The sequence below is a fragment of the Scardinius erythrophthalmus genome, assembly GCF_964197995.2.
Source record: "Scardinius erythrophthalmus genome assembly, chromosome: 1".
Classification (NCBI taxonomy): domain Eukaryota; kingdom Metazoa; phylum Chordata; class Actinopteri; order Cypriniformes; family Leuciscidae; genus Scardinius; species Scardinius erythrophthalmus.
In genome coordinates this window covers 25,319,507-25,391,595 of record NC_138221.1, presented here as the reverse complement: position 1 = coordinate 25,391,595, position 72,089 = coordinate 25,319,507, and the positions used below count along the sequence as shown (strand labels likewise).

Genomic DNA, 72,089 nt, shown 5'->3' with positions numbered 1-72,089 from the left:
GGAAACAAAGGTGACGTCACAGCAAAAATGACGGATCTTCTGATTACTTGTGTGTCGGCGAATCCCGTTTTGTATGACAAATCTAATAAAAACTACAAGGACAATGATTTGAAGGACAATGTGTGGCGTAGCATTGCCAACCAACTCGGTTATCAAGACTGTGAGTATGTTGTGTGATAGTTTAGTCGGTGTATAGTCATGTGTTGTGTAGGCTAGCAGGCTAAACAACAGGGGATAGAAAGCTAACACTATCGTCAAAGATAAGAGACAGAGACCGTGTTTACTTTATATATCTAACAAAAATGTAGTGACTATTTAGAGCTGCTTTTGTACTATACATTCTTTGTGTGATATCCAGTTTCTAGTCGAATGATTTAACTTGTTACTTCGTGTGTTACATGCAATAATGTGTATTGACATTACAAAACGCACCTTGTTTAGTTGAAGGCGCAAAAAAACTGTGGAAAAACCTAAGGGACACCTATGTGAGAAAAAGGAGAGAGGAAAAGGAAACTAAAAGTGGACAGGCTGGGAAACAGAGGAAGAGGTGGAAGTATATGGAGTGCATGAGCTTCCTTGAGGCTTCTACTTCTTTCAGAAGGTAGCTGTAGCCTGTTAGTTATTCAAGTTTTTTTTTTCTCTGAAAGTTCTCTTAAGTACAGCGATGAAGTTGAAAAATAATGCAGTGTTTGTATAATGAGGTGGCACAGGAAAGTTTATAGAATGCTTTTGAACAGGGTCTGCAGCAATCTTGAGGAGGAGCAGCAGGTGGTAGATGATGCAGGTCAGGGCACATCTGAGAGCGAGGGAGAGCCTTTCTGTCCACCTCCTCAGAAAAGGAAGTCCAAGGACTTTTTTGAGGATTATTTAGCAAGGAAAGAGGCCAGGGAGGACCAGAAAGTCAGGCAGCGAGAGGAGAAAGATGAGACGTATCATTTTTTAATGAGCCTGGCCCCAGCCATGAGAAGGCTGCCTTCAGAGCGGCAGTCCTGGCTAAAAATTAAAATTCAGGAGATGGTTTATGGGGCGGAGTTTAGCCTTCCATCTACATCAACGTACACTGTCCTATAAGTTTATTTTTTAATATTGTGTTGTCAATTATTATTATTATTATTTTGTGTCCTTTAAGTTCTATCTGTTCTTGTTTCATTACTGTGTACATCTCATCAAATAAATAATAATCAAATAAGCAAGACAATATTGGTGTTTTTTCACTGGCTTTAAATGTCTTAAATTATCAAGTACAAACTATTAACAAATATACAAATACCAGATTTACTTTTCATGAAATACATTTTAATTCAACAGGCAAACTGAAATTATTTACTTTTTGAACAATACAAATGAATCATGTTATGTTGCTTTTCAGTTCCACCTGCACCACCAGGAAGAAATTCAAACTGATGGATTTTGGAACATCTCAAGTGGACTAATTAATAATGTAACCCCTAAAACATCTCCCTTTTATTGCTTTTTATTATATAATTATAGTTGATTAATATTACCCAAGACCAAGAATTAAAGGGACAGTTCATTTTAAAATGAAAAGTATTTCATCATATACTCACCCTCATGTTGTCTCAAACCTGTATGAATTTCTTTCTTCTGCTGAACAGAAAAGAAGATATTTAGAAGAATGTCAGTAACCAGACAGTTTCTGGTCTCATTGACTTTCATAGTTGGAAAAAATATATACTATGGACGTCAATGGTACCAGAAACTGTCTGGTTACTGACATTCTTCTAAATATCTTCTTTTCTGTTCAGCAGAAGAAAGAAATTCATACAGGTTTGAGACAACATGAGGGTGAGTATATGATGACAGAAATTTCATTTTAAAGTGAACTGTCCCTTTGAAGTAAAATGAGCATTTAAAGAGTAGAAATGAATAGGCCTATATGAACTATGGAAAATATATAACATAAAATAACTTTGTTTGAGACTATAATCTAATGATGAAAAACAAAACAAAAGGAGTAAATCAAGAACTGGGGTTGTCAATAGAAAAAAACATTCTGATTCACATTTCTTTAAACTGTTGCATTAAATGGATTCACAATGATAAGCGCACTGTAGCGTGCTTTGTTAAATGCAGCTTTGGAGGCAAAGGGCCTTTAATCTGCATTTAACAAAGGACGCTACAGTGCGCTTATCATTTTGAATCCATTTAATGCAACAATTTTCCTATGTTCAGAAGGAGGGAGTCTTCATTGAGGGAGACCTCGGTTCACATGAGGAAGCTGCCATGGAACTTGGCCCGCAGGTGAATTAAAATAATGTTTAAATGTGTCCCGCACCCTCAGTGCCTCAGCTGATGCCCTGTTCCCTCGAAGACCTCTAATGTCACCCAGCTCACTGCCCTCTGCACTATCAGAACTGTCTGGCTCTGCACCGTGGTTCCCATTGGCCCTTCGTAGGAAGTTGTGCAGGATGCAAGTTGCCTTCACAATGCTGTCGGCTGTCTCTGGAGCTACATGTAGACGACGCTGGTAGACTCTCCAGCACTGGCTAAGAATGCCGAAAGCATTCTCAACTATACGTCGAGCCCTGGAGAGCCGGTAGTTGAACACGCGCTGGTCATCTGGCAGGCGTCTTCCAGGGTAGGGACGGAGAAGGAAAGGTTTTAAAGGAAATGCCTCATCTGCAACAATCACAAATGGTAACGCCCCTAGCTCTGGTGCAGATGGCAGATGAGAAGGCTCCGGAACGTTTAAACTCCCAGTATTTAGGGCCTGTCCCAATAAAGAATTGGCAAATATTCCACCATCGCTGTTGCTGCCTGATGCCCCTACATCCACCACTAGGAAGCGGTAGTCGGCATCAACCAAGGCAAGCAACACCACAGAAAAGGTGCCCTTATAATTAAAAAACTGGGAGCCAGAATTAGCTGGTGCCTGAATCACAATGTGCTTCCCATCCAAAGCACCGATACAATTGGGGAAGTTCCATTTTTCAGAGAATCTCAGAGCAGTTGTCTTCCAGAGCTCCTCATTGGGGACTGGCATGTAGGTGTCTTTTAAGGTCTCCCAGAGGACATCGCAGGTTTGTTTCACACTAGTGGACACAGTGGAAATTCCAAGGCGGAAACTGGTGGCTATGGTGGTGAAAGAATCCCCAGTGCTAAGGAATCTGAGGAATATAAATGAAGATAATTAATTTATTTGAATAATGTAGCCTACATTTGAGAGTATAAACCATACTTTATCAATAGTAAAAAAAAAAATTGTTAAGACATGATTATTAACAATAAAAAGTAAAACTGTTCCTGGGTCTTCTGCATAGTTCATGTTTCATCTATAATGAATTCATAGTCTAGCTAGCTAAACTTCTGCCTAGCCCCCTTAAAAAAATGGATTAACTTCGCGATCGCTTCAGTCCCCTTTAAAACATGAAACGGGTAGCATGTCAGAAACAGAGGGCAGTGTGTGTGTGTGTGTGTGTGTGTGTGTGTTCATCTGAATCTCATTGGCCTGTCATTGCCCGTCAATGTCAGAATATTTGAGATGACTAATCAAATCAAAGTAGGCGGGCTTTGTGTTTATAGACGCTGCAGAGCGCGAATTTTAGCAGTAGTTTTATTTATAGCTAGGCTGATGTTTTTAAGAGCTCACCTTAAGCAGACTGCCAGACGCTGCTCCGGATCAATTGGTTCCCTGAAGTTTGTGGTTTGTCTCGTCAGATGCGGTGCCACTATCTGAAGGAGCTCCTCAAATTGTCCCACAGACATCCGAAAGTAAGTGCGGAACCGGCCATGATAAAGTTTTAGCTCCTGTACAAGATTGGCATACTCCCCTTCAGACTCTCTGTTCTTTAAGACTGGGTGCACCCAAAACCTTCTTTTCTGTCTTTTAAAGAAAATGAAAAGCTCGTCTTCACTGGATGATGATGTTGAAGTGTCCATTTTCTCAACTGTCGGCGCGAAAGTTTTGGAATGTTGAAGCTCTCTGAACGTCACAGACATCGCAAATTCGCGTCGCGGCTGATGTGAATGGTTTTGACGCGAACTATTCGCACGCGAACTATTCGCTTTTTCGTTTCGTTTTTTCGTTTCGCGTCCAGTGTGAAAGGGCCTATAGTCATAGCATCCAGTGAAGACGAGCTTTTCATTTTATTTAAAAGACAGAAAAGAAGGTTTTGGGTGCACCCAATCTTACAGAACAGAAAGTCTGAAGGGGAGTATGCTTATGTGCAGTTTTTTTTGCGTCTTCAACAGTGCGTTTTGTAATGTAACTACACATTACATGTAACACACGAAGTAAGTTAAAAATCATTCAACTAGAAATATCACACAAAGAATGTATAGTATAGCCTACTAAAAGCAGCCCTAAATAGTCTCACTGCATTTTGTTACGTGTTCAAAGTAAACACGAGCCGTTTCTCAATGTCAAGGAAGGATCCTCGGAAGCCAGAATTTCGAGGATGCTACGTCATCGACATCCGTCGAAGGACTGTTCCAATGTCGAGGATCCTCGGAATTTCAACCAAGGACTGAGTCCTCCGTTCGAAAAATATCCCATATACAGGAAAGGATGCATATGTGTAGCCTTCGCGCTCTTCACGCTCTCAAATCACCCACAATCCTATGCGCACAGCTTTGCTATCTTGTTCAAAAAATTCAAAATTTCGGACGTTAAGGGAGTCGGATCGTTAACGGCGCAATATGCTTTCAAATATAAGTATATTTACGTTACCAAACATTTGTTTAAAAAAATAATTACATCCATTATGTTATGAGTCAAATTGACCCGCACTGTTTATAAACACACTTGACAGTCAAAGAATCAATATGATTAAAAAGGAGTTTATTGATTTAAATACGATTATATTGCCCGAGTGAACAGAACTGCGTCCATAGCAACGCTCTGTTTTTCATTTTCACTGACGTAATGACGCACTGACGTGCACTTGCTAGCCTGTTCCAGAGCCGTTGAAAAACCATAGACAGTAGAATGCTAAAGAGGAGCCTCGTCTTGCCTTTGAAGGAAGTGACTTGGAAGGACCAGTCCTGCCAAGGAAGTATCCTTGACATTGAGAAACACCTACGGTCTCTGTCTCTATCTTTGACGATAATAGTGTTAGCTTTCTATCCCAAATGTAGTTTGGCCTGCTAGCCTACACAGCACAGGACTATCACACAACACACTCACAGTCATGATAACCGGTTGGTTGGCAATGCTACGCCACACATTGTCTTTCAAATCGTTGTCCTTGTAGTATGTGAATTGGCTGAAGCCTATTCTGTCGCCGCAAAAGTAAAAAAAAAATCGACATCGAAGCAAAAAAAATAAAAGTCGTTTTTTCGCCTCAGCACATTCGCGTTCGGTGTGGAAGCGCTCATTACACAAACAGCTGATCAAAAAATAAACCCATCGCGCGAATTATTCGTGCGTCAAAATCGCGTCCAGTGTGAAAGGGCCTTTACTGTGAACTTCTTTCATTTGAGACCACTAAAAAACTATTGTATTGTACTTAAGATTTCCATTGGACCAGCAACTACACAGTCACCGCCTGTTAAATAAAGCAACATGCAGCGTATCATCAATGTCTCTAGATCTTCTCCTGGACTGAAGCACAGGCTCTACTCTTCTGCACAATGGTGACCCAAAAAAATAATTTTACAGTAAACTACTGGCAACAGTGTTGCCAGTATAAACCTGTTTCATAACTTACAGTTTATTACTGTTAAAATACATTTTGTGGGTGTGTCTTTTTATCTTACACTGTTAACCCTTTCAACCCCACAGGGAAATCCACACTACAAAGAGTAAAAGTAACATTGAGACAGTGTTGCAGTGAGATAATTAAGTGAATATAAGTGATTGTTGAGCATTAGTGATGAACACCTGCTGTTAATAAGCAGAATCACTGAAGGAAAGAGAAACACAAGAACAGAAAATAAAGAAACACAAGAACTACGACTGACTTCCAGCCATTACACATTATTGCACTTATTATTAACCAGTATGACTTTATTTCTGTCATACCGAAGTTGTTATTGAGATGTTTAATTGAAAATGTTTGTTTTACAACACAAATGTTTTTGTGTTACCATTATAGAGATCAGTGCTTGCTTTAGTTGGGATGCTGATGCTAAAACTTTCGTTATTCTTTTGCTGCTTGAGCTGTGTTTTTGTAAGTCACACTTGTGCACACACAGCTTATGAATGATTGCGGTTGTAATGCTTATGATGACAAAATCATCATATTGCCTGTTCATTCACTAAGGACTTAATTCTTACTCATTCAAAGTTTTCATTATCTGAAAATGTGTTACATTAGCACTCCTATGAAACTTCAGCAATAAATTACTATGACTCATTTTTTTTAACACATCATGCATAAACCAAAAAAAAAACAGAGCTACTGTGTGTTTTAGAAACACAGAGATATCACAATTTAGCACATTAATCTCAACAATGGTGGCAATATTTCTTTTTTATTATTATTCATGCAGCAGTGCATGCTGGGAGTTTTATATTATCCTGGAACCCAGCATGCATTGCGACATGAAACTTTTCACCATTGTTGAGATTCATATGCTGATTGTTGATATCTGTGTGTCTGAGCCAAGTAGGAGTAAAATAAACTTGAATGCACTAAATGATTATGATATTTTTCAGAAGACCTGATTACAGAAATATTGATTTCATTTTGTAGATTAACAGATATATGCTAAATATGAAATACCCATAATGTATACAAAATATATACAGAAAAAAATCTGTAAATCAGACATGTCCAGGATGATTGTGACATCATCACAAAGGAATAAAAATACCTGATCAACTACCTCTTGACTTTTTTTTGCCATAACAAATGTGTTTTATAAACTCACCGTTACAGCAGCCAGAGAGTGTTGAATGGTAAGAAGTCCAGGGACAAGAGACCAACTAAAGCAAATACTGATCTCCATCATGATGACAACAAATTGTATTATTAACTAAATCTCTGTTATTTCTCAACAAGAACTTTTGTACATGTATGAAAGAAATAATCGTAAACTGGTTTGTAAACTGGTTTCACACTCAGTGTTGCTGGAAGTCAGTTGTAGTTTTTGTGTTTCTCTTTTTTCTGTTCTTGATTCTCTCTCCTTCAGTGATTCTGCTTTTCAGGTGTTCATCAGTATCTCAATTCACTCACTTCTTTTCATTCAAGTGGACTTTATTAGTGAACTAATGTAGGGAATAGTGAATGAGGGTATAGGGTGTGATTGGGAAAACAGCCTCTGAGTGTCGACTTTGAGCATTGTTAATTCACAGTATATTCCTGTAGGCTAGTTTTGTTTTCTACGGTATATTACTGTTTTAATGGAAAATGGTATAATATTGTCAGAATTTGGCCTTTTTTTACAGCAAGGGTTAACAGTGCTGGTCATCATTACCATCTTGCCTTCTTATGTAATGATCAGCAGACAGTCATAGTAGTTTGCTCTTTCTTGTTTTTCTTGTGTGTTTTCTTGTGTGTTTGCTCTTTCTTGTTTTTCTTGTGTGTTTGACATCAAGACATTCCTATTCAAGTCATTAACTTCATCTGACATCCGAGATAGCATCTTTTAAAAAGCATTTTCACTTTGCAAATTTTCCAGTATGAAATTTAATGGAAATCTGTTTTTGTCTCTATTTCGAATTTGTAAAATAAATATTAGCAATAACAACATATTAATGTACCTGTATATCAACCCGATGTCCAAGAGGCTTTAATTCAGAAGAGAAACTGGCTTTGTCACTGTATTAATTATTCCTACCACATTTTTAATGAAATGCAAAGGATGGAAAGGGGAAAGATTATATAAAGTGACGAAACATTAGAAACATGTTGTCCATGGATCATTTCACCTGTTAGATACAAGCACAATGATTTAAAATTGTCCGATGGTTCAACTACCCGTTGATCCATACTAATGCATGACAGATTATACAAAACTCACCATTAATCAGCAGCATCAGCAACGACACACACGAGATCAGAAACCTCATTGTGACAAACTCCTGCACCTGCACACACGTGTTTAAGGTATATTTATGGGGTTAGGATTGTTGCATTATTCCAAATAAATATAATAGATTCACAAACAAATCTAAAGAGATTCACAAAAATGTATCAAATTCAGAATTAAATAGATTAAGCTCCACAAATAGATGTAAAGAGGTTTTTTTTTTTTTTTATAAAACTCACAAATAAATAAAATGAGATTTGCCAATAAAATAAAAATATTTACAAATGTTTTTTATGTCATAAACACAATTCTGTCTGGCATTTATTTGTGAACCGCTTTCTGTGCATTTGTAAATCACTGCACACATTTGTAAATCCCCTCACCATCTGTGGATTTTGAAACACGTATATAGCATCAACATGCAGACAAATCCACAAATAAGTGGACTCCACCCACCATTTACTCAAGCCAATCAGATAATGGCCACATTGAGCTAACCAATCGTAGCACTTTACATTTGTTTGTGAATCTCAATCTATTTATTTGGAATAATGCAACAATCCTACCCACATAGTATGTACCCTCACAAAAAAGTTTAAGTGTGCTATAGTATATGTTTACTTTTGAACTGAAAATAATAAAGCATACTTTCCCCAATAAAAAATAAAAATAGATTTACAGTAGTAGCATTAAATCACATTTTGAATATGATGGTTTCATTATAAATGTGGTGATTATCTCTAAGATGGACACCCAACTTAATATATATTTCCCATCTGAATATAACCATACCATGTCAACAAATGGAAAAGCCAACCAGCTGTTTATTATCATGTTAATTATTGTGCCTTTTACATATTCTTCCATTATTGAAGAACTGTATTTTAATTACCTCGAACAAAACTGAAAATCATTAACAAGACCTTAGTCTCAAAATACATTCAATAATTTTAGCTGTTCTCATTTGCTACTTAAAAAAAACATCAAATATTATATAAATTTAGCACAGTAGTGATTGTGTCAAGGATCAGACAAATTCCTTGAAAAGTGGATGTTTATGAAAGTTCTGTGGCAAGTTTCTGTACCATTTAGTGGTTTAAAGAAAAATCCAATCAAAGGAGCCTTTTTACCTATGCGCCTTTAGTCCAGTTGTACCCTCCAGTTGCAGTACAAATGAAAAAGTAGTACTTTACTACAGCTACACAGTATACTTAAAAGTATACTTTTATACTCTAAAGAGTGGGCCAATTTAGTCCCTAATCAATATTGAGAGTATACCTCTTGTAAATTGGTATTACTTACTAGTATACTTAACATATACTTTAACTTTAAGTAACTTAATAAAAATAACTTTTTTGTATGGGATACACATAGGTAGGCATGAAATACTGTATGTCCCTTAATGATTTTGCTATATTTTATTGTTTGTTTATGGTGCATATTTGTAAAAGCAACTTAAGTTATTTTTTAAGTTTTATTAGTGAAATAACAAAAATATTTATATAAAATTAATGTTTTACAAAATTATTTCAGTCCATCAAAGCATGATAACAAAGACTGATTAAAACCCATTGGGATAAAATAAAGAGAAGTACGTTTACCTGAGGTGAAATTCTGCTGCAGAGCAAACTCAGGGAGATTCAGAGTTCAGTAATGCTGAACTGAAGCACTAAATGCATAAACCTTCCTAAACAAAAGTCTTTGTACTTATATAAAGGATGAAATGGAAAAAACGTAGTCCTCTGACCTACAGCATGATTTCATCTCTTCATGTCAAGTTCAGGGTGTTAACTTATGTTTAGTCAAACTTGATAGTCAGCATTGTTATCCTTTTTTATTCACCATGCTTGGGCCAAAATAACTTTTTTTAAACAATCTAAGTATTTGTAACAAACAATCAAAGTTTTACAAATAACCTATTGTCTCAGCTAATGCATACAGTGTTTTGCGAAAGTATTCATACCCCTTTATTTTGTTTCTACTTTTTGTTACATTGCAGCCTTGATTGATGTGAAAAGTAATTTAAAGCAGTTTAACATAAGTGAAAGGGTAAGAATACTTTCACATCACACCGCAGTATTAATCAACATCTAATAGTAAAAAATAAATTCCCTTAACAGATTATTTATTTTTTGTCTAATTATAAGCAGTCAGAATTAATCCATGACTGTTATACAACAATAACACGTGATTAATTCTACTGAGGGTGATCATGAGTTTAAAAAGCTTCCTAATTTATGCGTATGCAATATGTTTTCTTTTTTCAGTGTTTTTAGATTGTGTGGCTGATTTAGATGTTGAGCTTTATCGATAGTAAATTCTCCAATTCAAATGAGCCACAAGTCTTATAACATCTTATAAATCTTAACACTTTTGGAGCTTGCTGGTGAACAGGTGCATAGTATCACATGTCAGTCATTGCACGTTTTAGGATGAGAAACTTTGAAAGCTCTGAACACGTGATACATAGAGTACTGATCACCCACACCTGCAGCTCATTCCTTCGTCAATCTCCCTTTGTATAAAAGCACACACCTGGGATACATTTGGTCATGTTGGTTCACGATCTCCACTCCACTCCACCTGCATACAAGTATCTGTCAGTATCATTTATCAACGAACTGTCATATCTGTCTGCACACACTCACCTGCATTGTTATTTGCTCATATCTGTGAATAAATCAGTCTCTCCTCACTAATTCTTGTCTTGAGTCTACTATTCTGTAACATGCAGAGGATGAATGTTCTCTAATTATTGTTATGTTTTATCATTATTATTATTATTATTATTGCATATAGCCATTTTAATTTAGACACATCAGCAAATTAACAATGTTCCATATTCTACTAACTATAAGTAACTTTGCAACTACATGTCAACTATTTGTCATTAAAGTATTAGTTGACTGTCTGCTTAATATCTGCAAACACAAGTAAAGTAATTTTAAGTATACATTATGTAGTAAGAATATTAATATCAATGTACTTGTAAGTATACTTGTAAGTGTACTGTTTCAATACTATTTGGGACTTAACTGGCCCACTTTTAGAGTATAAATCTATACTTAAGTTAAAGTATACTTGAGTACACAACTAGTTTACAACTAAGATTTTTTTTTTCATTTGTTCATTTGTTTTTCTAGTGCTTTTAATTGCATACAACCACATGTTCTGGCTGATAAACTGATGCGTTTTAACCTACATAGTACAACTATTATGTGGGTATTGGATTATCTTTAACTTTACTGAAAGTATACTTTCTTATTTCTTAGTTTAAAAGTAGTATACTAACAGTGCACTTAAACGTCTTTATTGTAAGAGAAACAAGTCTTTTACATACCATCTTAACCCTCACAGTCCAATAGCAGGACAATCACTACTGTGTATAAGGTGAAACTACACAACAAAAGCTCACACTTTCCGAACAATTCAACCAGCGTGGCAACATTTTTCAGAATTGAAAGTAAATAGTGAGACACTTCTCATGCATGTTATCATTCATCATCACTGTGGAAAACAAGCAAAACAATCGCAAATGATAGCAGTAAAATTGATGACACTTGCTAGTCTTTCTCTTTCTTTTACCTTTTCTCACCAAAAAGAAATTATAGGCTAACAAAAGGAAAAACACAGTGTTTTTAAAACACTAAAAACACAGATAATGACACCTTGCTAATTAATCTGTATTTATTAAATGTTTCCCCCATAATCTTTTAGGTCATTATGCATTTTTCATAAAAATGACAATGCCTCTTAATTAAAATTAACAATTTCTCTTAGTTTTATTTTCTACTATCACAATATGATATTTTATTTTATTTCTGTTTTGCTATTTCTTTGCTGAGTCTGAACAAAATACTTCCTTGAACTGCTACACAAGCAAGTTAATGTTTTTAAAAAAGTTATATTTGAAATATGGATGATATAAATAAACATGAATCTGATTGGCATTGTTATTGTGTAGCACAACATTTCAAGTATAATTAAACTAATGGCGTGAATAGTAAATGATTTAAATTATTAAACAACAATATAACCGATATAGTAGCATATAGAAATGTAAAACCATTGTTCCATCGTTGCCAACTGTATTGGCATTAGACAAATTATAGAAGCACTGTCATGAGGCCCGAAACTTGCACTCTCTCCAGTGCAGTTACAGTACAACAGGAGACAACCCCACCTGTGTAAATCTGTTAAACCTCACTGAACAAGCATGAAATATGAGGCAGTGCACAAAGTCTCCAGAAGAGGGCAGCCAGTGGTGCTATTTACTGTAGATCAACAGGGGTTATAAAGTGCAGATTTGAAAACGTTTCCATTTGTCACAGTACAATATTGAATGCTGCTTACTTCCTTGAATTTAACCTTTACCTTTATTAAAGATATTCTATTGTTAGTCCATGTATTCACACAAACAAACAGGCAGTCAGAAGCACTGGCTATTATTAATGATAAAATAAGTTTTAATTTCAGGGAAATAAACTATTTCAGTATATTTTACTACTGAAGTACTGCAGTTACTTACCTGCAAATACCTGCAGTTAAAGGGTAAGTTCGGTTACACTTAAAGCCCTGTTTACAGATCGTTTCTGATGAAATAGAACGGTTAAGATTAAAATTTGGACACATGCTCCTGTCCCGAGAATTTTAGGTTTATTTCGCAGCCCCCCCACCACCCCCACAATGGTTGTCTAGGTGCACTGGAACATTCCTTCCTAAAACTCATTAAACTTTTGTTTACAAAGACGTGAAACTCACCGAGTGGTCAGGGGTGTTCACTGATATGCTCCTACAAAAATCGCTGCAAAAGATGCTTTTCAACAGGTTTTATCGTAGTTTTTGTCCAACTCCATTGACTTGTATTGAAAGACTGTGTGAGGTACGGTATTACTCCGCCGCTTCTTCTTCTGCTTCTTCTGTGTATTTAATGAAATGCCAGCGGTTTGCTTGCAATTGGCAAAGGTGCATTATCGCCACCAACTGGTCTGGAGTGTCTATTATTCAAGCTCTCAACGGAAGAATCTACGGGTGTGATGCGACACCTAACACCAGCTGCTCCCGACGAGCTGGATGGCGACTAGCATGGCTGACACTGCTGTCGGTGTATGAATGAGTGAGTGAGTGAATGGGTGAATGTGAGGCTATATGTAAAGCGCTTTGGTGGCCAAAGGTCTGTGAAAGCGCTATATAAATGCAGTCCATTTACCATGCAGTATTTAGTAAACTCACCGTTGAGCAGCGATTGTTCGACAGAAGGCAAAGGTGAACCGCACAGTGCAGGTAAAGCTTAGTGGAGTTTGCAGTGAAGATAAACATCCTGAAGGAGAAACGGCTGGATGTTGAGATGCTGTTCTGTATCAGCTCCACTGTATCGTCATTTGGATTGGGACACCTGAAAATATCAGTAATTATAAACATCAAATCAAATTCTATCATTCTATATCATTCTAGAAAGACATTCTATATCAAAGTCATCTCCTGTAAATCCTCACACATTTGCATTCCATTTACAAATAAAATTAATGAAAAAAAGCAGCTTTTTTGTCTGCCAACGCAGCCTAGTGGCTTTGGAAACACAGTGCACGTTGGCCGATACACATTTGAGCAGGTAAATATAGGAGGACTACAGTATGTCAAAGTCATTTATATTTGGTCACGCCCAAAGCGATTCCCATAGTGAAACACCTCACTCTGTTATCAAAGAACCCGGGATTACTTTAAGTAACCCATCGTTTTACCTGATCCTCTGATCAGTTTTATACATTTGTAGAAGTTTTAATTAGACACTAGTATAATTAAAATGAATAATGGTAGTTAATAGTCTCTTATTGGCCTGTTTAGCTGAGCCATTCATAGAAAAAACAAAACAAACCCTGATAATTGATAAAAGAGCAAATAGACACTTGATAATCTTATTGGATGATTAGATAATTGCATTTGAAAGATTTTGCTTTCAATAAACAATTTGCAATAGATTTGTAAAAGGTGTTCCCTATCGTCCGGTCACTACGACGTACGTCGTGGTGAACGACGAATAGGAATCTCGCTAGAGAGGCCAATCTACTTCGAGTGGAACTAAAACAAGCCAATACACATTGGCGTGCAATCATTTGCATCAGCTGCGCAGCCTCGCAGCGCGGGTATTTAACGAGCAGCTGATGCGATTGCACTTCAGCTTTTTACTTCGGAGCCAAGCATTTCGATGCGTCTTCTGAGAGTGGAAGGAAACGAGCGTTTTGGATCTCTCTTCGGTGCGGGTGTCACAACGCGGCAGCGGGGACAGTCTTCTTCTTTGTGTGTTTGTTTTTCTGTGGTTTTCTCTGGTACAAACTGAGCGAACAAAAAGCTGTTCTTACAGCTGGTAGGTGCGCCGTGAGCGCTCAAAGGCGGCGACGCGGTCGAGAACTTCGCCCAGTAGTTCTCGGCTGTACAAAAGCAGACTGAGGCCATTCGTCACATCCTGCCGCGGCGGCCAGCTGCTGCTCCCACCCCTCCGTCTGCGGCTCCTCAGTCTGCTCGTTGCCGGGGGCGGCCTCCTGCGTCTGCCCCTGCTCCCGCGCCGCAGCAGCAGCCTCCATCCAAACGGCGCCGTGGAGCCAGTCGCAGGCGGTCCGCCCCGCCCGTCCAGGACCCCACCAGGAAGGGTGGCAAGGCCAAGGGCAAGCGGCCCTAGGACGGGCGACCCAGAGATGGCAGGGACTGCTCTCCAGGAGACGATGACTGCATCGCTCCATCCCCCGGAAGAGGGCGGGTGGAAAATCTTTGTTTTCCTTTTCTTTTTGTTCCGCCGCTGGCCTCAAAACCAGCAGTACCCAAATTGTCAATAAAAGAGCAGTTTCTTCCGTCTCTGGGTCCGAAGAGGGCCCGGAGAGCAGTGGGGGAGAGAATCCTCACCACTCTCATCCACCTCTTCTATCGCCAGCAGGCAGCAGTGTGCAGTTCGAGAACGCAACCAAGCCGTCTCCTGCACCTCCCGCCTCGTGGAACCAGGTAAGTGTTGCGCAGCACACTCAGACTCCGCTACGGGCCGCCTCCCAGAGAGAGCCTCCCAAGCCGAGCCCCTGTGTTCCACCTCGCTGCCCCACTCCGGGTACGCCTACGGTCCCCTTGGTCCCGCTTGTACGGTCTCTGCGAGCCTGGCTAGCGCTCCCCAGTCCGTCTCGCTGGCTCATTCGGACCATCAGGCTCGGCTATGCAATTCAGTTCGCCCGGCGTCCCCCCAAGTTTCGGGCCATCCACTCCACTACAGTGAGAGCAGCCGATGCCCATGTCTTGCGCGTGGAGATCGCAGTCCTACTGGCGAAGGACGCGATAGAGCCGGTCCCTCCAGCCGAGATGAGGTCAGGGCACTACAGTCCCTACTTCATTGTACCCAAGAAAGGTGGTGGGTTACGACCGATCTTGGACCTGCGAGTTTGGACCTGCGACCTTCACAGGCTACCGTTCAAAATGCTCACGCAGAAACGCATTTTCGAATGCATCCGTCCCCAAGATTGGTTTGCAGCGATCGACCTGAAGGACGCGTACTTTCATGTCTCGATTCTTCCTCGACACAGGCCGTTTCTGCGCTTTGCGTTCGAGGGTCGAGCATATCAGTACAAGGTCCTACCCTTCGGGCTGGCCCTGTCTCCCCATGTCTTCACGAAAGTCACGGAGGGGGCCCTTGTTCCCATGAGAGAACAGGGCATTCGCATTCTCAACTATCTCGACGACTGGCTCATACTAGCACACTCTCGAGATCAGTTATGCGAACACAGGGACCTCGTGCTCAGGCACCTCAGCCAGCTGGGCCTTCGGGTCAACTGGGAGAAGAGCAAACTCGCCCCCGTGCAGAGGATCTCTTATCTCGGTATGGAGTTGGATTCGGTCGCACAGACAGCGCGCCTCACAGAGCAACGCGCTCAGTCGGTGCTGAACTGCTTGAACACGTTCAAGGGCAGAACGGCGGTCCCACTGAAATTTTTTCAGAGGCTCCTGGGGCATATGGCAGCGGCAGCAGCGGTAACTCCGCTCGGGCTGCTCCATATGAGACCGCTTCAGCACTGGCTTCACGGCCAAGTCCCGAGATGGGCGTGGCATCACGGCACTCACCGGGTGGCAATCACACCGGAGTGCCGCCAGACCTTCAGTCCGTGGTCAGACCCCTCGTTCCTCCGGGCAGGAGTCCCCTTGGAACAGGTGTCCAGGCATGCTGTGGTTTTCACAGATGCCTCTGCCACCGGCTGGGGTGCCACGTACAACGGCCATGCAGTGTCAGGGGTGTGGACGGGCCCCCAACTGCAGTGGCACATCAATTGCCTCGAGTTGCTAGCAGTACGTCTCGCTCTGAGCCGCCTAAAAAGGCCGCTACAGGGCAGAGACGTGCTGGTCCGTACGGACAACACTGCGACCGTTGCGTACATCAACCGCCAAGGTGGTCTACACTCCCGTCGCATGTCGCAACTCGCCCGCCATCTCCTCCTTTGGAGTCAGAAGCATCTGAGGTCGCTTCGAGCCATGTATGTCCCCGGTGTGCTCAACCGTGTGGCCGACGAGCTATCACGAGCTGTGCTCCCGGGAGAATGGCGACTCCACCCCCAGGCGGTTCAGCTGATCTGGAGAGAGTTCGGAGAGGCTCAGGTAGACCTGTTTGCCTCCTCAGAAACCTCCCACTGCCGGTTGTTTTACTCCCTGACCGAGGGAACACTCGGCACGGATGCACTGGCACACAGCTGGCCCCGGGGCCTTCACAAATATGCATTTCCCCCAGTGAGCCTACTTGCACAGACTCTGTGCAAAGTCAGGGAGGACGAGGAGCAGGTCCTTCTGGTGGCTCCTTATTGGCCCACCCGGACTTGGTTCCCAGAACTCATGCTCCTCGTGACAGTCCCTCCCTGGCCCATTCCTCTGAGGAAGGATCTTCTGACTCAGAGACGGGGCACCCTTTGGCACCCGCGTCCGGACCTCTGGAAACTCCATGTCTGGTCCCTGGACGGGACGCGGAGGTTCTAGGTGACTTACCCCCAGAGGTACTTAACACCATCACTTCTGCGCTAGCGCCGTCTACGAGGCGTGCGTACGCCTTGAAGTGGAACCTATTCGTCGAGTGGTGTTCCTCCCGCAGAGAGGACCCCCGAAGATGTTCGATTGGGTCAGTGCTTTCCTTCTTGCAGCAAGGGTTGGAGCGAAGGCTGTCTCCCTCCACCCTTAAAGTACATGCTGCTGCTATTTCAGCCTATCATGACCACATAGATGGCAAAACAGTTGGGAAGCACGACCTGGTCGTCAGGTTCCTTAGGGGGGCGAGACAATTAAATCCTCCTCGTCCCCCTTCCATAGCCTCTTGGGACCTTTCCCTGGTGCTCCGAGCACTTCAGGATGCTCCCTTTGAGCCTTTGCAGTCAGCAGACTTAAAGCTTCTCTCCTTGAAGACTTTGCTGCTGATTGCACTGGCCTCGATCAAGAGGGTAGGGGACCTGCAAGCATTTTCGGTCGACGAATCGTGCCTTGAGTTTTGGCCGGGTGACAACCATGTTGTACTGAGACCCCGGCCTGGCTATGTGCCCAAGGTTCCTACCACTCCCTTTAGAGATCAGGTAGTGAACCTGCAAGCGCTGCCCCTGGAGGAGGCAGACCCAGCCCTGGCTTTGCTCTGTCCCGTTCGCGCTCTGCGTATGTACGTGGACAGAACCCAAAGCGTCAGGACCTCAGATCAGCTCTTTTTCTGTTACGGAGGCCAGCAGAAGGGGAAGGCTGTCTCCAAGCAGAGGATGGCCCACTGGATAGTGGATGCCATCGCCTTGGCTTACGAAGCTCAAGGCGTGCCCTGCCCGCTCAGGTTGCATGCACACTCCACGAGAGGCGTTGGATCCTCCTGGGCGCTGGCACGTGGCTCCTCGCTAACAGATATCTGTAGAGCTGCGGGCTGGGCGACACCTAACACGTTCGCTAGATACTATAGCTTACGTGTAGAGCCCGTGTCCTCCCGTGTTCTCACCCTAAACAGGTAGAAGCACTGAGAGTACCAGCTCTGTCGGCTTGCTGCACCCTACTGTGCACCCATATTGCTCCAGAGTTAAAACCTTTCGAGTCCTCCAAACACCCTCGGCCCGGACGTGGCGGAGCGTCCGGTGCCAGGCCTTTATCCGCTGAATCCTTGAGAACCGGATCTAGGCTGGGTCCCATATGTGTGACCCTACAGGGATCCCATATGTGTATATCTTCCACGGCTGCTCCTAACGGAAGCCTGTGTCTTTCCCTTGGGCTAAGTCACCCATTATTCATATGCAGTACAACCCTTGGGTTAGTCCATATATCTATTCCCGCATAGAATGTGGCTCCCGCAGCGTTCCCCTCCCTCAGATCGGGCACACTTTCCCAGTGTTATCCAATAATCTCACTGTATGGGTTATAACGGAACAACAGTGACGGATACTCTCGGTGTAAGCCTTCCCCTATCGTTCTTCCGGGCAAGAAGGTGTGGAGGCTTACACAGGGCGCTGGAAGGGGTGCAGCAGCTGTGGCGCTTTGGTAGGGATTCCTATTCGTCGTTCACCACGACGTACGTCGTAGTGACCGGACGATAAGGAACGTCTCGGTTACATATGGTAACCCTCGTTCCCTGAGGGAGGGAACGGGGACGTACGTCCCGTCGCCACATCTGCTGCTACCCGCAGGGGTGTCCAGCTTTTTCAGGCTTGGCTCCTCAGCAAAAAACTGAAGTGCAATCGCATCAGCTGCTCGTTAAATACCCACGCCGCGAGGCTGCGCAGCTGATGCAAATGATTGCACGCCAATGTGTATTGGCTTGTTTTAGTTCCACTCGAAGTAGATTGGCCTCTCTAGCAAGATTCCTATTCGTCGTTCACCACGACGTACGTCTCCGTTCCCTCCCTCAGGGAACGAGGGTTACCATATGTAACCGAGACGTTGTTATGCATGTTTGGCCCGGGGATTTTGTTGCATTTACACTGTTCTGTCCACTAGAGGTCACCGTGGAGACGGGTGTCAGGTTGTTTCGATGTTAAAGTAATTATTACTTCACTTACACCAGTAAACAGCAGGAAACGTTTCATACACATTCATATTTTTATATAAATCCCACATACAAGTTAAATGTAAGTAAAACCAAGCGTCATGTTTCTATTTGTGATTTTGAAGTTGTGAATGATGACAGTGTAAATATAATATTGTTTCTCATGTAAATCTGCACACTGTCCTCTGGTGGTGAGACTGTAGAACTGCAGCTCCAGATATTACAGGAGAAAGACCTCAGACTGCAGTTTATCTGCAGTTGTATTTTATAGTACTGTAGTGTGAATGTTTTGCAGGAAGTGGAAAGACTTTATTCACAGCTTTAATCAGAGCTTGAGGTGTTTCTAATAAGTGTCCCATTATCATCATATTTACCATATTTATATTGTCTAGTCTTCAATTTAGTCTGATAGAGATCCTGTGTTTTGATCACAGTGGTTCATGACAGATGCTTTTGAATGCAGTTACAGTATATACAGTAGATACCAGTGGGTGAATTATAGTCATGAATCATGATGCAGTGAAGGAGAAATACATTGTGATGGAGGAGTTTGAACTGTTCAAAAGAGAGCATCAAATTCACAATTTAGTTTATTTCTCCTTATCCACCTTATTCTTCATACGGCCATTCGTATCTTGATTGTGTCTGGCTTCTGGTGTAATTCTCATCCAGTTATTTTACCTGTATAAGAACAATCCGTTGTGCTGCTTTCTAAATTGCAAACCTTTGATTGTTATAACTTATCATATTATTTTAATTGTATTATCATAATCTTAAACACACTGGATTACAGCACAAATGGTTTGACTGTTTACAGCTCTTTGTTGGTCTTAGTTATTGACAAAAAGTGAATCAGAAGTCTTGCATATTTAAAAAGAATGGATTCTTCACAATGTAACTGTTTGCTTCATAACATTATATATTATTGCTGTGATGATGAGCTTCATAATTTAATATTCATGCAGGGTGTTGCATATGAATTCTTAAGGACTTAAATACTTGTGTACAAGTGATGACTGTCTTAGAAATTAGTAAATATATTGAGTCATAATTCATGTGGTGATCGTCTCTCTCTCTGTTTATATTGTGTCTCCATCATGACTGTGGCTTGATGCTAATCTACAAAATCACTGCTGCCAAATCAAAGAGTCCAATCAGGGAACAGGAAGTGCTGAGGTCAAAGGTCACAGGCTGGAGCTGAAAACAAGCTTTTTAATGTAGGGATGAGATGAGGTTAGTTGACCTGCTGGATTACTATTCTCTATTTGTACTGTTGTAAACTCATTGCACACCGCAGGACCTAAATTCATAAAATGAATTTGTTAAGGAAAAAAACATGTCTCGAGTATTTTATTATAGTACATGTTTTACCAGTGACGTTTATTTTGAGGATAACAAATTTGTGAAAATCAAGAAGTGAAATCATGGACACTTTCTGCAGCATGACATGAGGACGAAAATAATCTCACTACCCAGCGGGCACCTTGACGTCAATTTGACATCAACAAATAGTCAAGACTTTGACCACCATGTATGACATGCATAAATATGCATATTTTCATTATATTTTGTAATTATTTCCTTGTGGTTGTAAAGATGCCTGACAAAGGTATCAATTTGACATGTTTTTTTCTGGTCCCTACATCTCAGGTCAATATCATTGACATTAAATCGATGTTGATTTGATGTCAGGAAACAAGACATCAAATTGATGTGAATTTATGTCAATACAATGTCTGAAAAAAGTATATTTATTACTCATTGTAAATCAGTGTGACAACATCTAAAAGACCTAGCCTGAATGATCTTGAAAGTTGTAGGCCTAGGTCTATGTATTTTGCATGTGTGTTTTTATCTATTTAAATCCTAGCATATTTACATTTAGTTCACGTTTAAAATGACAGCAGACACTATAATTGCATATACTATAAAAGGTAAATTTAATCTGATTTTGAAGCTTGGTATTGAATGATATCAAAATAGCATTAAAATGACATCAACATCATGGCATCCTGATGTCAAATAGATGCCCAGCAGGCACAGGATATAGACTATAACATCGGTCAGACGTTGGATTTTGGTTGAAAATGAAAGTCGGGTTGACGTCTAAATCCAATGTTTGTTTGACATCAAGCTCCAACGTTGGGCAGTCGTTGAATTTTGGTTGGAATAAACCAAACAAAAAGGTGAAATGCATGGCTGTACACTTATTACCAGCTTCACTTAAAGCTAACCAGATTTACTTTATTTAATTTCCGGTTTAAAGAAATAATATTTTGTATTTTAAAGTCACCATGATGGTGGTTAGCGTTTGCTTTAGTTGTGCTCTTGACCGTTGACTCTTTATATTAAACTTTTCTCTGGCTGCTATAATTGTGTGTTAATAAAGCACAATTGTAGTAGCTAAAAAAGCCATGAGAAAACGAGATCAGGTGATGTCGGCTGTTCAGTGTTGTTGATGAACATGATATCATCATGTTAATGGCTGAATCCCTGATCTTATTCAGTGTCTAATGCTTTGATTATATAGGGCTTGTGGTTTTAACATTGTTTTATTCATAATAGAAGTCATTTGATTCTAAAGCATATCTAACTGTGTATCAAAAAATATACTTGATTTAAAAAACCTATTTAGTGCACAAAAACCTTTAATCTATGGCAGTACTTAGACGCACACAGACATCAAGAAACAGCATATGAATCTCAACAATGGTGACAATCAAACAAAATATCCAGATAATCAGATCAACTCCAGCTGCATAATTTATTAAAGCTGCAATGCATGCTGGGAGATATGGGTGAGTTTTGATTGGTGGTTCCCAGCATTCACTGCAGCTGAAGCATTTCATTTATTGTCACCATTGTTGAGAGTCATACACTCATTCTTGATCTCTAAGTAATCATGTAGAGGAAAAAGTTTAATGCCTTAAATGTTTTGAAAATCCTTTATAATATTTGAAAAACAACACTGCTCTCATGCTGTGAAAACAATTGTCTTCTATTATAAAACAACATTAAAAACACAAGTTCTATATAATCAAAACATTATACACTGAACGTGATCAGGGATTCAGGCAATTACATGATGATATCATCATCACCAATAAACACCAACATCACCTGATCTCATTTTCTCATGGCTTTTTTGCCACAACAAATGTGCTTTATAAACATACAATTATAGCATCCAGAGAATGTTTTATACTAAAAAGTCAACGGTCAAGAGCACAACTAAAGCAAACGCTAACCACCATCATGGTGACTTTAAAAAACAAAATATTATTTCTTTAAACCGGAAATTAAATAAAGTAAATCTGGTTAGTTTTAAGTGAAGCTGGTAATAAGTGTACGGCCATGCATTTCACCTTTTTGTTTGGTTTATTCCAACCAAAATTCAACGACTGCCCAACGTAGGAGCTTGACGTCAAACAAACATTGGATTTATCCTGTGCCTGCTGGGATCAACATCATGACATCTTGACGTCAAATAAATGTTGAATTGACATCAAATGCCAACAAAGCATGACAACAAAATAACATCAAAATGACATCAGCAGAGGTCAAAATCTTGACATCAAATTGACATTGACACTTTGACGTCAATATGACTTTCATTTTTGACCTGTTTCGTGACGTAATTTTGACATCAGTGTTTGATGTCACATTGATGTTAAATTGACATCAAATGCCCACTGGGATTACTGCAACCTTTTATGTGATGGGAATAGATCTAAATACTTAAAAAACTTCTCACTATTCGTTAATCTCGATAGCTGTAATAGTAAAAACGTATAATAGCTGTAATAGTAAATGTTTTCGAGAGAGTTTCACATGTAATGCTAAATATTTCATATGCAAGCATGTCAGCCAATCACAGCAGAGGGTGTTTACACTGAAGTCTCACAGCAGCCAATCACAGCAGAGGGCGTTTACACTGAAGTCTCACAGCAGCCAATCACAGCAGAGGGCGTTTACACTGAAGTCTCACACAGACACGCCCCTTCAAACAGAGCGTTCAGAGGCTAAAATCAGGCTATGAAATATGCCTTTTATTTCTAAATTATAACAACTTTTGATCTAAAAAACATAACATTATAAGGGCACCCCAGGAAACATTCTAAAATAATAAAATAATCCATGCAATGGGACCTTTAAAGAGTTTCTGTTGAGTTTTGTGGGTCACCATTGTGCTGAAGAGTAGAGCCTGTGCTTCAGTTCTGGATGAGCAGAAAACACTGATGATATGTTGCATGTTGCTTTATTTAACAGACAGTGATTGTGTACTTGATGCATTGATGATCTATTTGTTAAGGTCTTCAACTCATTCATGTGTGCTGTTAACTAACACTTATCTCCAAGAGGATTGAGTTAAACCAATGTTTTATTAACTCATTTAAATTAATTACATTTTTTAGAAAACTATTTTTTTTAGTGGACTCAAATGAAATAAGATCACGGTATAAATATGAAATGGCAATTGATTTAAGATAGAATCAGTTAAATCAGTTTACAACATCATGACATCTTGATGTCAAATAAATGTTGAATTGACATCAAATACCAACAAACAAAGCATGACATCAAAATAACATCAAAATGACATCAGCAGAGGTCAAAATCTTGACATCAAATTGACATCGACACATTGACGTCAATTTGACTTTCATTTTTGACCTATTTCGTGACGTAATTTTGACATCAATGTTTGATGTCACATTGATGTTAAATTGACATCAAATGCCCACTGGGCAGCGGGCACCTTGATGTCAAAATTACGTCAAGAAATAGGTAAAAAATGAAAGTCATATTGACGTCAAAGTGTCGATGTCAATTTGATGTCAAGATTTTGACCTCTGCTGATGTCATTTTGCCAAACAAAAAGGTGAAATGCATGGCCGTACACTTATTAACAGCTTCACTTTAACTAACCAGATTTACTTAATTTAATTAAAATTTTAATGAAATAATTTAAATTTTGCACTTTGAAGTCACCATGATGGTGGTTAGCGTTTGCTTTAGTTGGACTCTTGAACCTTAACTCTTTAATTTAAATTTTCTCTGGTTGCAATTATTATGTGTTTATAAAGCACATGTGTTGTAGCTAAAAATGCTATGAAAAAATGAGATCAGGTGATGTTGGCAGATTATTGATGATGATGATATCATCATGTAAATGCCAAAATCACTGATCATGATCTGTGTCTGATGCGTTAATTATAATGGACTTGTGGTTTTTATGTTGTATTATAATAGAATCCATTGATTTTTACAGCATGAGAGCAATGTTGTTTATCAAATAATATAAATGATTTTAAAAACATTTAGAGCATTAAAATCTTTCCTCAACATTATTACTTAGACATCAATAATGAGTGTATGACTCTCAACAATGGTGACAATCAATGAAATGCTTCATGCTGCAGTGCATGCTGGGTACCACCAATCAAAACTCACCCAAATCTCCCAGCATGCATTGCGGCTTTAATAAATTGTGCAGCTGGAGTTGATCTGATTATCTGGATATGTTGTTTGATTGTCACCATTGTTGAGATTCATATGCTGTTTCTTGATGTTTGTGTGGGTCTAAGTAATGCCATAGATTAATGGTTTTTGTGCACTAAATAGTTTTTAAAAACCAAGTATAATATTTGATAAACACAGAGCCCAATAACTTCTATTATGAATAAAACAGTTTTAAAACCACAAGTTCTATATAATCAAAACATTAGACACTGAATAAGATCATGATATCATCTTCATCATCAATGAAAAGTCAACATCACCTTATCTCATTTTCTCATGGCTTTTTTAGCTACAACACATGTGCTTTATAATCACAATTATAGCAGCCATATATTTTTTTTATATATATTAAAGAGTCAAGGGTCAAGAACACAACTAAAGCAAACGCTAACCACCATCATGGTGACTTTAAAATACAAAATATGATTTCATTAAACTGGAAATTAAATTAAGTAAATCTGGTTAGTTTAAGTGAAGCTGGTAATAAGTGTACGGCCATGCATTTCACCTTTTTGTTTGGCAAAATGACATCAGCAGAGGTCAAAATCTTGACATCAAATTGACATTGACACTTTGACGTCAATATGACTTTCATTTTTGACCTATTTCTTGACATAATTTTGACATCAATGTGATGTCATATTGATGTTAAATTGACATCAAATGCCCACTGGGAAGTTTAACAAAAAAAATTGCAAGGTGATATGAAGAGCAACAAAAGAAGTAATTGGCAAAAAGCAAGCAAAAAAAGTGGTTCCTTGGTGGAATAAGGAATAAATCTCTTGGAAAAGTAAGAAAAAGTATTAATTTTAACTATTTAATACACTATAAGAGGGTACAATCAATAGTGAGGTGTGTTTCAAGAATAACAAAGAGAAAATATTGGAGGGAAATTAATGATATATGGGGATGATTAGGAAGATGAGGGGGATTCAGAGAGAACTGTTCTAACAGATCAAAATAAGTTAGCAGTTACAGATTGGCAGAAACATTCATGAAGGTGCATAATAATGACAATATTTCTTAAGAAATGAGAAGATACAGGAAACTTTATGTTAGAGAAACCCCTAAAATCTGTGCGTAATAGAGGCAAGAAAATCTTGCAGGGGGCTGTAAATAATGCCAAACACTGAAAATGAGTGTGGTTTTAGGTTCTCAATTGCTAAAAAGGGAAGGAGAAAAAACAAAGAGTGCATACAAATGTCAGTTAATCTGACCTGTTTTTAAATGATAAAAATGATTTGCTTCTATAATAATAATATCTACTTGTGTCAGAACTCGGTAAAACCTTAAACTGTTATAAACCAGTAGCAACAGCTGACAGAACCAATGCATGCCAGAGGCTTTAGGTTTTATATTTAAATCTTAAGTGAATTTCTTTAAAATACATATTTTACCTGAATCCTGCGTGACTCTCCCACTGTCTTATTTGTTTTTCAAATTATGCCTTTGTCCACCACTATAGAATTACAACCAATTAGAGATACAGTGTCAGGTTATAGGCTACTCCTGATTATAGGGCACATGTGTACATTATGCAATGTCAAGCTATGGGGGTTGCCCATAAAAGCAGGCTGATTTGGCCTATTTATTGTTGCAAGTGTGACAAATGACAGACCGGCAGTTAATGACATGTCAGCAGTTTCAAGGCAGAAGTTGGCGGAGTTAATGTCGACAAAAAAATTGTGGTGGACTAAGAGAATGCTGTAAAAAAGTTGTCGATTGCTGAACTGAATCTCTGCTGTGTATTTAATCAATCGTTAGACTAATTTATAAACTAAAAGTGTTTAACTGCTATCTACTGAACTACTTTAAATGTGTTGTTCAATATTCCGATTCTTCCAAAAAGGTTTTTCGGGTCTTGTAGGCCGAGCAGTTTCGATCCAGAGAGGCTGGGCATTACCCCGTGGGACCAGATGGGAAACATTGGACATATTGATCACATTATGTAATAAAAAATTTTATAATATGTTTGTTTTATTTATCCAATTAAATGACTCTTTGAGACAAATCCAGTTTGACAGATCATCTCACCATGTTGCTCCATGACAGTATTTCTGGAATATAAAAGCTTGTTTCCACCACTGAATAATAAATAAATAATAATTATTGCGACTTTTTATCTCACAATTCTGACTTTTTTTCTCACAATTGCGAGATATGAAGTCAGAATTGTGAGAAATAAAGTCGCAATTGCGAGATGTGATATAAAGTCAGAATTGCGTGATATAAAATCGCAATTGCGAGAAAAAATGTCAGAATTCTGACTTTATAACACGCAATTGCGACTTTATTTCACGCAATTCTGACTTTATATCTCGCAATTCTGACTTTATTTCTGTGTGAACTCGCAATTGTGAGATAAAAAGCAATTATTATTATTTATTTATTATTCAGTGGCGGAAACAAGCTACCATAAACAAAAATAAATGCATAATAAAACAGAGTAGGCCTACATCATTTGAATTACTGTAAGAGAACTTAAGATAGACATTCTATGAACTGACTCACTATTATGTTGTGTACTGTACACTGTTAGACCTTACCGGGTTTTTTTTACAGTAAAATACTGGCAACACTAAAACTCGAGTTAACTAATTTCACTTGCAGAAACCGACTGTCTTAAATTAACCAACTGTCACTTAAAAGTATTAACTAAAATTTATAATGCATTAATAAAGTGAGCAAAGGATTACTGTAAACTTATTTCATTTGAAACCACAAAAAAAATTTGGTAAATAAAGAGATTTCCACTGGACCAGCAACTACACAGTCACTGCCTTTTAAATAAAGCAACATGCAGCGTATCATCAATGTCTCTCAATCTTCTCCTGGACTGAAGCTCAGGCTCTACTCTTCTGCACAACGGTGACCCAAAAAACAAGATTTTACAGTAAACTACTGGCAACAGTGTTGCCAGTATATACCTGTTTTATAACTTACAGTTTATTACTGTTAAAATACATGTTGTGGGTGTGTCTTTTTATCTTACACTGTTAACCCTTTTAACCCCACAGGGAAATCCACACTACAAAGAGTAAAAAGTTACATTGACGCAGTGTTGCAGTGAGATAATTAAGAGAATATGTACTGTAAGTGATTGTTGAGCATTAGTGATGAACACCTGCTGTTAGAACAGAAAATAGAGAAACACAAGAACTTCAACTGACTTCCAGCCATTACACATTATTACACTTATTATTATGACTTTATTTCTGTCATACATCTACAGAAGTTGTTGTTGAGATGTTTAATTGAAAATGTTTGGTTTGAAGTTACCATTATAGAGATCAGTGTTTGCTTTAGTTGGGATGCTGATGCAAAAACATTAGTGTTTCTTTTGCTGCTTGAGCTGTTTTTGTAAATCACACACACAGTTTATGAATGATTGTGGTTATGTTGATTATGGTGATGAAAAAATCATATAGCCTGTTCATTCAATAAGGAATTCATTCCTACTCATTCAGAGTTTAATCCTCAATCAAAAGTGTTACATTAGCACTGTGAAACCACAGCAATACATTACAATGACTTTTTTTTTAACACATCATGCATAAACCAAAAAAAAAAAAAAAAAAACAGAGCTATGCTGTGTTTTAGAAACACAGAGATATCACAATTTAGCACATGAATCTCAACAATGGTGGCAATATTTTTTTATTATTCATGCAGCAGTGCATGCTGGGAGTTTTATATTATCCTGGAACCCAGCATGCATTGCGACATGAAACTTTTGATTGTCACCATTGCTGAGATTCATATGCTGATTGTTAATGTCTGTGTGTCTGAGTCAAGCATAAGTTTAAAATGATTTAATGCACTCTATGATTACAATATTGTTCAGAAGACATGATTACAGAGATATTGATTTCATGTTGTAGATTCACAGATAAATATGAAATACCCATAAATTCAAACAATATATACAGGAAAGATCAGAGAATCAGACATGTCTAGGATGATTGTGACATCATCATAAAAGCCAAAAACACCTGTTCATCTTCCTCTTGACTTTTTCTTGCTATAACAAATGTGTTTTATAAACTCACTGTTACAGCAGTCAGAGAGAGATGAAAGGTAAGAATTCAAGGGACAAGAGCCCAACTAAAGCAAATACTGATCTCCATCATGGTGACAACAAACTTTATTATTAACTAAATCTCTGTTAATTCTCAACAATAACTTTTGTACATATATGAAAGAAATAATCATAAACTGGTTTGTAAACTGGTTTCACACTCAGTGTAGCTGGAATTCAGTTGTAGTTTCTGTGTTTCTCTTTTTTCTGTTCTTGTTTCTCTGTCGTTCAGTGATTCTGCTTATCAGTGTTCATCAGTTTCTCAATTCACTCACTTCTTTTAATTCAAGTGGACTATATTGGTGAACTAATGTAGGGAATAGTGTATGAGGATATAGGGTACGATTGGGTAAACAGCCTCTGAGTGTCGACTTTGAGCACTGTTAATTCACAGTATATTCCTGTAGGTTAGTTTTATTTTCTACGGTATATTACTGTTTTAATGGAAAATGGTATGATATTGTCAGAATTTGGCATTTTTTTACAGCAAGGGTTAACAGTGTATGTCTTGTATATTTGACAGGTGGGTTTTTTTCTCAACAGGTCTATCATGAGGTCTCCTTTATCATGTGACTTTGGTCACACTTTAGATTAGGGTCCAATTCTCACTATTAACCAACTCAACAACTCCTAATTTCTGCTTAACAGTTATGGTATTGGGTCAGAATATGATCATGCAAAATAATAGGGATGGGCGATATATCGCACGATATTGTTATGCGCATCTCATCAGTAAAGCCGGTTCCTTGATTAGTAGTAAATCACCATCACCTGCTTTCAGATGGAGCGGCATTTACTACAAAGAGCCGTAGTTAACTGACAAGCTGAGCCAAATCACATCAATATCGCGGATGTATCGGCAGCAATAATTAATGCGATGTGGCTCAGCTTGTCAGTTAACTACGGCTCTTTGTACACAGCAAAACCTCCAGTAAATTAACTCTCCTGGGAGTGTATGAGTCCACACTCAAGAGAGTGTTAAAGTTAATGAGATAATTAAGTGATTAATTTAGTGATGATTGAACATTATTGAAGACACCTGATGTTAACAAGCAGAATCACTGAAGGAGAAAATCACTAATTGTAAGTTACCATTAAGGTGATGGGTGTTTGCTTTAGTTGGGCTCTAGGCCATTATATGTTTACTTTAAATTTTGTTTGGTTGTTGTATCTGAATTGTAACTGCCAGTTGAACAAAGAAAAAAGTGATCTGATGGTGTTGGTTATATTATAACATTCATCATTTGAACTTGATCACTGAACTCATTAAGATCCTTCATTCTGACTTCGATTTATGTTGTTGGTTAGTGAATCTGCATAAATGCCCAGAATTTTTGATATAATATAAAGGATTTCTTAAAAGTTGTTTTTTAAAAAAATCTTTCTTTTAGGCACACACAGATGTCAAGATTCAGTCTATGCATCTCAACAATGGTGACGAGCAGAATATTCAATTAGGAAAAGTAAATTACATAGACAATTCAGATCATAATTTATTCATACCGCAATGCATGATGGGAGCCATTAATGAGTTGTGATTGGTGGCAGCCACTACAACATGCTTTATTATTGTCACCATTGTTGAGATTCACAGGCTGATTATTGATGTCTGTGTTTTAAATGAATTTATCTGAATGTCTTTTGATCAGAACAATGTTTATTAAATATTTTGAATTATAAGTAAAGTAGTGATAATCATAGGCTGAAGAATCACAAAACTACTGCTAACAAGTTAAACCAAGCTATCTAAATAAGTTTCCTTTTTCAGATCACAGCATGATTATGTCATAACATAACCTACACTATCAGACCACATTTTACTTCGTTCATTTAACTGTTATAGATCAATAACAGCAGACAAACAACAGTAAAAATTAAAGTAAACATATAATGGTCTAGAGCCCAACTAAAGCAAACACCCATCACCTTAATGGTAACTTACAATTTGTGATTTTCTCCTTCAGTGATTCTGCTTGTTAACATCAGGTATTTTCAATAATGCTCAATCATCACTAAATTAATCACTTAATTATCTCATTAACTTTAACACTCTTGAGTGTGGACTCATATACACTCCCAGCCCCAGGAGTGTTAATTTAACACCGCTCCATCTGAAAGCAGGTGAAGGTGATTTACTACTAATCAAGGGAACCAGCTTTACTGACAAGATGCGCATAACAATATCGTGCGATATATCGCCCATCCCTACAAAATAAGGCATTAAAATGTGCTTTATTAATAAACAGCCAATGTCCTAATAATATGCATGCTAATAAATAACTAATATCCAATGTGTTTGTGACAGTATCATTATTTTCATGTAATATCTTCCAAAAACGAAAAGGTAAATAGTTATGCAAATGTGCACACTGTCCTCTTGTGGTGAGACTGCAGAACTGCAGCTTTAGATTTTACAGTAGAAAAGACTGCAGTTACAAACACTGTAGTCCTTATTTTATTCACTTAGCAGGTTAAGTCATATTGTTTGTTTGATACAAAGCCATACATATTTACAGTTTATATGGGTCAAAAGTATTGACTTAATAATAGATATATTGTTAAATCTTCATTATGTTCATTAATTTATTTTAATGTTAGCTTTTTTTTCTTTCTTAGAAAATATGCTTTAACTTGATAATTGTCTTTTTTTACCTCAATCATCTAATTATTGGAACATTATAAAAAAAGTATTTGTTTCAGCCAGTTGAAGGTTGTGCATGTTTGGATGGTACCACCGTTGCCTCATTTTGAGCCAGGAAAAACCCTGTCCTATATGGATTTCTAGGTGAATGGAATTCCCAGTCAACACTATGATCTCACAGTGATGTCACCATGTGGTCTGAGTTCACAGTGTTCTAAAAGTGTAACCTCACAGCACTCTCACTGTGTGCTCAAACTATGACCACAATATGAGCTCATCCCAGCTAGAAATGTTATTGTTCTATGAATGTTTTGAGAGCATTATGTTATGTTTTTCTATTTTTAATTTTTAATATTTTATGTAGCTAATTTTATTTTTGTAACCAGAATGTTCTCCTAAAAGGTAGGATAACACTCTCTATAAACATTTCAAACATGTTTAGTGATGACATTGATAGAACATTATCCCCCCTAACATTCTTAGACAGTTATAGCAGGAAGTTTCGATGTTTAGAAATTATGTTTAAGAGGTTTACATGTTGAAGTTTGTTTGAAGAGTTTGGTTTGGTCACCATTGTAGAGGTCAGTGTTTGCTGTAGTTGGGCTCTTTGGTCTTGACTAGGGCTGGGCGCTTTAAATCGCGATATTGTTATGCGCATCTCATCAGTAAAGCCGGTTCCTTGATTAGTAAATCGCCATCACCTGCTTTCAGATGGAGCGGCATTTACTACAAAGAACCATAGTTAACTGACAAGCTGAGCCATATCGCATTAATATTGCGGACGTATCGCCAGCGATAATTAATGTGATATGGCTCAGCTTGTCAGTTAACTACGGCTCTTTGTACACAGCAAAAACTCCAGTGTTAAATTAAAGGGACACTTCACCCATTTGCATTAAGCTTTGCATTGTTAGAAACCCAGTCATACTATTGAATGGTCGTGCAACACTCTCTCATTTTCCCCTGAGACGGGAGAAATCTGTTATTTACCTTTTACACTTCCTCCTACAATGACGGAAAAATCGTCATTTTGCGTCATTGTAGGAGGAACGGTTAGAGGGGGGGATTTCTGTTAAGACTACAGACACTAGTTTCTCATCTTTCCCAGGGTGGGGCGCGCTCACGCTACAGACCTATTACAGATCAGTGGGTGGGACTTTACTCTCTGAAACTGAAAGCAATATCCTCCATCTTGTTTGAAGCTAAGCTAACAGGCGCTGTGGAGACAGATGTAAAGTTATGACAATAGCGGAGGAGAGTGCTCAATATGATATAGAAGAAGAGGATTTCGGAAGTCTGATGCTTGAATCAGGTGTTTGTGGCTACCTTTACAAGCCGCATTATAGCGAAGAGCAGCCGAGGCAGAAGACCTGCCTGCCGCGGACGAGGAGCCCGGACCGGCTCGAGTTAGGGCGGACTGGTGGCGCCGGTGATCTCCCAATGCAGCTACGAACCGCTACGAACACAGAGATAGAGTCCGTCTGCGGCAAAGAATTTCAACGATGACAATTTCTCCTGGACGAAATCTCTGAATCAGACGAGGACACAGACGTTTGTGTTGAGAACTATCCTAGTTTCGCACCGCATATGTTCTGACTGAACATCCAGGTACCATGCAATAATTCACCTTTTCGAAAGAAATACAAACGAGGAGTAATGCACTATATGAGTTCGCCAACTAACTAGACATTTTGTGTGAATGTGAAATGAATTTCAAGCTCTGGTAGTAGCTAGCCTTGTAGACGGAAGAGTGATTTCTCTTATAGGCAGATATGCGCTTTCTGGATTAGTGGGAGTGGCTTGCGGAGCTGTGCAATGTGGTGCATTGTGGGAGTTGTTGTCTTTCATACAAATGCGTTCTGAAGTTATTTTTTGTCTTTTCTCGGTCACGAAGGCACCAAATTAAAAAATTATTTTACATTTCGACTACATATATGACCCACTTTAAATAAAAAACAATGTTAAAATGGGTGAAATGACCCTTTAACACTCCTGGGAGTGTATGAGTCCACACTCAAGAGTGTTGAAGTTAATGAGATAATTAAGTGATTAATTTAGTGATGATTGAGCATTATTGAAGACACCTGATGTTAACAAGCAGAATCACTGAAGGAGAAAATCACAAATTGTAAGTTACCGTTATGACGATTAATGGTTGCTTTAGTTGGGCTCTAGACCCATATATTATTAACTTCAGATTTTGTTTGTCTGTTGTTTCTGAATTATAATCACCAGTTGAACAAAAAAGTAACTGATGGTGCTGGTTATGTTATGATCTTGATCACTGAACTCATTAAAATCCTTCTTTCTGACTTCGATTTATGTTGTTGGTTAGTGAATCTGCATAAATGCCCAGAATTTTTGATATAATATAAAGGATTTCTTAAAAGTTGTTAAAAAAAATCATTATTTTAGGCACACACAGATGTCAAGATTCAGTCTATGCATCTCAACAATGGTGAGGAGCAGAATATTCAATGAGGAAAAGTAAATTGACAATTCAGATCATAATTTATTCATACCGCAATGCATGATGGGAGCCATTAATGAGTTGTGATTGGTGGCAGCCACTGCAACATGCTTTATTATTGTCACTATTGTTGAGATTCACAGGCTGATTATTGATGTCTGTGTTTTAAATGAATTTATCTGAATGTCTTTTGATCAGAACAATGTTTATTAAATATTTTGAATTATAAGTAAAGTACTGATAATCATAGGCTGAAGAATCACTAAACTGCAGCTAAGTTAAACCAAACTATCTCAATAAGTTTTCTTTTTCAGATCACAGCATGATTGTCAAAACATAACCAACACTATAAAATAATATTTTACTTTGTTCATTTAACTGTTATAAATCAATAACAGCAGACAAACAACAGTAAATATTAAAGTAAACATATAATGGTCTAGAGCCCAACTAAAGCAAACACCCATCACCTTAATGGTAACTTACAATTTGTGATTTTCTTCTTCAGTGATTCTGCTTGTTAACATCAGGTGTCTTCAATAATGCTCAATCATCACTAAATTAATCACTTAATTATCTCCTCAGCCCTAAATGCTGCTTCATCTGAAAGCAGGTGATGGTGATTTACTACTAATTGTGTCCATAATATGAGCACACAGTGAGTGCACAGTGCGGTTACACTTTTAGCTCACTGTGAACTCACATTGTGGTCATATGGAGAGATCACTGTGAGCTCAACGTGTTGACTGGGTTGGCTTGCTGTCCATAAAGAAATGACTGGAGCTTGAGACTTGTAACAACATTGGCTATTTGAATCATTCGCTCGTTTGATTCTGAATTAACAAATTCGGACTCTCTGTGTTTTCTAAGCACATTCCTGCCCAAAACGTTCTTTGCTAAGCTTATCAGAGCTTGTAACCTCCTGACTTCGAAATTACAAATCATACGCCAGGCTCCATAAAGACTGGAACAAATTGACTTTTACGACTTAAATTGCACCTTGGAGGATAAGTTCTGGATTCCAACCCCCCCCCCTTCCCCTCTCTGGACCACAGAGAGATAACGAAACTTGAAACTTTCTACACACACACACACACACACACACACAAACATCCCTTTGTGTTTAAATTAGGATAGAATATACTTTAATTTATGTACAATTACATTAGGCATGTGTGATTTAGTTTGGCTTTATAATTGTGACCGGAGCAGTATTGTTTTAATATAACTCAATTTAGATAGCCTGACTACGCCACCTTTGGAATTACACCCAAGGAAATATAAAAAAAGGAACCCAGGTTCGGTGGTGCAGAGAAAAGTCAGAGTCGTGTAATTCAGCAAACAAATAATTTTATTTGAGAGGAAAATATTCTGCTTGTACCTTTAAATAGTAGAAATCGCTAGCAAGTTTATTGTAACAATACTAAGAACAATATTAAAAGGACATTCCTCCAGGCATACATGATCCAAGCAAGTTCACATCACAAAACGACAAACAAATGTATCGTCTCCACAAAATATATAACAAAAAAAGAATTAATAAAAAAAATATATATGAACAAGGCTAAAGTTTACTTTAGGGGTGGCAAGCTAGCTCTAAACAACTGTGCGCTCAACCATTTACGTGTGCACGGCAAACCAAATAAGTCGAGGTGTTCAACCCTGGTGCTCCAACCTCACAGCAAATGTGTTCACCCAGGTGACTAGCCTCCCCCTCGGCGCACTCAGCCTTGACTCAAACAAAAAAAGAAACAAAGAAAGATTAATGGGTACGATACAGATACAAAATGATCACAGTAAATCACATCCAACACAAATAGAAAGATTGACCAAATCAGTAATTAACGTGATTGGTCTCAACAGGTGACCGTTAGAAAGACACTCTACTGATATAATATAATTAATTACACCACACGGCCAACAGCCCAAAAATCACACGGGTCAAGCAAACCTCATTAAGGAAATAACCAAAATAACCCAAACCATAAAAATGAAAGCAAAACAAAACACAGAAACTATTATCGAATCACGAGAAAATAACCTAATTATGAAAAACAGCAGCACGACCTGAGTTAATCACGTGGTATGCGGGAGACACACGAGAATCACACACATCTCACGGACCACACATAACGTTATCACGAAGTCAGGATGCACTCACGAATGTCCAGCTTAAAGCCCTCAATGAGCGCTTGACGCAACTCCCAGGGAACGAACGCCGCCGAGACGGCAACAGCCATCACTAAACTAACATGACACCGGTAACCGGAAGAGGGGGCGGGTATGACAAAGCCTACATTCTAGGGCTTCCAGTCTACACTTAAATACACCGGCACTGATTACCTCATCCTCCCACTCCCATATAAGGGTAATGACGCAAAGAAAAGGAAAGGGGAAATCCCCTACTGCTACATTCCACTCCCCCCTTCTTTTATCGGCGCCCCGACGATAAGTCAACAAATGTGAACATTAAAAACAGCTTTTACGACTCTTGCCACCAGGCTAGTGCCAGGGCCTAAAGTGGGCAGACAAAAATTAGACAGGAGCCATCATAGCGACGTCATACTTAAAATAGTCTACAAAAATTAGAGAACAATGGATAGGCATCATCGTACCCGAAGCATCTACGGAGAACAATGGATAAGCTTCATCGTACTCAAAACATCTACGGAGAACAATGGATAAGCTTCATCGTACTCAAAACATCTACAGAGAACAATGGATAGGCGTCATCGTACTCAAAACATTTACGGAGAACAATGGATAAGCATCATCGTGCTCAAAACATTTACGGAGAACAATGGATAGGCGTCATCGTAATCAAAGTTCAACATGCCCGCTGGTGCAACACGTTTCACCAGGTCCAGAAGACACATCCGAGCCAAAGAAAACTCGTGAAGACTCTCCCCCTCTTGCTGTTTCCTGGAAAAGATTTCCGGGTCTCCCCGCTCTGCATCTGAACACATTTAATTTCATCCCTGGCCTCACCTTCCGCAGCCACACTGGTAGATGGCCTTGCTGCAGTATTGTCACAGAGGGCCGGAATAAAGTCCACTGACACAGTTGCCGCCGGCTCCTGGCACAAATGTTCATTTTCAGCTTTCGGTTGTAGCACAGTGTCTCTAAGTTGTATCATTTCATCCTCCATGACTGGAAAACAGGACAAAACAAGAGAAAACAAAACTACACAGAAAACTCAAGGAAGATGTTCGTTCAGAAGGGACCTCTATTAGTCCAGGGCTTGGGCGTCACCTCAGAGTCAGAGTCGGCTGCTGTTTTTCAAAAAAATAAAAATACACAAAGAAAACTAACTTCAAAACAAAATGTGGGTCAATATAAGCTTACAGAATCCACGTCTCTGCTTTTACAGTGCAACCATCCTGCCGACTACGCCAGTTTGTGACCGGAGCAGTATTGTTTTAATATAACTCAATTCAGATAGCCTGACTACGCCACCTTGGGAATTACACCCAAGGAAATATAAAAAAAGGAACCCAGGTTCGGTGGTGCAGAGAAAAGTCAGAGTCGTGTAATTCAGCAAACAAATAATTTTATTTGAGAGGAAAATATTCTGCTTGTACCTTTAAATAGTAGAAATCGCTAGCAAGTTTATTGTAACAATACTAAGAACAATATTAAAAGGACATTCCTCCAGGCATACATGATCCAAGCAAGTTCACATCAGAAAACGACAAACAAATGTATCGTCTCCACAAAATATATAACAAAAAAAGAATTAATAAAAAAAATATATATGAACAAGGCTAAAGTTTACTTTAGGGGTGGCAAGCTAGCTCTAAACAACTGTGCGCTCAACCATTTACGTGTGCACGGCAAACCAAATAAGTCGAGGTGTTCAACCCTGGTGCTCCAACCTCACAGCAAATGTGTTCACCCAGGTGACTAGCCTCCCCCTCGGCGCACTCAGCCTTGACTCAAACAAAAAAAGAAACAAAGAAAGATTAATGGGTACGATACAGATACAAAATGATCACAGTAAATCACATCCAACACAAATAGAAAGATTGACCAAATCAGTAATTAACGTGATTGGTCTCAACAGGTGACCGTTAGAAAGACACTCTACTGATATAATATAATTAATTACACCACACGGCCAACAGCCCAAAAATCACACGGGTCAAGCAAACCTCATTAAGGAAATAACCAAAATAACCCAAACCATAAAAATGAAAGCAAAACAAAACACAGAAACTATAATCGAATCACGAGAAAACAGCAGCACGACCTGAGTTAATCACGTGGTATGCGGGAGACACACGAGAATCACACACATCTCACGGACCACACATAACGTTATCACGAAGTCAGGATGCACTCACGAATGTCCAGCTTAAAGCCCTCAATGAGCGCTTGACGCAACTCCCAGGGAACGAACGCCGCCGAGACGGCAACAGCCATCACTAAACTAACATGACACCGGTAACCGGAAGAGGGGGCGGGTATGACAAAGCCTACATTCTAGGGCTTCCAGTCTACACTTAAATACACCGGCACTGATTACCTCATCCTCCCACTCCCATATAAGGGTAATGACGCAAAGAAAAGGAAAGGGGAAATCCCCTACTGCTACATAATAGAGGTGTGGTTTTGAAATGTATTCTTTAATCAATAGTGTTTTAGTTAGAGAATGTTCAACAATATTCTCTGGCAATTGCCTTCCCCCCACTTTGATGTTTTATTGCCTAATGGAATGTCAACTGGGTTTTTAGGAGTGGAGCAGAATTAACGTGGTAATCTTTACTCCTACTTAAATCCTACATTTTCTACTTAAATCCTAAATTTTCTATATGCATAACCACCGAAGAAATGTAAACATGGATGTAATTTCCCATCTCATAATTTTTCTTTTACGTGGTGTAGTTTGTGTATTCTGGTAAACTTTGGTAATAAGGTTAGACAAATCAGGTGTGTACCGTGTTTAGTTCCTCAAGCTTCCTATCCATTTGTACCCTATAGGGTACAACACATTTTGGGTAAATCTTATTTCTAGACATGAAACGAACTTTAAAATGCTTGTAAATATGCATATCTTATGTAACTTGATTTTCTTAATCTTCATATGACGTGTGTGATATCGTTGAAATTATCTCAATCTAACAGAGTCGAATTTCGATAGCAGAATGAAGTAATGTGCATTTTTTTACACTTTTTCATATTTCGGGAGCCGAACAGCTCAAAGCTCATCTCCTCATGACTCATCCGAGTGGGCGTGGCCCCAGAGACAAAGACATTTTTCCCGCTTCAGACCTTTGGACGTTCATTGGTTGTTCGCGCGAACAGAGGCGTCAACCCATATTGTCCATAAAAGACCGACTCAGAAACTCCTCTCTCTCTCTCCTTCCTCCTCAAAACCCAAGTCCGGACCGGCTTCGGCCTGCTTCTCTTTTCTTTTTATTTATTTCTTTTATGTTTTTCTATAGTCTAGTTTCGTTTTCCTCTTCGCCTCTGTTCATTCACGAGCTGAATGAACTTAGCCTGAATCATTCCCGGCAACTTCACCACAAAGAAAGAGACTCTTTGAAGCTCCCGCGCTCGCACGCGTGCCGGAAGACAGCACGCGCACGCCTCCCCTCAGACGACTCGCGCTGCTTTTAAAGACACGCAGAACCCTGCGGTCCTACACACCTCATACAAAGAGAACCATATGCCATGCAAGTATCGATTATTGAATTGAACTTATGATGTGATTTCTTTGTTGTGTCTTAAGGGTTACTGTCTGTGATTTTGCCATAGCCAACTGCGATCTCTGATCGCAGATTTTTGCTTTCACTTCCGATCTCGTCCCCCATCCTTCTCTCTCATCCACTCTCTCTTAACCCTTTTCTGGCATTCTATCTTTTTCTAACTCTGATCATTTTATTCTCTCTCACTGTTATTCGTTATCTTGTATTGTTTAACTGTATTTTATGTACATAGACATATAATCCGTGTGTATTGTGTAGTTTGATATATTCCTTAGTTCGATGTATTGGTCCAATTATTAAATTCCATATGCCCTTGACTGACTCTGATTTAATTGCCCATGTTACTTAGTCCCTGAAATGTTCGATCTTAGCTATATGCTTTATCTTGGTAGGCTACGATTTAAGTAACCTAATTTTAGTCTACAGACACCGAGAGTGTCTTTTCAAGGCCTGGAAAAGATACTCTTTCTCGTGTTTGTAAGAAGGATAATTTTCCTTGAGAGTTAATTTAATCTTACGTACAATCTGTTCGCTGGACAAACAGATTGTTTGATAACTAAATTAATTCCATTAAAGTTATCCCATAACTTCGAGCTGAAATAAGAACAATTGATGTATTAATGACGAACCATAACATAACCCGTTATGGTAATCGTTCATATAGCTATCAATCTAGTTCAGCTGCGATAAATTAATGTAACTGTAACATACAAAATATTAATCATATTCATGATTAATTATTAAAATTCCCTATGGATCATTTGAGCTAATATTAATATTAAGGTATTACCCATTGTTTTTACAGACTCATATCTCACTGCTCCAGACTAAAATGAGTGAGAAGTAGATATTAAATGTAGGTAGAGTTGGGTGAAGATTTGTTACTGGAGATGGGTAAGCAGCCATTTATATTCTTGAATTGTGATAAACAAAATTAAGGGGGCTTTGTGGCAGTCCTAGTCCGAGTGCAATTGTTCCCGGTGGCACCCGCAGCATTGGTCTGATTTCACACTCAACTTGATTCTATCAAACCATGGTCCACTGAAAAATAATTAAATAAATAAATAAATAAATAGGCTCATTAACATTTTTTAATGCAAACTGTGCCCCGTTTCGAACTGAACTGCCAGTGTGAAATCACCCTAAATTACCAGGCTACAGACCACCCCCAATTTAACACACTGGTGATGTTGTGGCAGTTTGGTCATTGAGACGTCACTACTTTCCAACAAAATACAAATATAACGTTGCCATGACAAATATGGGAACAACAAAGTAACGCCATTGGTCACGTTATCTGTTAAGTCGCTGTGACATATGGTCCAGTTACATCTTCATAACATAACTGTCATAACTGCTGGCTGTTGCATATGGATTAAAGGACTTAAAACATGTTTCTCTCTCTCAGAGCACTTTATTGAACAGATGTCAGTTACTTTGAATAAAAGCATCTAAAAGAATGAATGTAAATGTAGCCTATTATACAATAAGGTTTGTATATGTGTTGTTCTGTATTTTGAAACATGCTTTCTTTATTGTCCAAATTAGTATTACAGACTCACTAATGTCAACAGGTCTGTAGTATTGATATATGCTCATGTTTAATATATTCGTTACGCCTAGGTGTATGTTGTTGTTGTTTTCTGTTGCTAGGAGGCTGCACCCTCATTGGTTCATCCATTGGCATTTGTTCCAGCCAATCGCTGCCTGTCTTGTGTGATCAGCCAATCGCACTGGATCCGAAATTACCCCTTATACCCTCAAATAAGGCATTGTTTTAGGGGACAGTCATTTGTAGTGGTGTCTGAAACCATAGTGGACATTAGCGAGTGCAGTCATTCTGTCCCACATTGCACCGCAATACGAGTGTGCAGCCGATGTACGCTCAACGGCTGTCTGAATTCACTCACTCGTTTTCATTCACTCCTTCAAGTGAACTCTATTAGTGGACTAAAGTAAGGAATATGGATTGAGGGTTTAGGGTGTGATTTCGGATTCAGCCCATAAAACTCACGATGGCAGTTACACAGAAAAAGAGAACAATTTTGTACTACTTGTGGGTTTGTTTTAAAGCTTTTCAGTTTTTTTTGCCACCAGTGGTAAAGGTTTGTTTTAGTTAGAGTAGGCAGATTCATTTTGTGTTTTGTTTTAAACCTTTTCTGCCTTTGGTTGGCTTTTTAGTTTTCCTTGTTACTTTTTGTTGGAAACACTCTTGTTCCCTTTTTACCTTTTTTGTTTTTCTTTTGTTGGATGTTTGTTTATGTAGATATGTAAAAATGTTTCAAATTCAGTAAAGCTTTGCTTTTTACGCTTTAAGCTTTTTTGGTGGTCTGCTTAAGTCTTTTTCTGTTTTTTTTTTTTTTTTTTTTGTACAAAGCTGTTCTAGTTAGTTCTGTTCTGGTTTATGTTGATGTCATATTGATACCCCTAGACTAATGGGGATATAACATAAAGTGGGGGCTCTATTTAAAATCTATTTGAGTAGTATTATGGCGTTGCTTGATATGAACCAGTTTGTAAGTAAACCTAGTGTTGAGCAACTTGATAAATGTCGTAAGGATGATTTAAAGGCTATTGCGGACCACTTTGGTTTTTCTGTATATAGTACACTATGATGCAGATAGTTTTGAATCTGATGTTGTGGGGGCAAGTATGTCTCTGAAGGTGAACAAGACTCTCTGTTGAGGCTAAGACTCCAGCTACCTTACCAGGTTTTGACCCATTTTCTCTAATTTTCTCAACCTCTGGGTTGTCTCAGTCCAAAGGAGATGCCTGGTTAAAGGTCCATATGGAACGTCTCTAGATGGAGGCTCAAGAGAGGGCCTAGGTTCATAAGGCTGAGATGGAACTTTGTTTAGAAGTACATACTGTAGGTTGGAAATTGAAGCTGACACAGCTGTTCGTCTGAGTAAACTGGAATTGGAATCTGCACAAGCTCATATCAAAAGACCAAAAATCTATGTCAGTGTCAACTCCTTCAGTGTCTCTGCCTTCTGTAACTAGTTAGCAAAAGTTGCCATCCATCCACCCGAAAGAGAGAGAATGTTTTACTGTCACAAAATCAGATTTGATCAAATCAGATCCCTGATTAGGTCATTCATACATGTTTTATTTATAAGTCTATTTTGTTTATTATTTTGGTCTTGTTTCAACCTGAAGTCATGGCTCCTTAATTTAATTACAAATTCCACCTTAATAAATTATATTTTTTGTGGAACTTGTTTTGTGTCTTTGGTGATCTGTCGGCTAAAAAAGGCCCGTCTTTATTGAACAGGTCGTAACAAATGGGGGCTCGTCCTGCCGTAATGAATTGGGACAGGTTATGGTAACAAGTTCGTTTTTTTCTCATTTTGTGGGTGCAGACATTTTATTGGCAGTTTTTTCTTGAGTTTTGGGTTTTGGATTTCGGATATTGTACTTAATTGTTGATTATTCAGCTCGTAAGAAAGAAGTATGGGACGTAAAACAAGCTGCGTTGATTCAACAGGGTTTGTTAACAGCGGTTCAAAATCCTGAAAGTGAGGGTAGGGAGACTGAGAAAAGCGATCCGGATGAAAGAACAGGATCTGGTGCCTCATTCACTTTTATTTTTTATTTATTACCTCATTCACTTTTATCATTTAAAACTCTCTATTCAATTAAAAACAACTTTATTTGGAAATTAAATGCCAAGAACACACTACCCAACTTTTGTGGTTTAGACTATGTGAATTGGAGACACAAACTGGTCGTCCACTCGGTGAGTCTAAACCAGTATTACCTGCTGTTGTTTGAACTAGTCGAAGTTTACACCATGTTTCTGATTCATCGTTGCCTATCCCTTCTGCAACTTCTCCAGATTTTGACATTAGCAGACAAATCAATCTTGTACCACCGTTTCGTGAGGCCGAGGTTGATTCATATTTTGGTGCATTTGAACACGTTGCTGGTGCTTTGAGTTGGCCAAAAGAAGTATGGCCTTTTTTGTTGCAATGTCGTTTAACTGGAAAGGCTCAGGAAGTTTGTTCCATTTTGTCCTTTAACGACAGTCTCGGTTATGAAAAAATAGAAGCCACAGTGTTAAGAGCCTATGAGCTTGTCCCTGAGGCTTATCGACAAAAGTTCTGTTTACATGTGAAAACTGCCAATCAAACGTTCGTTGAGTATGTGCGTGAGAAAAGCGCACTCTTTGATAAATGGTGTCAGGCCAGCAAAACTACAAATTTTGAACAGCTTTGTGAGCTCGTTTTGATTTAAGTGTTTAAGAATTCGTTGCTTGATAAAATTGAATGAGCAAAAAGTTTTAACTCTTGCTGAGGCCGCTGTGTGCTGACGAATTTGTATTAACACACAAAAATTTATTCGTGGCATCTGCTCTTCGAGAAACACATTTTGTGAGTTCTGAGAGAACTTCAAAATCGTCTAAACTCTTGAAATCATCATTGCAACCTGATGATCGTGAGTGGATTTATTGTTATGGAGCTGGTCATGATTGCTGCGTGTCCTGTTTTGAAAAAGAAAAATAAGACTAAACAGCAAAAAGGGGTCGGTTCTGTACAAACTGTTACTAAATCGTTAAAGCCAGAAATTGATGCCATTTTTGAACCTTTCGTTGGCCAGGGAATGGTTTATTTAAGTGATTTGGAAAATGACCAAGTGCCTGCTACTATGTTGCGTGACACCGGAACAGCACAGTCTTTTATTTTAGAAAGCCTGTTGCCATTTTTAGAGAAAAAAATGTTGTCGTTCTGATGTGTTAGTGCAGGGAATTGTAATGCGAGTGGAAAAGGTTCCCTTGCATAAAATATATATTCAATCTGAGTGGATAACTGGTTTCTTAAAAGTGTCCGTTCGCTCTCAATTATCTATGAATGGCGTAATTCGTATCATTAGAAATGACTTGTCAGGTGGAACAAGTTTTTCCCCTCCCTGAAGTCATTGAGAATCCGCTTGATGAAACTTCAATTGTGTGTAAGCAAAATGCAGTAGATTTGTCAGTTTCCTGCCTGTGTGATCATTTGAGCTCAATCACAAACATTTCTGACCGTAATTGATCAGTTTTCTCGTTGATGAAATCATGACTGATTCTGGTACATTGAAGTCTGATGTGTCCGCTAAATATCACCTATCTGAGATATCCGTGTCTAAGCCGCTGTCCACTGGCAGTGGTGCTGAACTTGGTTCCGCTGATCTGTCACTTTCTGTAGATCGTACGTTATTGGCTGCGGAGCAAAAAACAAGATCAGTCACTCGAATTTTGTCAAAATTTTGCTGTAAATGCAAAAGAAATTGTGAATAAGCCAAGGGTTTGAGGATGTAGTATTAATGCAGAAATGGACACCTTCAGTGTCAGATGATTCATGTTGGGACATATTATATCAAATAGGTGTTCCCAAATTTTTTTTCGAGAACAGGTGTTAAGTGTGGCGCATGATAATGTGGCTGGCCATTTAGGTGTGGCTAAAATGCTTTATTGAGTTTTGCGTCATTTCTTTTGGCCAAGGATTAGGTCAGATGTTACAAAAGATTGCAGATCATGCCATGCTGGTCAAATGGTTGGTAAGCCTAGCTAGGTTATCTCTCTAGCACATTTTAAGCTGATTCCTGCTATCTAGGAACCATTTGAGTGCATAATATTAGATAGTGTCGGGCCTCTACCGAAAACAAAAGCAGGTCATACTTACTTGCTTACGCTTATGTGCACAGCAACTCATTACCCTGAGGCGATACCACTTCATTCTTTGAGAGCTAAAGCAATTGTGAAAACTCTAACTTCGTTCTTTTTTAGACATTTCTGAGAATCGTTCAGACGGACCAGGGAACGAATTTTATGACCCAGTTGTTTATCAAATTCTGTCTCAGTTGCATGTTAAACATATCGATTCCAGCGCTTACCACCCTGAGACTCAGAGAGCACTGGAACGATTGCGTCAAACCTGGAAAACCATGTTACGCACTTGTTGTGTTGATTCTCATTGCTGTTGTTCTCTGTACGTATTTAACTGAGAATCAACGAGCTGACAATCTCGTCAATTTGATCCGGTCTTTTTTAGGACTGTTTTCAGATGTGCCTACTCAGACAAATGTCATTTAGCATGATACTGAAGTGAACAATCATCCACCAATTAAGCAACATGCGTATTGGGTCAACCCAGTGAAACGCAAAATCTTTAAGTCTGAAGTGAAATATCTACTGGAAAATGATTTCACTGTCCCGAGCACAAGTGCTTGGAGCTCGCCCTGTCTACTTGTTCCAAAACCTGATTATGCACAGAAATGCGAGGTAAATGAGATCACAAAACCTGATTCATTTCTTCTACTATTAATGGAAGATTGTGTGGATAATGTGGGATTGGCTCAGTTCATTACAAAGCTTGATTGTAACAAGCTTTTACAAGGGTTTCTCTAAAATAGTCACCTAATGCATTGCACTTGCGTAATCGCATATTGCATTGCATATTTATAATATTATCAATATAACAATATTTCATACAGTAGCCTGCGCTCTGCACATATATTATGGGCACGATGAAAGGAGAGAAGCTAAATGAGCCCGAGTCTGACCAAAGATCTGTAAAAAAATAAATAAAAATGGCCCGACTGCTCCCAATAAGTGACAAAATAACTCCAACATTTTCCTATTTACATGTTGTGATTTGTATAGTCACAGCATGTACAAATAACAAGGTCACATGAGACACAGACATCTTCTACGGTACATACTGGGAACTATATTCTCAGAAGGCGAAGCACTGCTACTTGGGCTTTAAGTAGCAATGCTTCGCCTTCTGAGAATATATAGTTCCCAGTATGTATACGTTTAGAAGATGGCTGTGTCTCATATACAGCTACTATACAAATCACAACATGTAAATAGGAAAATGTTGGCGTTATTTTGTCACTTATTGGGAGCAGTATGCTAGCTGGAGCCGTTTACCTCCAGTCTTTGTGCTAAGCTAGGCTAGCGGTGGGTGCGTCAGACAGAGTTACGGCACGGCACGCACGGAGATGAAAAAGGTATGTATGGACTTATCTAACTCTGGGGGACACGGTGAATAAGCTAAAGTCCCAAAAAGTCGGCATGTTCCTATTTCAGCTGTATTCTGAGTCTGACAATGTCATTCGTTTTTATCCAAGGCCATAGCAATTGTTATTAGCTTGGGGAAATACATCTAGTAAAATGAAATCTTAAGTCTTAAATTTAACTCTAAATTCTTAGGAATTTATATCTTTGATTTCATAGTAACACATTATAATAACGTTAAAGGTTGTATCAGTGATTTCAGGCCCAAACATAAATGATCACATTCATCTAATCTTTAGAGCCAACTTCTTCTTCAGCTCTGACGTCGCGTGCAGCCGTGCACGAGCACAAAACCTCACAACAACCTCCCCCTGTCGGTGATTGGTTGGAACACTATTTATTTTGGTTTTGAGTGGTTGGTGAAACCAATTGTTTTTGTGTGCAGATCTCAGAGCCTAGGCTGCCTACAGAGACGCGTTTTTTTTTGACGGCATGCTTATGGGGCGGGCAGCTAGCGGATCGTTAGGAAAGATTAGATGAATGTGATAATTTTTTTTGGGGCCTGAAATCACTGATACAACCTTTAATTTGTTCATTATTCATGTATTAACTAACATGAACTAACCATGAGCAACACATTTGTTACTGTATTTGTTCATCTTAGTTAATATTATAACTGTTAATTTCATGTTATGTCACAGTCAGTCAGTGCATTAACTAATGTTAACAAATACAACTTTTGATTTTAATAATGTTATAGTAAATGCTGAAAATAATATTAACTAGAGTAATAAATGCTGTAGAAGTGCAGTTCATTATTAGTTAATGTTAACAAATTTAACTAATGAAACCCTATTGTAAAGTGTAACTGATTTCATGATAGCTAACACTTTCATGCATATAATACATAAATTAAATTTACAACATCAACAAAACTAAACATGAATTCCCCATAATTACCTTCTTGATTCTCACTGATTTGTTTGGTAAAGTAAATAATATTTAATAATATTATCATAATTTCCCTATTTCCGTTTGATGTGCTATGCAATGTAATTGTATCAACATCTTTTCATAGAATGCCAAGGAAAGAAAGAATAAAAAAAAAAAAAAAAAACAAGGAACTCTCTGATGCAGCCAAAGGAAGCATCCCGCTCACAAGCTGGCTGAAAAGAGAGAATAAAGATGCAGGTACTGTTAAATTAAACTTGTATTACAATCCTGAAAATAGTTTACACTTGAGGACAATAACAGATGTTTAGGAATAATTTTCCCAAATTGATAATTTACTTACCCATATGCAGTTCCAAACCTGTCTGACTTTCTTCTGTGGAATATTTTTTTTTAAATGGTTGTATCCATATATTGAAAGCCAGTGGGGAACAAAATGGAGCCCCCATTTCTGTTCATTATATGGACATTATATAATCTAATTGTATTCTCCACAAAAGAAACAATCTTAATTTTGGGGCCAACTATCTCTGTAAAAATTATACTTTTTTGTATATAGAGAGTAGCAGTTCAATAAGGAGAGTATTTAAGAGATTCAAGGGAAAGCAGTTGAGACAAGAGAGAAAGATGAAGGAGAGGTTAGAGCCAATGAGGAAGAAAGTGAGACATTAGGCCAAGTGTGGAGGAAGGAGGAGAGATAACAGAGGAAGGAGCTGCAGCAGCAGATACTGAATACCAGGTTCTGAGTCCAAAAGTGCTTCATCCAAGAGTGTAAGGTAAAATCAACATGTGGCAAAGACCAAGAGGAAGTGGTAATGACCCTTCTTTCAGAAAATGGATTGAACGCTGAAAATATCCGGGGTCAAGGCTATGATGGTGCAGCTAACATGAGTGCTAGTTACAAGGGGCTGCAGGCCGACTGACACACGCTGGGCCTGTCGAGAAAATGCCTTAAAACCACTGCACAAAGTCCTTTCTGCAGTTATGCAGCTGTTGAAAAAAATGCCAGACAGCAATCCACCAGATCCAGCTACAGGTGATGCTCTAATGTTGTTTCGCAGCATCAATTTTGAGTTTATGCTTTGTTTGGAAGTGGCAACTCCAGTGATTCAGGAGACTGCTGTTGCATCAGCTGCTTTTCAGCGTAAAGATGTGGATCTGGCAGTGTCATACACAGTGGTGGAAGGAGTGCTAAAAAGGCTTCAGGAACTGAGGTCAGAAAGTGAATTCAAAATTGTGTTTGAAAAAGCAAAGGAGAGGGCTGAGGTTGCTGGAATTGAGTTTGCTGACAAAATACCTGGTGAGACAAGACCCAGAAAAATACCTGCAAGGTATAAGTACAGTTCAACAGGAGAAGACCATCACCCTGAGAATTTGGAAGAGTTCTAACAAACAAGGGTATACTACACCTTTGTGGATACCATTACTCAAGAGATGGTCAGACGATTCAAAGGAAAGGATAATAGTTCAACTGGCATTATCCTCAAAGGCTTACACAGTCTGACAATAGCATCCAAATGGTCAAAAGGAGTGGAACCTGGTGATGTTGAACTTTTCAGAACAGTTAGCAAGTTCTATGGGATTGAGGAAGAAAAGACCTTCACAGAACTCAAAGTGTTTCAAAGCTTGTGAAATCCAGTCTTCGAAGTCTTTGTAATGAAGAGAGGCTCTCTGACCTACTGATGCTCTCCATCGAGCGAGATATTCCAACACTGTAAAAAATTATTTCCATGATTTGTTAACACAACATATTTTCATTTGTCAAATCAACTTAGATGCACTAATGTTGTTCAGATAACAAAACATTTTTAGTTAAGGTTTATTAAACTAATGGCTTGGTGGCAATTCACTGATATAAAATAAAAACATTAGTTGATTCTACTAATAGATAGTTCACTAGACTTCTGAGTCTTAATTTTCCCTGCGCATGCGCCGGACGCCCGGGAGTACGACACAGACAACACTTGATTGACATTAGGCTTGTTCGACTTGAACCGGCGCTGCACAGACCGATCGGTTAATGACATCAAAGTACCGCGAGAGCGAATAGAAAGTAGACGGCTCCTTATGCTTTTGAATTGCTCTCGCGGTACTTTGATGTCATAAACCGATCGGTCTGTGCAGCGCCGGTTCAAGTCGAACAAGCCTATTGACTTGAACGAGAGGGCGCGATTTTCTCCTCAGCTTGACAAGCTCTTCAGAAGCAAGGAAAGACGGTTTATGGTAAGTAATTTTAAAATTCAGTGTCTTAATAGACTGGTTTTCTCTAAGGGTAATTTAATTTATTTGCTAGGAAGCGAGAATTCAGAAGAAGGTTTAAATCTGTAATAATTTTGCCTCAGAAATTCCAGAAGTTCCCATTGAGGTTATTTTATATAAGTTAGTGTGTTTCTTATCTTTACAGTTTAGTAAGGCTGGTAGTGAAGCGTTTCAACCTTAAAATAATCCCGATAAATAACAATATTTTAGTTATTTTTCATTTTTGTCTTGATTAAACACGAATGCGTATTGCCCGTTTTAAAATATAGCCTAATGCATTCAGGTTAAGTTACATTTAAGAGAAGGAAACGGCAATAAGTAATAGAGATTGAACTGTTAACGTTATACTTATGCTTCTTAAGCAATGAGTGTTCAAATGAATCTTTTTATGTGATATTTCAGACGTGTTGAGCTTTTGAACATGTTTGCCACGTCACACGACGTAACGTTAACTTGGAACACAGCTGAACGGGAAGGCGCCGCCATATTCTCCTGTTTATGGTAAGTATTAAAGTCTGCGTGAACCGGAAGTTGCAAACGACTTTTCTCCAGTGCTGTGACGTATTTCCCAGTGAAAAGGAATATTGAACAGAGGGCAGGGTTTTACTCTAGTGCTCCTCCTCTCCATCTCTTGCTCATTACAGACTAACGGTTTGAGGGGAGTGGTTAAGCGTTTCTCAACCCAAGCCGTCAAGCATACGTCATCAGGGAAGGTCCTCCAATGCAGAGAGGAGGGGCATTTTCAGATTTTGATTAAAGATTACGAAGCCAAAACATTTTTTTCCGTGTTTTAACTTGCACGGATTAATTGTTCACCACAAGACTAGTAATATGCGCTAACAAAGTAAATAGGGTCCATTTTGATTTCAGTTGGACTTTAATCTCAACTGGTTTTGTCTAAGATTAATTTAATGTATTTCCTAGGCGGCAAAAAGTCAGAAAATGGTTTAAATTTATTATAATTCTGCCTCAGAAATGTCGTCCTCAGTTTCGTCGACCCGTTTCCATTGAGTCCATTTAATATACATAACGTTAACGTTAGTGGTTTAATGTTAACGTAGTTGCTTTAACACATGAGCCTTTTATATGTTTTTTACATTTTAGAGATTATGTGTGAACGGATCCTAAACATGTTAAAGATGCGAGGAGCAGATGGCCTGCTTTATTTACCCAGAGACAGGTTAGCATTCTTTACTAAAACATGGGTTAACTGTTACTTTTGTAATACAGCATTGCCTTGCATTATAAACCATCTTTTTTAAACTACCTATTCTAAAACTTAAAACACTTATTTATTTATTTTAATCTTTAGAACCCATTTATCAATACTTGGGTTACTTTGTCAAAACTCTTCACACAGTAAGCACAACAGTGGTCTATGTGGGTTTAAACTGTGGATAATTTATCACTGCTTTGGCACAAAATAAATTCAATGAATATATCTTTCAATTAATCTTTGCATGATTTCTTGTCTCTTACAGGCCAATCTGCACGTTTACATAGGCTACTCTTTTGAAAACTGAAAAGTTTCTCAGTATTGAGAAAATGTGTCCTAGCAATTGTTAAAAAAAAATAATAAAAAAAAAACCTGTAATATTCTAATTGTGGGTCTGTCATTTTACTAGATTGCTGCAAAATTTCGACGCATAGTGTCCACCGACATTAAGGCGACCTTTTTCCATGGGCTTGATGAGTAACGAGTAAAAGATTTTTGCGGTTGTACCAAGCCAAAGACATTGGAGAACTCAAGACCCTGATTCAGTCTCTTAAGGATGATGTGAGTATATGTTAATTTATTTTTAGAAAAATGGTTCCAGTGTCACATGCCTGATTAATTAAAATTTCCATGCAACAGCATAGGCGTGTTTCCACTATCAGGCCAAAATCGAGCATGCTAGTGCGCGTGCCAGGGCCTTGATCAGGCCTCAAATGGGCTTCCTCGGGGCAAATGGCCAGAGCTTTTTGGAGGTTTTTTATTATATAAAACAAATGTATCATGTTATTTTATCAGGCAACCAGCTAACTTCAACATTTAAGACAATTTTAGCAATTTTCAGTTCAAAACTCACTTTAAGACACCAGCGAGTTGCGATTCGATGGAGATTCTGATCACTGTGAAGCAGATATTTATATGTGATGCTAAAGGCTACTTATGCTAACCATAGCGATAATAAATACACATATGTTTTATGTCTCTTTTTTCACTTTCCCTTTTTTTCCCATTTGTTGATGCTCTTTTATATGAAATGATAAATACCAGTTTGATTCAGAATGATTGATAAGCACTCCTGACACAAAGTAATAAGTTCATGTCACTGTAACATTTTTATTGTAAAACATTGGTCAAATATTGATACTAGAATCTCAAGTCTTTAAGTAATGGTGGGGTTGTCTGATGTTGTTCTATGGAGGCATGTTAAGGGTGGGTTTGAGGGAATCACTGCAGAGCTACTGGTCTGAAAGTGGAAACGCAACTTGATTTTGGCCTCAGTGCTCGAGGTCCGAGGCTATTGGCCCTCTCCCGGCACGCTGTTTGCCCTGGCTTGCACTGGCCTGACAGTGGAAAAGTGGCTTATGACTACTAGTTTTTATTTAAAACAATGTTTTTCGTTGCAGAGCTTAAACCAATGTAGAAGAGCAGTTGTCCTTTTTGGGTTTCCTTACTTCCTTAAAGAGGAAACCTCCAAGTTCATCAAAATTTGTGAGGTATGTAAATATCATGTTTGTTGTAATACAATAAAGTCAGGGCTCAATGCTAAGGATTTTTTTCTACTGGCTATCGCAGATACACATATCATAGTATCGATGCTTAAACGATATATCGTCCAGACCAAGAAAAGTCTATTTTTGTGTTTTAAAATATTTTATCAACACATTGCACTTTGTTGGACTGCAAAGCTAAAAGTTTTTCAGTAAAATAATTTGTCACATTATTAGTGTCATATTTTTTTTTTTTTTTTTTTTTTTTTTCTTATGGGGAGGGGGTTTGGCCAATGACTTTTGTTTTTTTCAGGGGAGGGAGTCTACCCCATGTAGAATGTAAAGTTCTTTGGAGTAACTGAAATAATGTTAAGCTATTTTAAACTGACGTGGCCAAGACCTAGCATTATTGGTTTAAAATAATTAAAACATTAAAGAACATTTACCATTAATTGTACTATAGATTAGGGCTGAACGATACATCAAATTTTCTTAGTCATTGCGATATGAACTCGCGCAATGAACACATCGCAACAGACAGCCTGACACGATGAATAATGCCTGGTTCAGATTACAAGATGTTTGTGTCTGTTACCATAGTCACGGTGTCAGATTACACGATTTTGACTCTTGACTCGTGTCATGGACAAGAAACGTCAGACTACACTTTCCGGCCAGTCATCGCGTGCCGTCACACGCACACATTCACTCGCTCGCTCACTCACTCACTTGCGCTCACTCACTCACTCACTCACTCGTACACACACACACACACACTCGCTCACTCGCACACACACACACGCTCACTCGCGCGCACACACACACACGCTCACTCGCGCACACACGCTCACACACACACGCTCACTCGCTCACTGGCGCACACACACACTCACTGTTGCTCGCACTCTCACTCACTCGCGCACACTCACTGTCCCTCACTCACTCACACACACACACACACACACACACACACGCTCTCTCGCTCACACACACTCACTGTTGCTCGCACTCTCACTCACTCGCGCACACTCACTCTCGCTTACATACTCAACCCGTCGTGGAGGACCGTTAAAAAATTAAACATGCTAGTCTTTCTGTTATGATGTCGTGAAGCATCGCAGACGCAACATAGGTTGTCGCCCACTATGACACTATACGAAATGAAACGATCGAATCTTGCGTCCCAACGCCCGTTGTCGTTTACGAATCCCCACGACACCCTACGTCAAACGAATCGTGCCAAAATCGTGTAATCTGAACCAGGCAGGTAATAAACGTTTGACCTATCACGCAAAGAACCTATTAAAGTACTAAGACATGGGAACAGTTTAGCTAACATTCACATTTGAATATTTATCGCAAGTCATATCGTCAACGCAATATTAAACAATGTTATCGCACATCGCAGCTTTTCCTCATATCGTGCAGCCCTACTATAGATTCTATGTACTATGCAGGCTCGCCTCTGTTTAAAACTTATTCATTGTTAACCTACAAATGCTTTGTAATTTTATGATTCATAGTAATTTCCTTTTTCTCTTATTAGCCAACTGATGAGGAAGAGGTGGTGAAGGGGATGAATGTTGGACTCTTGGTGGTCACAGAGGAGAACACTGCAAACCTTCTCCCAAAGGAAATAATTGATGTGGCTGTGGTGTTAGAGGAGGAGATTGTGCTTGATGGCTTAAAGGACATGTCAAATGCCTTTGCTGTACTAATGGGGCTTCTTTATGCCCTGGATATCACTTACCCCAAAGAGGTCAAATATACATTTGAAGTACTCCAAAAAGTGCTCATGAAAATTGGTGGCGAGGCATGTTTGCGGAATAAGGAACAAACTGTTCAGTGTTTAGTGGAAGAGGATTTTACTCTCCCCTACTCACACTCACTGACATTCTGACTTGATGTTTTTATTCATCAACTTTGAAGACAAAATCTCAGAAACAAATGTAACTCTTTGCTAGCTCTAATGAAAAGGAGAAAATAATTTTGTTCAAAGATATGCAACTTCAATGTAAGTGTTTATTTTTTATATATGCCGCATCTTTCTCACCTTTTTTACCCCTGACCTGTTTTCATGACTGATAATTGAAGTAATCCATGTGACTCCTGTGGATTAAGCTCAAGTTTATTAAAGGGATAGTTCGCCTAAAAATGATATTTAGCCCATGATTTACTCACCCTCAAGCCGTTCGAGATGTATATGTCAATCTTTTTTCAGACTAACACATTTTCAGTTATTTTAGAAAATGTCTTAGATCTTTCAGTGGTTAGAATGTGAAGCAATGGGGTCCAGCTCGTTAAAGTCCGCAAATGTGCACGCATCCTTCACAAAAGTAATCCATCCGGCTCCAGGGGGATAAACGAAGGCCTTCTGAGGGTAATCCGTGCGGTTTTGTCGTAAAAATATACATATTTAAAACTTTATAAACGAAAATAACTCGCTTCCGGTCGCGGTCGACGCGCGTTCACGGAGATGGATGCTGGCATATGGCGTAGGAAGCGTCGTGACGTAGAACGAACGTAGAGTTTTGTTTTGCTCTGCTCTCTGGCTGCGCTGTCACGTTCGTTCTACGTCACGACGCTTCCATCTCCATGAACGCGCGCCGACCGCCACCGGAAGCCAGTTATTTTCGTTTATAAAGTTTTAAATATGTATATTTTTACGACAAAACCGCACGGATTACCCTCGGAAGGCCTTCGTTTATCCCCCTGGAGCCGGATGGATTACTTTTGTGAAGGATGCATGCACATTTGCGGACTTCAACGAGCTGGACCCCATTGCTTCACATTCTAACCACTGAAAGATCTAAGACATTTTCTAAAATAACTGAAAATGTGTTCGTCTGAAAAAAGATTGACATATACATCTCGAACGGCTTGAGGGTGAGTAAATCATGTCTTAAATATCATTTTTGGGCGAACTATCCCTTTAAGGGAGTGCTTTGTTTGCACAAAAAAAAATAAAAAAAATAAAATAAATTTTTGAATGTGCGTTGAAGATTGATAGATTAATATTTTGTAAATATTTTTATTTTTGCACTAAGCACTCACATCGCTTCATAAACTTGAGGTTAAACCACTGGAGTCACATGGATTACTTCAATGATGTCTTTATTACATTTCTGGGGCTTGTAAGTGGTAGTTGCATAGACTGTCAATAGATGGACAAAAAGCTCTCAGATTTCATTAAAAATATCTTAATTTGTGTTCCAAAGACGAATTAATGTCTTACAGGTTTGGAACGACATGAGGGTGAGTAATGACAAATTTAATTTTTGGGTGACTAACCCTTTAAATGCTGTTTGAGAAATGCTTTTTAATATTCGTTGAGATTTGTTATGAATAGTGGCCTGATATTTTGTGGTTTGCTTGTCAACAGTTTTCTCATTTCATTCACTTTATGAGGAGGTTGTACATACTCGCATACTCCATACTTGTATTGTTTTATTGAACAGACAAAATATTGTTTTGAGCAAATGATTTTCATGTGTAATGTTCATTAAATGGGTTTTTTGTTTTTAATTCTATTGCACTTAATTCAAGCTGATGTTAATGTCATCACACTGACATTTGTTTATTCTCACACATGCTTGACATTTATAGCAGCAGCCTGTATCCTGTTGCTTTAATGTTTTTTATTTTTTTTCAAACAGCAGTTAATTCTGTCATAGGCCTACTCATTTATACTAAGATATACTTGTCAGACAATTCAATGAATTAATATTTTTGTGAATGTTATAATAAATGTTAAAGTTATGGTTTATTTGTGCTCTGTTATTCCAGAATTTGTTTTAACAAAAAAGCTTTTGTCATGTTAAATTGTGTTGAAGTTGGCTTAACTCATAATTTTAAGGCAACCGTGTAAACTTCTTAGTTAATTGTTACAACAAACTATATGTAGTTAAGATTACGTTGAGTTAACTTAAAATAGTTTGTTCATATAATATTGAATTAAGTTGAGTGAATTTAAATTTGTAAGTTAACTTAATCCCTTTGATTGCTTGAATAAGTTGATACAATATTTAATCCTAAATTATGACAAAAAAAAAGTTAAGTTAAAAAATAATCTTTGATTCAAATAACAAAATAATAGTTGAAACAACAAAATCACTTGTTGTAAAAACTCACATTTTTAGTTTCAATGAACTCAAAATTTTAAGGCAACCAGGTAACTTACTTTTTTTTGTCAAACAAACAAATCATTTTTTACAGTGAATTAATCGTGAGGAAGTCATTCAAATATTTAAAAACACAACAGACAGACGAGTACTGCTTTAAATGCAGGTGATTTATTTAATAAGTAATTGCATTTAAACTATGGAAAAAATACATTTGATTGTTATTTGAAGTAATAAGTCTTTCTTTTCTTTTTTTAGTGCCCTTTTTGGTCCTTTTTTCAGTTTTGACAATATGGGACCTTTAAATCTATTTAAATCTCTTCTTAAATAAAGACAAGACTGAGTTTATTGTTTTCGGCTCAAATGAGAATTCTCAGTGTATAAGCCCTGATTTAGAGAGTCTGTCCGTTTTTAGATCCTCAAGGGTTCGGAACTTAGGTGAATAATTAGATTAGGTGAATAAGTAGATAATGGGTTAGCGAGGCCAAGCTCTAGTCCCTGGAGTACTTTTACTCTAGTCCCTGGAGTAAGATTTTACTTTTAGGTTCTGTACAGATTACAGGACAGTGAATGCTGTTATTCCACCCGACTTCTATCCAATGCCAAGAATCGAGGACTGTATACTGTAGATAACGTTGGTTCAGCAAAGTATGTCACTAAACTGGACCTACTAAGGTGCTATTGGCAGGTTTCTTTAACACCCAGAGCCTCCGATCTCTCAGCCTTTGTGACTCCTGATTAATTTTTACAGTACTCTGTAATGACGTTTGGGATGAGAAATGCTCCCTTTATGTTCCAGCGGCTAGTAAATGTGGTCCTAGCTGATGTGCTAAATTGTAATGCCATTACCATGATGTGGTAATTTACTCTCCTGATTGGTTACATCACGTCAATATTCTTAGGGAAGTTTTACTTGTCTTGCAGGAACTAGTTTGACTAATGGGAATGTAACAATATTCTGTGTAGTTAATTAGCACCTAAATACATTTTTTGACTTGTTGCAGTGTGATCCAGGCAGATAAGAAATGATATCAAAGAAAATTGGAATATAAGGAAAAACATTTTAATAAACAAAAGTAAACTGAATGTAACAATTACAAGTCTGATAAGAATAATAATGTAAAAACAAGTAACAGAATCAAGTAAAAATAAAAGGTTCAGTAGGAAATAAACTTGGAAATGAAATAAACGCATTAATCTAAGTACTACTTTTAAAATATGACTAAGTATTGTATCTACAGTAAGTGATGAAATATGAAGTATAGTAAAATAAGTAATGTAAGGAAGTAAGGTCTATGCAGAATGCATGATGTCTTAAGTATTGCTATGCATGGAACAGCAAAAAAAAATTGCTATGCAATAGACATTTTATAGGTTGTGTCTACATGACTATAAGGTTCTGGAAAGTACCTAGGCTTTCCAGTACCTAGTTGCAAAATGTTTAAGATATTTAAAGACCTATTTAGCACTTTTTTGGGGGCCAAAAAGCTTTCTTGTAGACACTCGAGAGCAAAGTGCACCCCTCAGGTCAGGTCACTATATTCTTGCTCATCACACAGGAACCCCCAGTGAGCTATTGTTGTTTCAACACCACTTGGGATGTTCATTTAACTGATGAATGTAATAGAAACCCATTTATGACTGTGATTTGAGGAGAATCTTGAAGGAGATGTTAGAGTCTCACTCTTTATTTTGAGCCATTAGATGTATTTATCCAAACTTTCAACAGCATCCTGTTTAGAGTATTTTCTCCATTCATCTGGTATCTCACCACTCTCCTCAAATGTTTTATTGTAGTATTTCTCCAGATCTTTCTGGAATCTGCAGACAAACCACTTCCAGTAGGGCACCTCAGTGAGATCAGGGGTGATGCTCCAGTCTGCATAAACTCCCCCTGCTGTTCTGCAATCTCTACAAGGGAAACTTCCATCTGGTGTATAAAAATACTGATCACTTGCCACTAAATTTGTACAAATATCAGCACAGAGATTCTTTGTTGAATGGGAACATGTGCCATTAATTCCTCTCACTCTGTGGAAAGGAACACTGTGATCTCCATGATGGTTTTCTATGATGTTGCAGCAGACTGCTTTACAGAACGGACACTGAACCCAACAGCACTGACAGAGGTGATCAGTCAGAAGCTCACCTGGTCTGAACTTATAGTCCAGATTTGCTGGAAAAGTCTTTCCGTTCAATCTACTGCTGATATCAGACATTATTGCAGGAAGTTCTTTTCTTATCACATCTTCTAGGAGGTTGAAATCATAAACATCATGTTTCACTGCTCTGAGGTCTTTTTCAGAGAAGATCAGCTCATCTGAGAGCTGCTGTGTGAAACTCCTCAACCACAAACCAACATCTCCTCTGTTCACTTGAACATGTTCAGTAGATTCATGTGCTGCTTTCATGATTTTCTGCTGCAGGAGTTTAATGTTCTCCTTCATCTTGGGTAAAACACTAACACTGAACTTATCAGTGATGTACCGACTGACTTCATCTCTGATGAAACTCTTGAAGTGCTCTCTGGGATTTTCAACATAGTTCATGTATTTGTCAAAATCCTCCTCTTCTGCCAGTGTCTTCAGGATGTGTTTCTCCAGATTTGATCTGTTTCCATTCAGTGATTCACAGTTTTTAATAATTTCATCTGCCAGATCTTTGGCAGTCTTCTTATAGACATTCTGCTCAATGGGCACTTTAAGTTTCTGACAGATAATCTCACCAAAAATAACAGCTGATGTTGTTCCATGACAGTATTTCTGAAAAATACTGTAGTATTGTTCTCTCTTTTTAACACATATTGTTTCCCTGAACAGTGTGTGTTGGTCAATGATCATCTTAATTGCTCTCTTACAGATGGAATAAACCAAATCCACAAAGAATTCATTCTTGAACTCATATTTCTCTGATCCTTCCTGATGTTCTGTTACTTTTCTCTTGATGTAATCTGTAAGTAGTTGAATGCAGCTGATGTTGTAGCCCATCTTTGAAATATTAAATGATTCAATCATTCTGTCTGTCTGCTGAATGACATCTGTGACTAATGATCTTATTTGTGTTTCATCCTCTTTAGAGAGACTGTGACTAAATGTCTCTTTAGCTGACCTGTAGGCATTTGTGAAAGATCCTGTAAATCCACTGGTTTTCTTTAACTGTACATAATCTGCATAACTGGTCACACAGAAAATATCCTTCCTCTTCCTCTTCCTTACAGGAGCACTTTCATATACATCACTGAGGATCTCTCTCACATCTGTCTTTATGTCAATCTCTCTGATTGCATGAGTGTCTCTGATTATCTTCTTCCAGAATAAATCAAACTTTTTCTTCAGTGTTTGTTCATCATTTGTTTTGTCTTTGAGTTTTAAGGCAAGTTCTTTGCTCTTTTCATAGAGAGTGTTTTCAAGATGTTTCCTCTGAGATTCAATGGTTTTCTTCAGGTCTCGCTGCTGAATAATCCCATTTAATTTTTTCTCTGTTTCTCCCACAATGTTTTCCTGAATCTCTTTTATTTTAATTTCAAATGATGATTTCCACTGAATCAGTATTTCTGCATCTGTGTCTTTCTCAAAGAATTCTGACATTGATTTCTCCACTTGTTCACTTGTCTTCTTTAGTTCTGTTTGTAGATCAGTTTCCTCAACCTCATAAAATGCTCTATTTTCTATTTTGTTGTGTAGTTTGTTCTCAGTTTCAATCATGGCACTGTGAAGAGTCCAGGACCACTTGCTGTATTTTGTCTCCAGTTTCCTATAGGCTGAAATCTCCAGAGAATTTCTGAAGCTGAAGATGAATCGTTCATTCAGTAAAGCCTCCCAGAGATCTTTAATACGATCTTTTAAGTCTATCAGCATTGTTCCGTGTGACTTTGAAGCATGAGACATAATAGTTTTCTTTAGTTCTTGAATATTCTCACAGTACTTTGGGTTTGGTGGTGCCATCGGTGGGCTGCCCTCCCAGAGCTGAGCAAAATACTTCACATCATTCTGAACATCAAATCTAATGACATCGCTGAAACATTCTGCATCACAGTCTTGCTCTTTAGCAGCGAGTTTTGTCATCTCATCCAGTTTCTCCTCAAATCGTCTCCTTCCCTCCTCATTTTTCTCGCCAACTGTGACGTCTGAAACGTTCTGATGCACAAACATACAGCTGGGATTCAGTCTGACCTTCTTCATCCTCATGAGGACCTGAACAACAATCTGAAGAATGTCCTGCATCTCAGATGGGTTTTCTCCAAAGATGTTGATCAAGGTCAGGTTTGCAAGACCAACAACAAATGTGGCCAATTCATTGTCATGATGTCTTGTTGATCTTCCAGCCAGTTCTAGAGCTCGAAGACCCTCAGTGTCAACAACAAGAATATAGTCAAAGTTCATCTGTGTTTTCATCTCGTCTGAGACTTTGACCAGCTGCACGAAAGCTCCTCTGGTGCACCTGCCAGCACTGACGGCAAACTGGAGTCCAAACATGGCATTCAGCATGGTGGATTTCCCAGAGCTCTGAAGCCCTAAAACTGACAGCACAAAGACTCTCTGGTCTCCCAGTTTCTGGATGAGTTTATCTAGAACAGCAGAGATCCAGATCACAGGAACATGAGCAGCATCTCCATCCATCAGCTCCAGTGGAAATCCAGAGATCATCATCTCTGCTGCAAGACTCGGGAGAGAAGAGAAGTCAAACTGCAGATCTTTCTTGTTCTTCTTCACAGATGAACATGATTCATAGATCTGTCCAATCTCCCTCATGATGTGCTCCAAACCAAATGTTGCTGCTTGAAGTTCCTCAGATATTCTCTCAAGGTCAGTTTGTTCAGCTTTGATCTGCTCAGAAAGATCAGCTGATGTATGTTCATCCAGCAGGATTCCAAGCCATTTGATGAAAAATATATTCTCATGTTGAGTATGCAAGTTCATTTGTTTTATAAAGACTTTAATAAACACACGGATGTCAAATTCATGCTGCTGTTCACGGATTTCCTGCATTTCAGTTTGTTTTCTACTGAGGTCCATTTTTGCCTCATCTCCTTGAGGTCGATGTAGTTCTTTGTTCTTCTGACTCCACTGATGCCACAGTTTCCCCTGATGAGGCAGAAATGATTCTTTGATTTCTGTTAGATCTTTCTTCTCCAGTAAACTCATCATCTGCTGTGCTGTTTCTCTTCCTCTCCTGCAGTCTTCATCATCTTCCTCATCTACTCTGATGTCTGAGTGTTTAGACACATCTTCAAGTCTGAAAGAGGAAGATGATTCTGAAAGACAGTCATTTATAACTCTTCTGAGTTCTTCAGATACTTCTGACTGATTTCTGTCTTTCAGACCAATTTTGAATTTCCCTTGCTTTGTCTTACGTACAGTAGAATCATCCTCAGTAAAAAGAAAAATTAGTGGCTTTTGGTCCTTGTACAGGTTTTGGATTATTGCTGCACTTTTGTCATGCCTGTCCAGTCGTGGTAGGAGAACAACATTGACTGAGGCCATTTCAGTGAGGATCTGCAGCTGTTTCTCATGATCTCCTGCATCACCGTGTAGATTACAGAATGCAACACAGTCCGTGAATTTATCATCATATGATCCAGAGGGGCAGAACCAGGCGATCTCCACCACTCCATCCATCAGGACTCTGGTTCTGCTGCTGCCTGGGCAATTCCTGTGGAAGAATGTGTTGTGTTTCTCATTGATCAGACTGTTCATCAGATGAGACTTCGATGAAGACACAGAGCCAAACCTGAAGAAAGACACCATTGGAGTTTGTGCATTGTAGATCGGATGGGTTTGACTGATTATGTCATTGTTGGAGTTTTTCATGTTCCAGCTCTTGTTGATTTGTCTGAATGTCCAGAGAGGAAACTCAATCTGGTGTGTGTCTGGATCAGGGACAAGCAGAGGCAGAGCATACTGACACTGGGACAGTTTAGTGACCATCAGCTGCTTCAGGAAACCATCAGCACAATGGAACACAGCCATCTGGATATCCATCGGGTGAATGCGATCAGATTGGCTTGTTCCTTTGTTAGACAAAGATGTGTCATGAAAAACATCACTCTTGTCTTCAGATGTGTTATTGTTTCTTTGTTGAGTGTCCTCATTGTTCTCTTTAGTTTTAATATATCTTGCTCTGTAGTTCATCATCAGTAGTTTTTGTATGAACGTCTGAACCAGCTCCTCTTCAGCACAAGACTCATTAGACTGTAATGAATGTGCAGGTGTTAACTGAAGAACATCTGCAGCTCTCAGTTTATTGTGACAGTTGCCTTCAAGATGAAGTTTGTGAAACAGATTATCCATTTGTTTAGTGTCTTCCTGTTGTAGGTGTTGATCTGCTCTGACTTCTGCTGTTCCAATGTTCTTTTTTTCTTCCTTTTTAATAGAGAATAATACAATAATTTAAAACCATGATCCATTATTATTATTATTATTATTATTATTATTATTACTACCAAGGGTGTGCCTGAAGCTGAATACCTTATTCGGAAAGGCACGGATAATGGCTTCAAAACGAATAACGGATAATGAATAATTCTGCTGAATAATATTCGTCTGAGGCTGACACAGTCACTCATCATGTTTAAAGGATAACAGGCGAGCCGGGGGAAAGCATGATATTATACATAAACCTCTAAAATCACTATGCAATAATGAATGTGTGAAGTGAATGAGTAAACACTATAAATGAAATGAGCACAGATCAAAGTCACGCATTGCTGTTGCCTCTCCATCCGCCTGTCTCTCAGAAATCAGAGCTTGGCAAGAGTAAATCAACTAAAATACTACATTATATATATTTTTTTACACATGTTTAACTATTTTATTTGTATATTTAAATTATTTAAACCTTATACGATATGATTCACAAATGAATGGAATAAGTTAAGCAAGATCTCAAATCAAAAAGCCACGTTTTGTCTCTCAGAAGAGAGAGTTTCCCTCTCTCAGAAACCAAACGCTCACTGTCAAGAGTTGCCTAATTTTCCACTAAGTCACACATACATTTTCTACTACTTGATATGTCTAAATAAATGTTTTAAACTTTGTCTGATATGATAGGCTACATATTTCTCTGTCTCACTCTCTCTTGGAGATGGAAAGTATATTCTTTATAATTTGTTCAGCTTTGCTTTTGTATGCATAGATAATAGTAATAGTTTTTCTTTTCTTTCTTTCAGCTTCCATGTTTTCTAATCACCTTTTTATAGAGTCAGACTCTTATTTGCGGTTCTCTTATTTAACATTTATTAACATTTATTATTACTGTTTTAATTAGAACTTTTTAAATCACGAAAGGTGATTGACCTCAGGTCGCCTGAAGCACAACCGCATTACGCCTCAAAGAATTGCCTATGTGAGACTGTCGATTAGAAGATATTTAAATAAATGTTATAATCATAATAAAAACAATATTATTTTATCAGTTATACAATATTTGTTTAGTGATAACTATGAAGAAAACAGAGGCTGTAAATCCAATGGCATAATAGTCTTCTCAAGTAATTGTACTTCCAGGTAAAGCCTTGCTCACTTACGGTTTTATCCGAATACAGATACAAATAATTTTGAGATTGTTACAGATACAGATACAGATATTGGCTCTGCTGCACACCTCTAATTATTACATTTCTTTTATTCATTGTTTATGTCACGGAACGCACGACAACGCCTCCTCCTGGTTTCACTAGGTCCCTCTCTCCTGCATACTAGGACTGCATTTCCCATTATCCTTCGTGCTCGTTATTCCCTCATCACCTCATTATGATTTCATCAGTTTCACCTGTGCACCCTCAGCTCCCCTTTATCTGGACTGTTTTGGGGTGCGTTTCCCGAAAGCATCGTTGGCCAACTATGGTCGCAAGTTCATCGCAATGTCCATTGAACTCTATTGGTAACGACGGAACTTGCGACCATAGTTGGCCAACGATGCTTTCGGGAAACGCACCCCTGTTCTGTTCTCATTTGTGAAGTCTTGTTTTACCAAACCTCTTTCTCAGTTTGTATCTCTTGCAACTCAGTGTTTTGGCTTTATCTGGTGTATTTGAACTTGGACTCTGAACTCGTTTGTGAACCTTTGCTGCCTGCCTCTGACTATTGCTTGTTTGACTACGATTCTGGATTGCACTTGACATCTACTGAGTTTCTGTCTTCTGGTTCTCAGTTTGGTATCTTCTTTAATAAATATCTGCAAATTGACCGTCTCTGCCTCTCCGTCACAGTTTACAATACTTATGACCTAAACTGTCATTTCATCTGGCCTTTCTTATATTTTAGAATCATTTCATCATAGTGAATATGAATCATGAGGAAAGTCTTTGGCAAACCTATGGTAAAATATGATTAAAGGGATACTCCACTTTTTTTGGAAATAGGCTCATTTTACAATTCTCCCAGAGTTAAACAGTTCATCCATTCAGCCGATCTCCGGGTCTTTCAGTACCACTTTTAGCATAGCTTAACAAAGGTCATTGAATCGGACAGGACCATTAGCATCTCTCTCAAAAAAATGACCAAAGAGTTTTGATATTTTTCCTATTTAAACCCTTCTGTAGTTACATCGTGTACTAAGACCGATGGAAAATGTAAAGTTGTGATTTTCTAGGCTGATATGCAGGGCTTGACATTAACACCCGCCAACCCGCCAAATGCGGGTGGATTTTGCTCGTGGCGGGTAACACAATCACTCCAACTAGCCACTTTGGCGGGTTGAATAATTGTAGTCTTTTCAAAAGGCATCTGAAATAAGTGTGACACCACGACACTAAAACTCCCATAGGGCTGTCAACGAATATTCTAAATTCGAATATATATTCGAATAGTTTTAAAAAAGAGAATTTCGAAGGTGAAAATGAATATTCGAATGTGAAAAAAAAAAAAAAAACGCCCGCGGTAGCAGATGCGCGGCTGTCTGCTTTGCGAGTGAGCGCGCTGCCTGAGGGATCAGGGACAGTAACAGGAAGAAGCGTTAACGTTTAAACAGAAACATTACTTAAGTGTAGGCTACTGTACTGACTGAATAGATATCGCATGAATAAGGTAGGTTAGATACAGCAGTTTCATGCACTGCAGGCTTCCACTGGTTTGATTATTTACCGTTTCACGTCAAGGAAAAGTTCCATGTTTACCACAGCACAGCTCGCTCGGAGCGTTCAATGTCGGTTCTATATACTGTAAAACTTCAATTCACTAGTTCACACTTACAAATAAGTCAGATAGAATAAATGCGTATTTGGCGTGCTGTCCGAGGAGAGGGCTCCGGGCTCAGTATTCGGCCCGAACCCAGAGTACTCCCCCCGTATTCCTGGCTGTGAAAGAACAAGCCAAGGGTGAGGAGTCGGGGTGGTGGAGGGATGCTGAAACTGTCAAGGAAGTTAGGTGAGTTGACAGAGAATATATATATGCTTCCTCTCATGCTGATAGGGTAGACATGGTAATTGTTTGATGAGATGATTGATAGATTGGTTGATTGATTGATTGATTATTTGAACGTGCTCCTCCCGAACTTTGTTTATAAAACATCATTTCACTAGTTCACACTTACAAATAAGTCAGATAGAATAAATGCGTATTTGGCGTGCTGTCCGAGGAGAGGGCTCCGGGCTCAGTATTCGGCCCGAACCCAGAGTACTCCCCCCAAAAGCTGCAAATAAATGCCGGACAGCCGCCATGATGTTGGTGACCCCCCCAAAAACTTGCAGAGTGCAAAGCTAACATGGCATCAGATGGGTGTGCCTCTAAGGTGGTAGGCTGGGGATGGTCATATGTGATGTACTTCTGCGGAAGCGGAGGAGAATGGAATAACCACTGCAGTGAAAGCAAGTTGATGGAGAACTAGCTCTAGAATTGACACTGCTGCGGCAGTGGATCAAACTTACTTGGCTTGCTATCCAACTAGCTGATAGCAAAGGACGGAAGAGTAGACACTGCTGCGGGGAACGGAGCTCCTGCAGTAGAGGAGGAGATGCTGCTGCTGCAGCAGTAGACCAAACTTGCTTTTCAAAAGGTTTAAAATATCCAAATTATTTGGACATAGGACTAAGCTCCTGCGGGAGCAGAGTAGATGACACTGCTGCGGCAGTGGACAAGTTTGGACGGAGTAATGGAGCTCCTGCGGGAGCGGAGTAGATGACACTGCTGCGGCAGTGGACCAAACTTGCTTTCAACTTGCTTTTAAATATCCAAAACAAATTTGGACATAGAACTGAGCTTCTGCGGGAGTGGAGTAGATGACACTGCTGCGGCAGTGGAGCAAGTTTGGACGGAGTAATGAAGCTCCTGCGGGAGTGGAGTAGATGACACTGCTGCGGCAGTGGACCAAACTTGCTTTCAACTTGCTTTTCAATATCCAAAACAATTTTGGACATAGAACTGAGATTCTGCGGGAGCGGAGTAGATGACACTGCTGCGGCAGTGGAGCAAGTTTGGACGGAGTAATGGAGCTCCTGAGGGAGCAGAGTAGATGACACTGCTGCGGCAGTGGAGCAAGTTTGGACGGAGTAACAGAGCTCCTGCGGGAGCGGAGTAGATGACACTGCTGCGGCAGTGGACTAAACTTGCTTTTCAGCTTGCTTTAAATATCCAAAACAATTTGGACATAGAACTGAGCTCCTGCAGGAGTGGAGTACATGACACTGTGGCAGTGGAACAAGTTTGGACGGAGTAACAGAGCTCCTGCGGGAGCGGAGTAGATGGCACTGCTGCGGCAGTGGACCAAAATTTGCTTTTCAACTTGCTTTTAAATATCCCAAACAATTTTGGACATAGAACTGAGCTCCTGCGGGAGCGGAGTAGATGACACTGCTGTGGCAGTGGACCAAACTTGCTTTCAATTTGCTTTTAAATATCCAAACTATTTTGGACAGAGTAAAGGAGCTCCTGCGGGAGCGGAGTAGATGACACTGCTGCGGCAGTTGAGCAAGTTTGGACGGAGCTCCTGAGGGAGCAAAGTAGCTGACACTGCTGCGGCAGTGGACAAGTTTAGACGGAGTAACGAAGCTCCTGCTGGAGTGAAGTAGATGATACTGCTGTGGAAGTGGAACAAGTTTAGACGGAGTGACGGTACTTCTGCGGTAGTGGAGTGGATTAGCTGTAGTAGAAGAACTTGATTGACTTGCTTTTAACAGACTGGAGAGCCATTTGGGTCAAGAAAGGGCTCTTGTTAGATGAAGAGGTGGTGCTGCTGTGGTGTTGGAAAAAACTTGCTTTCAAACTGTGATCTGAGGGGTGAGTGGGGCGGAGATCTGAGCTCCGGCTGGAGTGGAAATAGCATTGCTGTGGCAGAAAAGCGAGGTAGGGTGGGGAACGTGGCTCCTGCAGGAGTGGTTGTCTGTAGGGTTGGATGTAAGAAGAGTTGGCAAAATAATTAGCTGATGAGGGTTCGTTGGGCTTCTTTGATATGGAAGCGGTTTGAGCGGATGTAACTCTTGAAAGCTTCCGATGACCATCGGCCAAGTGATTGGATCTGCTGCTGAGAGAGGCCCTTTTGAGCAGCTGTGGTTGCTGCTCCTATGCGGAACGAATGGCTGAAGAAGTGTTCTGCTGGGATGCCTGAATGGAGCAAAATGGATTTTAGGTGTTTTTTTGGAACCAGAAACGTGTGACGGGATGGTTGGAGTCATCTGCGAAAAGTGGGTCGGAAGGTGATTTTGTCTGTGAATTTCTGAAAAGCAAGTAGGCTGAGAGAATTTGGTATGGTTGGATTGGTGATGAGATTGAAAAGGTATATGAAATGGTTTGATCTGTCTTACTCTGCTTTATGAAGTAGGAGATGGTTTCATTGTCTAGCACTGATAGATCTGTGATTGTGGGGTGGACTTTTGGGTTAAAGCTGGAAGTGATGGTGAGCCCTGAGCATCTGAGGAAACTGAAAAAAGCCACTATGAACATTGCGTCCAGTGTGCGGGCAGTGTTGGTGGAGTGGTAGCCTCGGCGGAGGGTGGAGATGCATATAGTAAGTATGTCTAACGTTATTGGTTGTCTGGCATCTGGGCGAGTAGGTTGGGTTATGAGGTTAATTGCTCACGGAAGAGATGAATTTTCAGTTGTCTTTTGAATGTTGCCAGGGATTCAGCATTCCGGATGAGGGTGGGGAGAGCATTCCACCAGCATGGAACTGTGAATGAGAATGTTCTGGAAAGTGATTTTGTGTCTCTCTGTGATGGAACCACGAGACGTCCCTCGTTGATCGACCGTAGGCTTCTGGTAGGGATGTAGGCTTGTAGGAGTGAGTAAAAGTAGGAGAGAGCTGAGCCTGTGATAGATCTGTGAGCAAGCGTCAATGCCTTGAACTTGATGCGAGAGGTAGCCAGTGCAGAGAGATGAACAGAGGAGTGACGTGGGCCCTTTGGGCTCGTTGAAGACAAGACAAGCTGCAGCGTTCTGAATCCTTTGTAGATGTTTAGTTGCACATGATGGAGGTCCAGCCAGAAGAGCATTGCAGTTCTTGATGCTGTTGAGATAGGATATGAATGAAGTGATGGCGAGCAGAGAAAATTGGGAAAAGGCAGGTTGTATGGGAAGTGGAAAGACTTATAAAGCTTCCATGCGGTTAAGTAGGATTGTAGGGTGCTGGGTGAAACGGCTTGAAGAATGGAATTAAGAGAGGCGTCAAGAAGTGGTTTCAATGGGTGGTTAATGTGGATATCAGCTCTGAAGTGAGGTACTGAGGTTGGGAATGGGTCCGTGTCTGGTGCCAGCAACCTGAATTTCTGGAAAGCAAAACGTGACCCGGGAACATGTTTTGCAGTTATGATGAACTGATCGCAGGCTGCAATCCAAATGAGACATCTTAGGAGAGGCATTACTGCAGGGGAAATTTGAGCGGCCTTGTTGATGCAATGCACGGTTGCTTCGTTGTTGCAGTGTACTATGATGCTGTTAGAGGACCATTCTTCACCCCACAGGAAAGCTGCTTCCACTAAAGGATACAACTCGAACAGCGCTGAGGATGTTAATGACTGCGGTGAGTCTAACAGCTGGGCGGGCCATGTAAACTTGAACCAACGGCCTTGGTAGAATCCCCCGAAACCGATAGAGGGAGCTGCGTCGGTGAACAGTTGGATATCCACAGGGAGAGAAATCAGATTTTTATAGAAAAAGGACAGGCCGTTCAATTATTTAAGGAAGGTTAGACAGAAACTAAGCTCCTGCGGGAGCCAATGGTCACATCACTGCTGCGGCAGTGGAGAACATTAGCTAGAGAAACTGAGCTCCTGCAGGAGCGTGAGGAGGCATCACTGCTGCGGCAGTGAAGTCAATGTTAGCCAGAGAAACTGGACTCCAGTGGGAGCAGAATGGACTGCTGTGACAGTGAAGGAGGTTAACCAGAGGAAAGGCAGAGACGGAGCTGCTGTGGGAGCGGAGGAGATGACACTGCTGTGGCAATGTGAGAAGCAAATGGGATTCTACGGGAACGGTGGGGAAAGGTGGATATGGTGAGCTTGTAGGTTTAGAGTTTAGAGGGCAGCCTTGCAGGATTATGCACATCTGAAGATTAAGTGGCCGAGCGAAGATAGCAGTTCGCGTTTAGGACAGTTTAAAAATTCTGAGAAGGTGGATAAAACCAGAAATATCATTTGATTTCCCCTTGTGCAGTGCAGCCTGGAAATGAACTGTATCCAAGTTAATGCCCAGAATTCAACGGATGTGGCTAGACCCATGGTTTATCCTGGGTGACTGGAATCCAAAGCTCACCAGAAACCGTGTGGGGCTGAGAGATCGATTGCTAAATTATTTTTATTTTATTTATTTTGAATGAATACATAAGCAGCCTAAATGGTTTATAACCTGATTTGATAACGCATCGATTTGATACTGTAGTTGTTATTTGATCATCAAACAGCAAAGTACAATCTGATTTAGATCGTTTGTTCCTTTATCTGTTGCTGGTTCATTTATTTAGTCAAGTTCAAAATAGACTCACTTATGGTAAAAGACAAAGAGCTTTCATAGAATTTTGCGCCTTGAATTTATCCAATTGTGTTTTAAAATCACTAAGGACTTCAAACTTTGCCGTGGAAACACACTGCTTGTGTGTATTTTATCAAAATTTCTCTTCATTTCTATGGGTCACATGACCTGCCGATTTTGTCCGTTCTGAATCAGATTTTTTTTTTTTTTATATGGTGAAGCTATGGTTTTAAATTACTTTAAAATAAAAATACAGCTGTGCTATAACGAAGTTTCTAAGCGATTTTGTAGATAAATTGCAAGACAGCGTTAACGATAGGATCTTAATTATTCTGTGTGCGTGCAATCTAATGTGCGAGCTATGTTCCTACGTGAGAGTTTAAGCCACAAGGAAGCAGCGCGTTAATGACGTCAAATAATTTGAACAGAAACCGTTTAAAACGTGTATTCCCCCGATCAAGATTAATATCCAGATGGCATAACTGTGCTTGATACTCGACTGAAGCGATGCGAAATTTAACCAGGGACGAAATGAGAAGGTTTTGAGCTGAGCACTCACGGAGTCGAGCCAGCGGGTCTAGAGTGTGAGCTGGCCGCCCGGGACTGAATCTGCGGCGCGGCTTACTGAGGGCCTGCTGCGGCGGCCTGGTCTTGGAGGAAGGCCCGTTTCTTCGTGTGAAGAGGGCGGCATTGCCCGAGACGCGAGTGTGGTGCTCGGCGGGCCTTATTGTCCATTTCTCTATGCAGGAATTATTGAATGGTCCGGTTTAGAGAAATTCGCGGAAGGAGATCGCGGATGTTTCGCCCGTGGTGGCGAGGACCCGTTTGTTTGGCCTGACGCCCGCGAGATAACACCAGAGGATTGCGGCAAAGATTCCTGAAGGACGAAAGATTCTTTATTGGACGGGAGAGCTCATTTCGGAAATGATAGGAAGGTAGGGCGAGGCCAAATGCTGAAACTGTCAAGGAAGTTAGGTGAGTTGACAGAGAATATATATATGCTTCCTCTCATGCTGATAGGGTAGACATGGTAATTGTTTGATGAGATGATTGATAGATTGGTTGATTGATTGATTGATTATTTGAACGTGCTCCTCCCGAACTTTGTTTATAAAACATCATTTAATGTTAATAATATTTGTTTCAATCACTGAATGAAGCCTGCTATATAAGAGTCGCGACCTTAAATTGCTTGCATAAAACTCTTGATCAGCACTCAACATTTGCTTATTGTTGTTGTACATTTAAACTGTTATGCACAGAGCGCGTGACGCCTCATTCGCGCCGCAAGACCTCCAGACGCGCGTAAACGCGTCTTTACACTCGCGCCAGACGCTCTATTCGCGTTTGGTGCTGAGGGTGAGGGCGAGAGAGAGAAAGAGTGCCTGCGAGTGAGCGAGCCAGAGTGAGTGAGGTCTGTGGTCTTGGCCATTAGTTGATTTACTTGTTTTCGTGTAGTAATACGTTGTCAAATATGTTTAAACTTAAATAAACTACCTATACAAGTAGTTATGTCTCTTTGTATTAATTTGTCCTGTTATTGACGTAATGCGCGTCATTGACAAAATGCGCAACCAGATGTTCGAATAGTTCGAATATAAGCTATGTGTTTTTTTTAGAGGGAATATTCGAAGGTCATTTTTGAGCAATTTTGACAGCCCTAATGAGTATTGTCGCTAGTGACCGACAACAAAGAATCGAAGAGACAGCCCAGCAAACACATTTACGTTGAGGCAACGTCTCTGGCACGTTGCATTTCTGCTATGGCAACGTCGCTGTATACGT

The 72,089-nt window shown here is 39.2% G+C and overlaps 1 protein-coding gene across 1 annotated transcript; it reads right to left on the bottom strand.

The window, feature by feature from the left end:
- Positions 1 to 56,668: 56,668 nt before the first annotated feature.
- On the bottom strand, positions 56,669 to 62,696 carry LOC308697230 (interferon-induced very large GTPase 1-like; the record flags this gene model as incomplete). Its single annotated transcript, XM_081376388.1, has 1 exon — positions 56,669 to 62,696. The coding sequence occupies one exon, from the start codon at positions 62,694 to 62,696 to the stop codon at positions 58,107 to 58,109; it is 4,590 nt and encodes a 1,529-aa protein (XP_081232514.1). The 3' UTR covers positions 56,669 to 58,106.
- Between the last annotated feature and the right edge of the window lie 9,393 nt (positions 62,697 to 72,089).